At 40.0% G+C, this 60,948-nt stretch overlaps 6 protein-coding genes and 2 long non-coding RNA genes across 8 annotated transcripts in view; 2 read left to right on the forward strand and 6 right to left on the reverse strand.

The window, feature by feature from the left end:
* LOC146701470 (cell adhesion molecule 3-like) overlaps positions 1–2,561 on the reverse strand; it is a 2,796-nt gene extending 235 nt beyond the window's left edge. The window contains exons 1-2 of the mRNA XM_085468874.1: positions 2,056–2,561; positions 1,367–1,627 (exon numbers count right to left, since the gene is read on the reverse strand). Coding sequence (XP_085325000.1) covers positions 1,367–1,627; positions 2,056–2,449 — 655 coding nt within the window. The 5' untranslated portion in view covers positions 2,450–2,561. The remainder of the gene's footprint in view (positions 1–1,366; positions 1,628–2,055) is intronic.
* A 15,733-nt stretch (positions 2,562–18,294) lies between these two features.
* On the reverse strand, positions 18,295–22,181 carry LOC146701471 (B-cell receptor CD22-like). Its single transcript, XM_085468875.1, has 7 exons — positions 22,119–22,181; positions 21,768–21,835; positions 20,944–21,327; positions 19,129–19,434; positions 18,781–19,041; positions 18,488–18,569; positions 18,295–18,376 (listed from the first exon to the last, which is right to left on the reverse strand). The coding sequence occupies exons 2-7, from the start codon at positions 21,808–21,810 to the stop codon at positions 18,295–18,297; spliced, it is 1,158 nt and encodes a 385-aa protein (XP_085325001.1). The 5' UTR covers positions 21,811–21,835; positions 22,119–22,181.
* A 4,422-nt stretch (positions 22,182–26,603) lies between these two features.
* On the reverse strand, positions 26,604–34,164 carry LOC146701472 (B-cell receptor CD22-like). The gene is made up of 7 exons (XM_085467800.1): positions 34,106–34,164; positions 33,711–33,759; positions 33,154–33,537; positions 31,359–31,664; positions 31,014–31,271; positions 30,730–30,820; positions 26,604–27,291 (listed from the first exon to the last, which is right to left on the reverse strand). The coding sequence occupies exons 2-7, from the start codon at positions 33,757–33,759 to the stop codon at positions 27,042–27,044; spliced, it is 1,338 nt and encodes a 445-aa protein (XP_085323926.1). The 5' UTR covers positions 34,106–34,164; the 3' UTR covers positions 26,604–27,041.
* Positions 34,165–37,887: 3,723 nt separating this feature from the next.
* Positions 37,888–44,073, reverse strand: LOC146701473 (B-cell receptor CD22-like). The gene is made up of 7 exons (XM_085467801.1): positions 44,044–44,073; positions 42,013–42,055; positions 41,456–41,839; positions 39,643–39,948; positions 39,295–39,555; positions 39,002–39,083; positions 37,888–38,890 (listed from the first exon to the last, which is right to left on the reverse strand). The coding sequence occupies exons 1-7, from the start codon at positions 44,071–44,073 to the stop codon at positions 38,809–38,811; spliced, it is 1,188 nt and encodes a 395-aa protein (XP_085323927.1). The 3' UTR covers positions 37,888–38,808.
* A 4,692-nt stretch (positions 44,074–48,765) lies between these two features.
* Positions 48,766–49,594, reverse strand: LOC146701474 (uncharacterized). Its single transcript, XR_014922186.1, has 3 exons — positions 49,281–49,594; positions 49,083–49,200; positions 48,766–48,951 (listed from the first exon to the last, which is right to left on the reverse strand). It is a non-coding gene; the product is annotated as an uncharacterized LOC146701474 (long non-coding RNA).
* Positions 49,595–51,459: 1,865 nt separating this feature from the next.
* On the reverse strand, positions 51,460–54,123 carry LOC146701475 (B-cell receptor CD22-like). The gene is made up of 4 exons (XM_085468876.1): positions 54,105–54,123; positions 52,869–53,129; positions 52,574–52,655; positions 51,460–52,462 (listed from the first exon to the last, which is right to left on the reverse strand). The coding sequence occupies exons 1-4, from the start codon at positions 54,121–54,123 to the stop codon at positions 52,381–52,383; spliced, it is 444 nt and encodes a 147-aa protein (XP_085325002.1). The 3' UTR covers positions 51,460–52,380.
* A 2,629-nt stretch (positions 54,124–56,752) lies between these two features.
* Positions 56,753–58,174, forward strand: LOC146701476 (myelin-associated glycoprotein-like). The gene is made up of 4 exons (XM_085468877.1): positions 56,753–57,146; positions 57,431–57,736; positions 57,808–58,068; positions 58,137–58,174. Exons 1-4 carry the CDS (start codon positions 56,753–56,755, stop codon positions 58,172–58,174), a joined length of 999 nt encoding a protein of 332 aa, XP_085325003.1.
* A 76-nt stretch (positions 58,175–58,250) lies between these two features.
* Positions 58,251–60,474, forward strand: LOC146701477 (uncharacterized). The gene is made up of 3 exons (XR_014922189.1): positions 58,251–58,421; positions 59,341–59,380; positions 59,698–60,474. It is a non-coding gene; the product is annotated as an uncharacterized LOC146701477 (long non-coding RNA).
* The last annotated feature ends 474 nt before the right edge of the window (positions 60,475–60,948 follow it).

The following is a 60,948-nucleotide window of genomic DNA, read 5'->3' on the forward strand; positions in this document are numbered from 1 at the left end:
AGACACAGAAAGACAGCCATTGCTAAAGTTTTTTCACATCCTCTTTAAATTTCAGTGTAGCAATGTAACTGAGAAATAAGTAAAAGCATCCAGTCAAGAAGAAAAGGGCGCCAAGGTCTGTGCCTATAGACTGTGTTGCTTTTGATGGGAACCCAAATATAGACAAAACGAGGTGTGGAAACAAACTTAAATTTAACCAAGGGTGAGACGTTTATTTAGGCTTAACACAAGAACACAAACTAAAGAGAAAACTAGAACACAAAAGTAACCTAAACTGGAAAACTACAAGGAACCTAGAAAACTATGAAACCTGGAGAGACAAGGAAAGACAAGAATGAGTGACAACTTACAACATAAAAACAAAAGAGGGTGATGAGGGAAAAGGAAACAAACAGGGAACACGACCCTGTCAAAGTAAAACAGGAAACACTAAGGTGCAGACTTAAAACACGTGGCCAGACACCGGGCCAGGAGGAAGGAACACACAGGGGAACGAGACAGACTGGGGAAAGAGGGAAACATGGAAACAATTAAGAAAGACAAGACACAAGGAGTGTGTGTGTCTGAGAGAGAGAGAGAGGAAGGGAGTGAGTGACACTGAGGGAGAGAGAGACAAGATGGGCTGGGGAGAAGAAATATGATGCAGGAGACAGGGGAGACATGAAATATGAGGAGTATGTGGGAACAGGAAAGAGAGACCCAAAGGGGAACACCTACAAGAGAGAGAAACATACATGAACGGGAAGACAAATTTTCACAGGATGCAGGGATGATGGAAACGCAAAAGGAGCCTAACACAAGAAAGCATAACACAGGCAAACACGAAAATTTCAGACACAGAGTCAACTAAACTTTAGGATGACTGTAACACTAAATCGTAACCTGTCTTAAAAATGCAAAAGTCACAAAACCCCAATAACCTCAAAGCTAAAAAATAGAAAACTAAAACATGACAACACAAAGAAATCACAAATCACAATAAAATCAAAATGACTCAGAGCCATGACAAAAGAGGAGAAAAGCAAGTCATCGGTTCTTAACAGCTCTGTTAAGAAAGAAAAACAAAAACAAAATAAGGGAAAACAAAAATAAATAAACAAAGAGAAGACAACATTACCTAAAGAAATAATAACAACAATAATAATAATAATAATAATAATAATAATAATAATAATAATAAGTAAGACTATTTAAGGTGAATAAATATTTTCAAGTCTAACGCATGAACAACCACACATTATAGGATAAAGTACAAGATTTGAACTTCATCAAGCTAAATGTACTTCCTTCTCAACTCAATTTTAATGAATACGTCAAAAAATTATTAAAAAAACAGCTTATGAAACTTAGTGCTGAGTAATTTTACCTCCAACAGTCATGTTAATCTCTGTTGATGTCTGATTACCCAGATCATTAGTGGCCACACAGTAATAAACTCCTCCATCTGTTACATTGAAGCTGTAAATCTCTCCTTCAGATACTTTCACAGCTCCATCTCTGCTCTTCTTGAACCAGGTGAAGCTGCTGACTGGAGGTTTGGCTCTGCTGGAGCAGGTCAGGTTCACCCAGCTGCCTGCTGACATCAAACCTGATGGACTGATGGATGCTGAGGTGTCTTGAGGAGCATCTGGAGAAACAAAAATGGAAAGAATTATCCCATAAATCATGTTGGTCTCCTCAAACTTTCACACGTGTCCCTGCTGCTAGACACCTGAATAAAATTAGTAGGTCATTAGCAAGACTTGACTGAATGCTGAGGTGGCAATCCCAACCCAACTCAAGTAAATTTAAGTAAATGTCAGTGCTTGGAAAAATGTACTTCTAAAAGTAATTTTATTGCACCATGTTCATTCACTCATGTGCTGCTGTAACATGAAACAAATGGCTGAATCGCCACCTCAGCATGCAGTCAAGTTCCACATAGTCTTGCAAATGACCTACTAATTTGATTCAGGTGTGTTGCATCAGGGATACGTGGAAAGGTTTCAGGACACCAGCCCTCCGGGACTGCAGTTTGACACGTGTGTCTTCAACAACAAACTCTGATTGTCTTACATGAAACACTGAGAGTCTCTTCTGTCTCTGCTGTCTTGGTGTCTTTTCCTTGGTTCACAGGATATCTGGCAGAGCAGCTGATCTTCTTTCCATCATGTGTGTCTGACAGAGTGATGTTCTGCTGGATTTTAGTTGTAAAGCTTCCATCTGTGTTTTGCTCTATTTTGTTGTGAGAGTCTTGTGTGAGATTCCAGGTGAGTTGAGGAGGTGAGTGTGGACAGGGAGTGAGAGCTGAGCAGGTTATAGTGACAGACTCCTTCTTCTTCAGATCACCTGAGATTGTAATACTGGGCCTCCAAGGAGAATCTGTGGTTTCACATAAAATCACACTGCTCTTTGCACCACTGATTAAAATCTGCAAACCTAATGCTTTCAAAACCTGTTCTAAATTCATACTTTGATTTATAAATGTAATCAAGTCTTGAACATAAAAGTGGAGCAGACGTTATAATAAGAAACAATTTTCTGAGTGTCATGCTGGGACAATCATTACAACTTTAATACAAGATTTGCTCAAGTGATATTGATTATATTCAAAAAATAGATCAAAGACTAGATAGTCAGTACTAAATGTTAGTTTAATGTTAATGTGATACATAAACAAAAAATAAACAAACAAACATACTATTACCTGTGACTGTTATTTGAAGAGGATCACAAGCTGCTGTTGCCTTGAATGTTTCACTCTCTACTCTGAAGAAGTATTTGTTTGTGTATGTGGTGGTTAAATTAGTAAACAGAGTGGTGCAGTCTCCCTGACTCAGGTTTCCAGTAATACTTATTGGATAGATGCTAACTGCTCCACTACTGTTGTAGATCACATTGTTTGCCTCGTTGGCAAATTCGGGATTATTTTTAATCCACACTCCAAAAATTTCACTTTTGCTGTTAAATTTCTGTTCTTCTTTGGGTCTGAACCTACATGGGATTTGCAAACAAGATCCACTCAGTGCTTCCAGCTGCTTTGGTGCAGTTATGAAAAGGTCTGCTTTATAGGAATAACCAGCCAAAGCACCTGTAAATACAATTTAATGATTAATCCATTCACATATCAGTATTAAACAAAATAACTACATGTTTTTCTACTCCCAAACAAAACTCTCATCTCTGATTAAACTATTTGCTACACTTTAGTTAGCGTGAAATTTTTTTTTGCATATCTCCATTTTAAATTAAACATTTAGCTGATATTCCAGAGATAGTAGGAACATTTCCACCACCATCTGCTGTTTGGATGTAAGATGGAAATCTTCATAATCAGAGTTTCAAAAACTGTCTAGTGTAATGCTTGAAAGTGCCACCAAAGTTTTTTGTTCCTTAGGTGTTAACATTTTGTACAAAAACATTTTAATTTAAAGTCAGTACAAAAAGTAGGTCTATGTTCACTCTGTTAGTAAATGAAGTTTACGTTGTAAAATAACTCCAATAATGACTTTGAAATACTGAAATACTCACCTGAAACAAACAGGACAATCAGTAACATGCTGACTGTCTCCATGTTCACACACAGACTACTCTACTGCCTGGATTAAAAAAAGACAATTTCATGTACGGAGCTCTAACACTGTACTTAATATTTTTAAAGCTGTTTTATCATAAAAATGTTCCTTCTTCATTTATACAGATCTTGTTTTTATTTTCTTGTAGGATTTTGCTTTGAAACATGGTGAAATATAAAAAATGTAACACAAAGCAGTTCATATAAAACTTGAACATCAGTAAGTAAGATTACTTTACATGTGCCTGTCAGTGCAATGAAAGAAAAGTAAAAAGTTATTGAATAAAAGCAATAAAATGTTTCCTTACCAAACAATCCCAAGTGTAGAATTATTGTTTTGCAGTTTTAGAAGAATTACAGTGGACCGTGTCGCCCAGCTGATGTTGGAAAGAAGGAAGTACAGAAAGAGAACTTGTTTAAGAAAGTGCAATAAAGTCAGTTTATCACAAAGCTGCTGGAGGCGTCACTCGATGCCTCTGACAAAAACTCTTCAGTTCTGCTTTTCTACAAGTAGGCTACTTACATTTACATGTATCTTTTAGCATGTATCTACTGTTGTAGATCACATTGTTTGGATATTTGCCAAATTGGGATTTATTTTTAATCCACACTCCAAAGGTTTTTCTTGTGCTGATAAATTTCTGTTCATCTTTGGGTTTGAAGCTACATGGGATTTGCAAACAAGATCCACTCAGTGCTTCCAGTTTCTTTGATGCATTTATGGAGAAGTCTGTTTTATTAGGACAATCAGCCAAAGCATCTGTAAATACAGTTTCATTATTAACAAGCTGCTGTTCATTGTTTGTAAACTGTAAACTGTAAACTGTTTACATTTTCAATCACAACACAAAGCGCTGGCTCTGTGTTTCAGGTTGTTTTAAAGTGGGTGAAAGTTAAATTACAAATGAATCCAATAATGTCTTTGAATAACTGAACAATCAGCTCACCTGAAACAAAGAGAACAGTCAGTAAAATGCTGACTGTCACCATCTTCATCTGGATTCACAAAATACAAACAAACAATAAAATCAACAAAAAAGTGAATGATAATGATTTAGTTATTATTATTTATATCTGTGGTGCTGTGTGCTTTGAAAATAGCTGAAATATTAAAACAAGGTAAAATCACATGATGTGTCAGTCAGTTGACTGAAGGAAAAATAAGAAAAAGGTTAATTTATAAAGTTAATCAATACAATGAGTAAAATGTGTTTTACTGCAACATTAGGCAGTTTATAAGGAAGTTTATAAAGACGACATGCTCTTTAAGAAAGACAAGTTCAAAATAATAAATGTCTTTCAGTTTAGAAAGTTAAGAAATAAAAGCAGTAAAATGTTTCTTTACCCCACATTACATCTGATGATTGTCTTATGAGTGAAACAAAGCAGCCTTCAGCAGAACTACTATAAACTGTAAAATACAAATGACCATCTGAGGAAGTACATGTAGAGACACCCACTGACTGTAGCGCTGCATAATGAAGTCTGTTTTGTGCCGCCTGCTTATTTCCTGTGAAAAAAGTCAGATGTTGCCCTTAAAGACATTTTTAACTTTTGGTCTGTCGAAGCCTCTGACCTTAACCTTACACAAGTGATTGAATCATTCTTAGTATGATATATATGTACAACCTGTGCTAACACAAATCATGATGATGGACTATGACAGACTGTATCTCTCTCTCTCTTTTTTTTTTTTTTTTTTCTTTTTGGCCTGTCCCGTTTGGCTCTTTTGCCATCAGAATTGTTGTCTAAAGGCAAAGAAAGATGCCCAACGGATTTACTTTACCAAATTGACCATCCCAGCCTTGCCGTAATGGTCCATTTGATTCACCTTTTATTGTTTATTTTATTTTCACTTACTGAATACGGGACAGACTTGACTGGGGGAAAGAAGGGGAGAAAGAAAGAGGGAAAGAGAAACAGCTGAGAAGAGGGACGGGGGAGAAGGGCAAAAGACAAAAACCAACAGAACGGGCAGAGAGAAAAAAAATGCATATATCAATCACCTGGATCACCTGCTGAGAAAGAAAAAAGAAAGCAAGCAGAAGAGAACAAGAGTAATAGAATAAACAACATCACAATGATATATGGGAATATGACAGTAAATACTAAATGTTAAACATTATTGTGCAACACATAAGATCAACAGAACACAGTGTGCTTTGAGGTAGGAGCCAAAAAGGTGTAGTTTGTGGGTGTGATCACCCGTGTGTACACCTGTGAGCATGGACGCGCTTGTTTTTTGTTTTTTAAAAGGTTCCTTCATGTAATAATCTGCTAGAGGGTGTGGGGGGGCCACAGCCCCGTCCTCCAGGGCGTGAAGCAGGTGTGGAGGAGATCAAAACTCCAGACATCCAGAGGCCCCCAGAACACAAGAGACCAAGGAAGACCAACAGAGGGGCAGCTGCGCCACTGTCCCGGAAAGAGCTGAGGAGAGTCCCAGATGAGGGCTCACTCAGCAGCCGCGGAGCAGAAGCCAGGGGGAGTTGCAGTGACGCGCCCGTGAGCTCCGCCGGCAGCCAGCTCTGCCTGAGTGACCGAGCCCCAGGCCGAGAGGCCGGGGGCACCCCACCTCCGAAGTGGCCCGAGCGAGCCCCAGGCTCCAGGCCCCGATAAGCGGCCGCCAAGGAGTGAGCCGGTGTGTACCTGGACGCCCATCCCCGGACACAAAGAACCACCAACGCACCAATGTCTGAGGGGGTCCGCCACTGGCAGGGGAAGTGGTGGTAGGGGGAGATAGGCCTCCAAACCTTGGAGGGCCTGAGATGTCCCCAGAGAGGTGGCGCCTGACACCCAACCTGACATATAGACACAGAAATACAGGCACACACATATACAAACATCCATTCCCACCCTCATGCTCTCATATGCACTTACTCCACACTCAACCAACGTGGAGACAGACATAAAGAGACGTTGTACACACGATCACACTCCCCAAGCGTGCTCTACAAACCGGGTCTAGGTGCCCCCGCCCCTGGAGGGGGGAACTGCACCCAGACCCAGGTGGTGTTTCCCTTTTCCCTGCGGTGGGGGGAGGCAGACCGCCCCGACTCCGCAGCAGCAGGAAGGCTCCACACTCCAGACCGCAGTCGGACGGCCAACTCCTCCTCCTAGTCCTAGCCCCCCTGCTCCAGCAGGTCGCAGAGAACGGGGGTGAGAGAAGACTCCAAACCTCCCTCCACCCGCTCATTGTAATGTTGATGCATGTGTGTTCTAAGGTGCATTTAAAACCCAGGAGGGCTTGGAGCTACCTGCCAGAGAGCAGCAGGTAAGCGCATGGTCCCTCCTGCTAGCCCTCAATGTCTACGTGTATTTAAAATTGAGAGGTGGGCAACGATGCCAGGGGTGGGGTGTACACCCTGATGGTACTTTGGACTCCGTGTATCGTGCCCACCCCCAAGATCCTATATGTATGTGTAATGAGAGTGTGAGTAATGTGAATGTCTAAGTTGTGGGGGAAAAAAAAGACTGTATCTCTCTCGCTCTACACACACACGTTATCTGGACGTCCAGTATCAAGTGTTGCTTGCCTTTGACTGCTGGGCCCTGAGAGGCCATGCGTGTGCTGCTGGAGTGGTGATACTGGAAGATAGAAGTGGCAAAGCTGTGGGACCTGTTTATTCTGCTGTTTGGTAAAGTGATTCATTTATTAGTAGAAGCTTGGTAAAGGTTTTGAATTAAATTTTCTCCTTCAAGCAATGGAAACACAAAATTGAATTCAATGTAATTGTTCTGTGAGGTATTTGGCTACAGAGGATCCTTGTGGTGAATCATCAATCGTGTAGCACAGAGGTTCCCTGATGTTCCAACTTCTGGCTCGCTGATGTCATAAAATGTATGTTTTAGGTCATTTATATCAGGGAGGGTAAGAAATGTTGGTGAGATCAGTAACAGCATGCTGAGGCTGAACTCCTCCAACCTACGCGTGCCGCTGTGTCTCCAGCTCCTGGTTGAACCTTTCCAATGGACCTTTTAATTGGGACGTATTCAGAGGGAACATTTCTCTGTAACAACATTTGTTCAACTGCACACTCATTTACTCTGCACTTCTCTTCTGCTCTCAGTCTTGCACACTTACTTGCACACACAGTAGATACAATGAGAGTTCATACTCTCTGGGCCTTCACGTCTCGGCGTTACGCTGTTGCACACGTTGATCTGTGAATGCACTAAATCCTGCTTCTGTGTGCTGTCCTGCACTGAGACTAAAGAAGGTCTCTGCTTTGGTTTCATCATAATGAACATCTTCATTTTCTGCTGTTCTGACTGCTTCTTAAAAAAGACACACTCTGTGAAATCATACAGACCAAACACATCAAACAAGCCCTGTGCTGCAGCCAGAGATCAGGCTGACAGTGATTACCACAATAGACAATGAGGAGCTGGAGGAAAACTGTATTCCACCTTATTTTGTTTGTTTCTTCATCAGTTAATAATTATGCAACGAGTTGATACCATCTAAATAACCACTACAATGTGTGACAGTCGGCATATATCAGTAACGTGGTCAAACACAGAAACTAGCTCCGTGCGGTTGCAAACAAAAAAGGAAGTACAGACAGAGAACCCGCTACTTAAGAAGATGCAATCTTACTTTAGTTGCAAAGCTGTTATAGGCCTGACGTGATGATACCAAATACAACACTGCAACATCAGTTTTGTCCTTTCTGCAAATATCCTGTAATAGACAACACTAGATAATTACTTATCACAGTCAAACAACCTTTTTACTAACTTAAGTTAATTCCAAACATGCATTGCAGCTTACAGAATACATATAACTCTCAGTATGAATGTCACATTATATCTGTAGACATCAAATATGCAGGTATTGTTAAGCTATGAGCAGTCACAGCACCACCACAGGAGCGATGCGGTAAATGGCCTGTATTTGTATAGCGCTTTTCTAGTCCCTAACCGGCAACCTTCCGATTACAAGGCGAACTCCCAACTCTTGAGCTGCACAGCCCAACACACAAAATTTGAGGTCAATAAATACAAAAAGGCATTTTATATTTTAGTTGCATGCCAAGAGCAGTAAATAAAAAAATATCTGAAAAAATAATAAATGTGCTTCATCTTCATTCTAGGAGAGTTCAAGACATTTGTACAAAAAAATATGTTTCATCAGGGAAAGACATATTTCAGTGTAAATAAACTGCTTTTGTGACTTCAATTTAATGCCTCCTTTTTAAAAGAGTTTATTTTCAAGTTGTGTGGAAGCACTGCTGACACTAACTTGTATATACATCACACATGAACATGTCAGGGCTAACAGATGGATTCAAGTGCAGACTGCGTTGTGGTAAGCAAAAGGTTGACAATTTATTAACACAGAAGGGAAACCATAGTGATGTGTATATAGAGTGAATGGGGCAGGAAGGAATCCACACTTGCTCTCCACTCAATCCAAACTCCGCCACTCCTCTTCTCACGCACACTCGCCCACAGCCACTCTCGCTCCAAATTCCACTTGTGTCGACACACACAGGGATCAGGGTCCACCACCAGTTCCGGGGAGATCTAAACACAAAGAGTCCGATTAGATCAATACGCCACACAATACCGAGAGAGTTTCTTTGAGGAGAACTGAGAGCACGAACACGTGAGGTTCAACGTTCCAGTGCTGACTTAAATAGGCAAGGGAGACTCCGCCTGATCAGCAATAGGTGTAGTAATCACCGCAGGTGCGTGGGCCAAGGGTGAGAGCCCACAATGACCTCCACCCAGGGAAGCAGGAGAGAAAAGAAAACAATCCTGTGGCCAACATGAGTGAGCCGGAGAGGCACAGGGACCATGACAGAACAATCTGAACATGATGAAGAGAACATCCACACATTTCTTCTGCACCAGGAGGTGTTGTTTTAAGTCTGTCCAAAATAAGAACCATGTTGTTGATATTGTAACTAGGGCAGTTAACTTTATCTGGGCAAGAGTTCTGAGTAATAGAAGGCTTGGTTCACTTTTGATTCACTAAAGCGGAGCACTTCATGTTACTAACACTGCTGGGTTTTAATTCTTCTCTCAGAGAGGAGAGCTTCCCATACATAAGGAGACATACCCAGAAGATGTTGTTGCATCAGTTATGCTTAGACCTGGGGCCCGTTCTTCGTACCTCGCTAAGTAGGTTAGCCGGATTAGATTGTTGACGATTTCGCGTGATCCTGGATCAGTCGGTTCCCCGAAGCTCATCCGGGACTTGCTGTCATAGCAACAGAGCCGTAAGCGTAAACCTGCTCGGGAGCAGGTTTACTTTATGTAAACAGGATTAGATCGCGGCCACGCAGGTATGTCCGCGTCATCATACGAAAGCAACAGCGACATTCCGCCACCGTTTCACCACAAATAAATAACATCAATGTAACTAAAGATAATGCAGCACTTGATCCTTTTATTGATTCCACACAGATACATACAGGTCAGTCCCTAAAAAAAGGGAAATGTACGAGTAATCACGCTATGGCATGTAGGTGATCACGCCAGATGCAACACACATTCCACAGTAGAGGAATAGCAAATTACGTCGTGTAATCAAGATGACAGACCACGGCTATAAAAGCGAAGGTGGAAGTGGGAAGTTTGTCGCAGCCATGTCCTGTCCGTTTCTACGCGAGCCACCCATTGCGGAAGGTGCAAGAGTGATAAGGAGAGTGTTCAGAATCCAACGTATATTGCGGGATAGACAGGATCCTTTAGCACAGCGCGACAGTGTGCTCATAGAGAGATACCGATTTTCCCGTGAGGGTATCATCTACCTAACCAACTTGCTGGATCCCCATGTTAAGAGTACCACCCACCGTAGTCGGGCATTAACAACTGCACAAACTGTGTGCATTGCCTTGCGCTACTTTGCGAGTGGCACGTTCCTGTACACTTGTGGAGACGCAGAGAACGTTGGGAAAAGTGCCGTCTGCCGGGCCATTCGCAAAGTGTACCTGGCACTCAAGCATTTCCTGGGTGTGTTTGTGGTTTTTCCAAGCCACTTAAGACCACAGGTCGTCAAACAGGGCTTTTTCGCCATTGCAGGTACAGTAAATTGGATAGTGAATGTGATGCAATCATGACCTATGTCGGTAACTGTAGCTCCAACGTCCGCAGGCTTCCCGAATGTGATTGGCACCATAGACTGCACACACATTGCGATCAAGGCCCCCCCAGGCCCCACTGAAGGGGACTTTGTCAACCGAAAGGGGGGCCACAGTATAAATGTGCAGGTGAGCAATACTAACACTCCAGATGGCAATATACGATGGGAGGAGTGTGGTCACACATAATGGAATCCCACAGATGGTGTGTGACTCGATGTGCCATATCACAAATGTGGAAGCAAAATGGCCCGGATCAGTGCATGACTCACGGATCTTCAGAGAGTCAGGGTTATGCACATCATTTGAGCGTGGTAAGTAAAAGAGGCTTATGTTGATGCCACATACTCATGTCGGGCCTAACATAACAGCATTTCTTCATTACACAGGGGCCTACGATGGGATCCTCCTCGGAGATAGAGGTTATGCATGCAGGCAGTACTTCATGACACCGTTCCCTGACCCCAACCCTGGGCCACAAACCCGCTACAATGCAGCCCTAGCCAGGACAAGGGCACGCATTGAAATGACCTTTGGGCAACTGAAGGAACGATTCCAGTGTCTAAAACGCCTGAGGGTTGCACCTGACAGGGCATGTGACATTATTGTTGCATGTGCCGTACTGCACAACATTGCCACCATCAGAAGAGAGAGGACCCCCGTGGTGGAGGTGCAGCCTGATGATGACCTCCAGCCAGTGCACCTGGACCAACCTAGTGGCAGAGCTGCACAGGACAGGATTGTGCAACACAATTTCGCATAATAAAAACATGACATGACACATTTTCTATTGACGTTTATTTGAGCATCGTTGTCTGTCCCACCACACACAGGCCAGTCATCAGTTGCCTGGGAAAACAGAGCATGTATACTGCGTCACGCAGGGTCAGCAATAGTGCTCCGTATGAACATGTATTCCTACTTACTCTGGAGTTCCTTTTGAAGCACCTCGATTTCCAATTGTAGTTTATGCCTCATTAGGGCTTGTAGTTCGATCTCACCTAGGAGCTTTTGTTTCTTCAGCTCAGTATACTCCATTTTTTGCTGGAGACTTCTCTTGTAGAGCAGACGTATGTCACCCTGTGTCAATTGTGGTGACAACATTTAACGGGGAATACATGTCATATAGGCAGTATAATTGATCACAACACTGCCCACCTCTGCATCAGCAGGCCTCTCTGCCGGCCTCCTGGCCTGCAAATCATACTGCAGTCAGACACACATGGCAGTACACAAGTAGATGGTATTTCAGGCCAATTCATGCATGTACTCACAGGGTCTTCCGCCACACCACAGCCATCTGACAGGGTTGCGTCACTGTCCTGTGCAATGGTAACACAATGGTGTTACTAAGGGGTGTGGTACAGCCTATAGGTCTGTACAATTGGGTGGGGACAGATATATGTATATCTCCCAACTTACTGTGCATGTTCCAGTCACCCCTTCCATGGGAACAGGTAAAAGTGATGGTGTGTCATGTAACACTACACACAGAGAAAACCCACAGTGCCAATGAATGAATGTCACAGTTCGAATAGCATTTTCATTTAGGCAACAACCACATATTTGACATTGTGCACATGGAATCATGAGCCCATTCACCAGTTATGTAGGTGCTGCTGCTACTGCACCCCGGCTTCTGGTCTCCGGAAGAGCTGCCCCCAGGGATGCCCTCAACAATGGGTCTGGTGGCATTCAACCTTAGGGCCAGCTCCTCTGCTGGGGTGTGACGAGGGGGTGCAGGACCACCACCTGTCTTTTGTTGCTCTGCCCTTTTCTTGGTTGCTGTTATACACAAACACAGGGATTGTTTCAGGGGTGTCTTTTCAAGTGACTGACAGCAATATGAGTGTTGGATATTACCATTCTGTAGTATGTTCTTGTATTTCACTCTTACTTGTTCCCATGTTCTGGTGGGTCCGGTTGTGGCTCTAATGTGTAAGAGGATATCATGTGGTATGATTTGATATGATAAAATATGATATGGTATGGTGCCATGTAATATGTTGCATTACTTACGCGTTTAATTTGTCAGCAACTTTCTGCCAGCCCTCTCTCCTTGCTGTTGCAGCCTTCGCACTGTTACCTTGCGTTTTAATTTCACTCTGGTACTCCTGAAATCCCTCAATCAGGAGTTCTTGCTCCGCTGCGGTGAAGTACTGTGCGCGCTCCTTCGACATTTTCGCCGACCAATCAGAGGCTTGCCGATCACTGTTTCTGCTATCGATGCGTAGCCCCTTTTACGGCACCCAGTGATCGCGCATTACTTCATCCAGCTGTAGTAATCGTCAACAGCAGGTGTGTTCGGGGAACCGGATTAGCGAGCTCACGGTTAGCGCGATGATTTGATCTTGGATGTGTCATTTGATCTTGGATGTAGTAAGCGACGTACGAAGAACAGGCCCCAGAACAAGTGTGATAGCAAAGCATTCATTTCTAAATTCACCCCTGTACCACTGCTTCCTACAGTCACTATCTACTCCCATATTTGAGGTGCAGTGCAAAGAATCAGACCAAGTGTCCTGTGTTTATGTATCAGTGTTCTTCCTCAGTAGATGTAGATTTGACTCAATATATAAGATTCTTATATTTCCACACATGGCATCCTTTATCCGTTTTCCTCTTTTTTAAAAAAGGTCATTATCTTCTCATTCACTGAGCGTACATAACATATTAGCTAAGAATTATTTTTAATGATAGGCAGCAAAAATATCCATTAAATTTTTATTTTTAGTCCACAACTAATTTGTTTGGACGTTCAGTCTTTAGTTTGCTCTGCTGACACTTTGTGTCCCAATACTAGTTGTAAAAGTCTTTAATGGATTATATTTTCTCCTTCAAGCAACGGAAACTCCAAATTGAATTCAATGTAATTGTTCTGTGAGGTATTTGGCTACAGAGGATCCTTGTGGTGAATCATCAATCGTGTAGCACAGAGGTTCCCTGATGTTCCAACTTCTGGCTCGCTGATGTCATAAAATGTATGTTTTAGGTCATTTATATCAGGGAGGGTAAGAAATGTTGGTGAGATCAGTAACAGCATGCTGAGGCTGAACTCCTCCAACCTACGCGTGCCGCTGTGTCTCCAGCTCCTGGTTGAACCTTTCCAATGGACCTTTTAATTGGGACGTATTCAGAGGGAACATTTCTCTGTAACAACATTTGTTCAACTGCACACTCATTTACTCTGCACTTCTCTTCTGCTCTCAGTCTTGCACACTTACTTGCACACTCAGTAGATACAATGAGAGTTCATACTCTCTGGGCCTTCACGTCTCGGCGTTACGCTGTTGCACACGTTGATCTGTGAATGCACTAAATCCTGCTTCTGTGTGCTGTCCTGCACTGAGACTAAAGAAGGTCTCTGCTTTGGTTTCATCATAATGAACATCTTCATTTTCTGCTGTTCTGACTGCTTCTTAAAAAAGACACACTCTGTGAAATCACACAGACCAAACACATCAAACAAGCCCTGTGCTGCAGCCAGAGATCAGGCTGACAGTGATTACCACAATAGACAATGAGGAGCTGGAGAAAAACTGTATTCCACCTTATTTTGTTTGTTTCTTCATCAGTTAATAATTATGCAACGAGTTGATACCATCTAAATAACCACTACAATGTGTGACAGTCGGCATATATCAGTAACGTGGTCAAACACAGAAACTAGCTCCGTGCGGTTGCAAACAAAAAAGGAAGTACAGACAGAGAACCTGCTACTTAAGAAGATGCAATCTTGCTTTAGTTGCAAAGCTGTTATAGGCCTGATGTGATGATACCAAATACAACACTGCAACAACAGTTTTGTCCTTTCTGCAAATATCCTGTAATAGACAACACAAGATAATTACTTATCACAGTCAAACAACCTTTTTACTAACTTAAGTTAATTCCAAACATGCATAACAGCTTACAGAATACATATAACTCTCAGTATGAATGTCACATTATATCTGTAGACATCAAATATGCAGGTATTGTTAAGCTATGAGCAGTCACAGCACCACCACAGGAGCGATGCGGTAAATGGCCTGTATTTGTATAGCGCTTTTCTAGTCCCTAAGGACCCCAAAGCGCTTTACACAACCAGTCATCCACACACTGGTGATGGCAAGCTACATTGTAGCCACAGCCACCTTGGGGCGGACTGACAGAGGTGAGGCTGCCGGAACCTGGCGCCAACGGGCCCTCTGACCACCACCAGTAGGCGCAATGGGTGAAGTGTCTTGCCCAAGGACACAACGACTGAGACTGTCAAGCCGGTGCTTGAACCAGCAACCTTCCGATTACAAGGCGAACTCCCAACTCTTGAGCCACGATCGCCTCGGTGACACTCAGAGATGTTACAAAGGAATCCAGTGTTACTGCACAGCCCAACACACAACATTTGAGGTGAATAAATACAAAAAGGCATTTTATATTTTAGTTGCATGTCAAGAGCAGTAAATAAATATCTGAAAAAATAATAAATGTGCTTCATCTTCATTCTAGGAGAGTTTAAGACATTTGTACGAAAAAATATGTTTCGTTAGGGAAAGACATATTTCAGTCTATCATTTTTCAGGTGTTTTTATTTGTCATATTTAGTTTTTGACATTAAAGTTTCCAAAATATAACTTGAGTATTTCTTAGTTTTAAACTCGTCAGTTAGTCGACAAAGACATTAGTCGCCAGCAACATCCCTACAGAAAAACTAGTTAAAAGAATTGATAATGATTTATATAAAATGATTAATTTATTTGGGATTTAGACCCTTGTTACGCCCCCCCCCCCCATGGCGGAGGCAAAGGTAGGAAGGAGACAGCAACACTGGACAACCACAATCAATGAAGGAGGAAGACCACAGAGCAGTTAGGTATCAGGCAGAATTTAATGGTTGGACAGTCAATCTTAACAACAGAGAAAAGGTGGGGGGGGAGCAGGACTGGGCGGTTGATCCAAATCAAAGAAAGTAATAAAACAAAAAGAGGTCGGTAGCTTCCAGGGCCTAGCCTAACTGAAAGAAAAATGCAAAACAAAACAAAAGGCCTACCTAGCTACTCGATAAAAGTCAGTGAAAACATACAAGGGTGGCATCAACCGCATAACCTAGTGTGTCTAACAGAGTAAAATCTACAACCAATGTATAGGGTACCCCGGCTTACCTGTCCAGCCTCCCACCACACACAACATACAGAAGCCTGTTCGCAAATGTTTGTCGAAGCAGAAGCCAGCAGCCCCCAGCTGGCCAGGGAGCGGCTCATTTGTAGTGTTCCTTGGAGTGTGATTGGCCAACTGAGCCCAGTCCAGCCAATAGACACCTGCCAATCAACTTCGAACTGGCCAATCAGAGGAGGCCTGACGCCTGAAAGATGAATAGAACACAAAACAGAGCACAAAAGCAAAGCCACACCCCTTGGCACGTAACACCCTGATGACCCATCATGTTAGAATGGAATACCAGAGATTGAACACGACCCCCTGAAGGCTAGAAGCTGGCGGGGATGAATTTGAAGGCTGAAGCTTGGATGGAGCTCTGAGGTGTCTGTGAAGTGGAGATGGGGAGGTGGTGTGTTGCACAAAGAGAGAATGACAGAGAGCACAAATGTAGAGCACACAAAGTGGTGGCTGATTGGCTCAAATAAGAATATGCTTGGACTAGAGTATAACTGTGTCAGTATAAGAAACAGGTAGTGATGTAAAGAGAAAAGCAGCCTAACACCCATGAAAGAGGGCAGATGAGTGATCACAGATCTTGTTGGACTTCTCTGCCCTCAGCTGTGGGCTTCTATTTATCCTATGCATCAAGCTAAACATTTATGGCTTCATTGAGCACTCAGGGAACTGTTGCATTCTTCAGAGCTTTTACTAATGTACCTTTTGTAGTACTTTCATTCTTTTGAAATGATTGCTTGGAGTAAAAGCTCCACTCCAGCCATTACATGGTTTTTCTGCTATTCCATTAGATGACGGGCCTTGACATGACCAGACCAGGAATACAAATATTTGTTGATACAAAGATTCAATTACTTAAAAGAAATGACTATGACTGGTGTTATAGCTACGTATGGCATTTGCAGGGAGTTTATAGATTAGCTGAACAGACCAAAGGGGGTGCTGCTGCCACTGTCACAAGTAATGGACTGGTTAGACTAAGAACGCAGACTCAGAGGATTAAGTTCAGTGTGTTTATTCACAGTGAAGCAACAACAGAATGTGACAACAGAATGATTTCCAATTAATGATTCCAGGGCTCCAGTTCAGACAGGACCACAGGAAGTCTCTCTCTCAGTAACTCACTCTGAAGTGTTGACAGAAAAGTCCAGACAGGAGAGATAAAGAGAAAATGGTTAAGTCAGCATGGGACGACTGCAGGATCACAAGGAGACCATTCACATACAAGTGACTTTGCACTGTTAACAGATTCTGAGGTTGTAGAGCTAGATCATCAGTGTAATTAAAATCACCTACCAAAGGGATTTGGTTTAATTTTGCAACAATGTATTAAAACAGATCAAAGAATTCATTCAGAAAGTCATCACAGGTGGATAATACTACAGCAAACTGGACTTTCATGGTTAACTTTGAAGGAATGAAATGAGCTCAGAGTAAATGTATCATAACTGAAGTTGTACTTGTAAATCACTGCTATTCCCCCAATGCAGCCTGAACACTTCAGGGCATTACAAATGTTCTTTTGTGTAGTCCACAAAGGGGGCAGCAGAAGCTGTTATTCAATAGTCAAGTCAAGTCAAGTCAAGTCATCTTTATTTATATAGCACATTTAAAAGACATCAAGTGTCGGCCAAAGTGCTGAACAGAGGGATAATATAATAAAAGAATTGAAATAGAAAGAAAACATTTTAAAAAAGAATTGTAAGACATGTAAGAGTATATAGCATATAATGTACATGCAAATATGCACATACATATACAAAACTGTACACATTCACACACAAGCACACATATGTGAATATAACGTATATACACATACAACACCATCCATAATATAAGAGACCAAATAGACAGAATAAAAAAAAAGATATCAAAGAGATCTGAAAGCCTTGGAAAATAAGTAGGTCTTGAGAATCGATTTAAAGACTTCCAAGGATGAAGAGAATTTTATGAAGGGGGGAAGACTATTCCAGAGTCTCGGGGCGGCAATGGAGAAAGCCCTGTCCTCTCTAGATTTGAGCTGGGAGCGTGGAACTGATAAAACCATCTGACTGGAGGAGAGCAGAGATCGAGTGGGTAAGTGCAGGCTAAGAAGATCTGAAATGTAACCTGGAGCCAAACCATGGAGAGCTTTAAAAACAAATAGTAAAACCTTAAAATTGATTCTGTAGTAATAGCAAGAACACAGCTGTACCTGTAATAGAGTGTAAAATTGCGTGCATCTCCACACATTATGCTGGATCAGTCTTACAGAAGTGTGGTGTTAGATCAATATTCATGGATACACTATAAAAAAATAAGATGGTCAGGCTGAAGCAGCCCCTGTTTAACAGACTCAGGGCAGCGAAGGAATGATATGAAATTATCCACAAAGTAAATGTTTCGATTTCTGCAACAGCATCTCTACATTCAAAGTAAAATGGTCATGCACAACTGTTGAAAGTCACTGAATGGAATTAAGTGATAATTGAAGGTGGAGTTTTTCCTCCTGTGGAAACTTTAGTTGATGTGTTGTGATGTGACTCTGTTCATCTGACAGCTTTCAGTATCTGGTTTGTTGGAGCGTCTTGATCTGAACCAGCTGAAGGGAAAAAACAGAATCAAATCAAAGAAACCAGAAAGACTGAATTATGTTGTTTTACGATGAGTTAGTTGGTTTCAAATGCGTGTGTCACAGAAACATTTGTCTCACCACTCAAATAAGATCAGTGTGCTCATGAGCATTATGATTCCAACAGTCTTCACTATAGTGTAGACACCAACCAGGTTTCCACCTGTAATGCAGAAAACAGTAAATAAGATTGTTTTAGGTGAAAAAATAGTTTTCAAGTCTAACAGATGAACAACCACATGTTGCAGGATACATTACAAGATTTGAACTTCATGAAGCTAAATTTGCTTCCTTTTCAACTCACTTTTAAGAAATACCTCAAAAAATGATTAAAAAATAAATTAAAAAAACAGCTAAATGCTGAGTAACTTTACCTCCAACAGTCAAGTCAATCTCTGCTGATGTCTGATTACCCAGATCATTAGTGGCCACACAGTAATAAACTCCTCCATCTGTTACATTGAAGCTGTAAATCTCTCCTTCAGATACTTTCACAGCTCCATCTCTGCTCTTCTTGAACCAGGTGAAGTTGCTGACTGGAGGTTTGGCTCTGCTGGAGCAGGTCAGGTTCACCCAGCTGCCTGCTGACACCAAACCTGATGGACTGATGGATGCTGAGGTGTCTTTAGGAGCATCTGGACAAATAAAAGAGAGAAAGTGATATCCCATATACCATGGTGTCCTGAAGGATTCAGTTCAACAACAAACTCTGATTGTCTTACATGAAACATTGAGAGTCTCTTCTGTCTCTGCTGTCTTGGTGTCTTTTCCTTGGTTCACAGGATATCTGGCAGAGCAGTTGATCTTCTTTCCATCATGTGTGTCTGACAGAGTGATGTTCTGCTGGATTTTAGTTGTAAAGCTTCCATCTGTGTTTTTCTCTATTTTGTTGTGAGAGTCTTGTTGGAGATTCCAGGTGAGTTGAGGAGGGGAGTGTGGACAGGGAGTGAGAGCTGAGCAGGTTATAGTGACAGACTCCTTCTCCTTCAGATCACCTGGGATTGTAATATCGGGCCTCCAAGGAGAATCTGTGGTTTCACATCACAAACGTATTAACACTAAAGCATACATGCAGTTTGAACAACTATGGATTCTCAGTTTTGTCAATATAAACAACAACTGACAGTCAAATCGATTAAACCTGAAACATCACTGGTTAAAAGTGAGACATTTGATGTTTTTTCTTAATATCGACACATTTTGAAGACCATTTCTGCACCAAGAATTTCAAATTGTTCGTCTATAATGAAAAGAAAAAACATATCTACAAGAGGAACCACACACACAGCTGCTTTCTCTGGGCATGTTTGCAAAAAAATGAAATTTGGGTTGTTGTTACATTTACAAGAGTCCAAAGTGAAATTTGAACAAAATACTTTTATGTTTCCACGGTGAACTGAATTAAATCATCGACGATCTGCATGAAATTCAACAACTTAAAACTAGTTAATTGTATTCTTGTTGAGATGACATGATACAATTGAGTAGGAGTGGTTAGTTGCCTGAACTTGTGATGTTACAAGATCACGTGAGATTTCCAACCACAGGAAAATCACTGGGGTTATGAGAGGCAGAAAAGCGTACACACTCCACATGTCTGCTGTTGCTATTGGTAAATGGACTGATTCTTATGTAGCATTTTTCTACTCTCCCAGACCATAAAGCGCTTTATACAACATGCCACACAAGCACTTTCTCAATGCTTTTAAGTGCTTTCAAACTAACATTCACACCTATTCATACTACGATGGATGCATCGGACAGCAATTTAGTATTTTGCCCAAGGATTTTTGGCATGCAGACTGGTGGAGCCAAAGGTTAAACCAGCAACCTTCCAATCAGCAGACGACCTGCTCTACCTCCTGAACTACAGCCACCCATATTGTGGCTTAAAGCTCAATAACTGGCAGAGCAGCCAGTCTGAGCGGCCTGTCATAGACCTGTCGAGGACAAAGACGTAAAGAAAATTCTGTTTCAACCTTGTTGGCTTTAAGTAAATGATTCTAAATTGCCCATAGGTGTGAGTGTGAGTAGGAATGGTTATCTGTCTCCTTGCAACAGACTGGTGACCTGTGCAGGATGTGCTCCACCTCTCGCCCGATGACAGCTGAAATAAATCCCTGCCCCTTTGGATATCTGATGAGGAAAGGAGGAAAAGGACGGATGGAGTGACAGGTATGTTCTAAATCCATTAAATTGGAGGAAATCTGGGTATGTATTATTGGGCCTCCAAGAAGAATCTGTGGTTTCATATCACAAACATATTAACACTAAAGAACAGTATATTACATACATGCAGTTTGAACTGCTGTGCATTCTCAGTTTGCTGAAGTAAACTAAAACTGACGTAGAAATGAATTAAATCTGAAAAAACATCTTCTTAAAAAAAATTACAATAAATTTTCTCTTCTTTATCTCATATTATGTTCTTTTATAAATGATTTGTAAATGTCTGCATTCATTAAAGAGAGTGAGTATCAGAACAAAGGTTTGTATTATTTTTTTGATATAAATGGATTAAAAACTTCAGTCTTTACCTGTGACTGTTATTTGAAGAGGATCACACTGAGCTGTTGCCTTGAATGTTTCACTCTCTACTCTGAAGAAGTATTTGTTTGTGTATGTGGTGGTTAAATTAGTAAACAGAGTGGTGCAGTCTCCCTGACTCAGGTTTCCAGTAATACTCATTGGATAGATGCTAACTGCTCCACTACTGTTGTAGATCACATTGTTTGCCTCGTTGGTAAATTCGGGATTATTTTTAATCCACACTCCAAAAATTTCACTTTTGCTGTTAAATTTCTGTTCTTCTTTGGGTCTGAACCTACATGGGATTTGCAAACAAGATCCACTCAGTGCTTCCAGCTGCTTTGGTGCAGTTATGAAAAGGTCTGCTTTATAGGAATAACCAGCCAAAGCACCTGTAAATACAATTTAATGATTAATCCATTCACATATCAGTATTAAACAAAATAACTACATGTTTTTCTACTCCCAAACAAAACTCTCATCTCTGATTAAACTATTTGCTACACTTTAGTTAGCGTGAAATTTTTTTTTGCATATTTCCATTTTAAATTAAACATTTAGCTGATATTCCAGAGATAGTAGGAACATTTCCACCACCATCTGCTGTTTGGATGTAAGATGGAAATCTTCATAATCAGAGTTTCAAAAACTGTCTAGTGTAATGCTTGAAAGTGCCACCAAAGTTTTTTGTTCCTTAGGTGTTAACATTTTGTACAAAAACATTTTAATTTAAAGTCAGTACAAAAAGTAGGTCTATGTTCACTCTGTTAGTAAATGAAGTTTACGTTGTAAAATAACTCCAATAATGACTTTGAAATACTGAAATACTCACCTGAAACAAACAGGACAATCAGTAACATGCTGACTGTCTCCATGTTCACACACAGACTACTCTACTGCCTGGATTAAAAAAAGACAATTTCATGTACGGAGCTCTAACACTGTACTTAATATTTTTAAAGCTGTTTTATCATAAAAATGTTCCTTCTTCATTTATACAGATCTTGTTTTTATTTTCTTGTAGGATTTTGCTTTGAAACATGGTGAAATATAAAAAATGTAACACAAAGCAGTTCATATAAAACTTGAACATCAGTAAGTAAGATTACTTTACATGTGCCTGTCAGTGCAATGAAAGAAAAGTAAAAAGTTATTGAATAAAAGCAATAAAATGTTTCCTTACCAAACAATCCCAAGTGTAGAATTATTGTTTTGCAGTTTTAGAAGAATTACAGTGGACCGTGTCGCCCAGCTGATGTTGGAAAGAAGGAAGTACAGAAAGAGAACTTGTTTAAGAAAGTGCAATAAAGTCAGTTTATCACAAAGCTGCTGGAGGCGTCACTCGATGCCTCTGACAAAAACTCTTCAGTTCTGCTTTTCTACAAGTAGGCTACTTACATTTACATGTATCTTTTAGCAAATCTGCAGTGACTGCATCAGCACTAAAATTAATCACAAAGTGTGGGAAAGAGCACAGTAACACTACAATTTGGTTGTTGAGCAGCAACACCAGGCATTTGATTTCTGGCACATAAGTTTAGTTGTGGAAAAATCTTATTTTATATCTGAGCTCAATAAATGTTAAGCCATTTTTAATTTAGCCATGTTGTAATGAGGCCACAAATGTAAATTTGGATTTGGGAAATATTAATTATTATGATACATGATAAATATAAACTATTAAATCCCCCCATCTAATGAACTAACATGTATCTATAGATATAGATACATGTATAGATACACTAAATGACAAATACTTTCTAATTTTACTGGTCAAAATGCAAAACCCTAATCAGTCCATCTAGTAGATTATTTAATAAAACATTATGGTACAAATATTACAAATTGTTCATCTGAATTAGTTTATTCCCAAAATCAGATCTCAGTGAATACACGTGCTGGCTTGCTGTCGTAATGATCGTTTAAGTGGTCCAGTCTACTTAAGATCAAAGTGGGCCATATGTGGCCTGTGAGGTAAAATGAATTTGACACACCTGATGTAGAGTTCTTCATGGAATTGGTTTCCATGTTCAAGGAGCTTCATGGGTTCATCACCAAGCACAATGCAAAGCATAGACTACAGTGGCATAAAGCACACCAGCACTGGACTCAGTGCAATGGAGACGTGTTCACTGGAGTGATGACCTTTGACGTTTACCAGGATTTGCTCATTCAGTGCTGTTCTGCTTGTCTTGTGGCCTGTTGATATCCAGCTTTAATAGTAGTTGTTAATGGAAGATCGTTGAGCTAACAGGTGCTTTACAGTCAGGGTGGAAACTGGTCTTCTGCTCAATCACACGTCTCACATGTGTTACACGTCACGCATGTCATTGGTTCTGCTATTATAGTACAGATACAGTGACTTAAAATGGACAGCAGATCTGTGATGGGCCCTTAGCTGGGCCTTGGCTGGTCTTTGAACTTAATAACATCTCTTCTAGTGACATCAAAGAACAACTCAGTCTGAAACTAAGAACATGTATTCTTCAGTGTGATCTATGTGTACAGTACAGTTGTAAATTTTATAAAGTTTCAATTCACACGTATCCATAAAAGACCCAAAGTTCTTCACAAAGAAAAAACAAAAACAGGTTATTGGAGTATTTTATAGATTTAGTGACAATTAAAGCCTAAAATACTCTTTTCATAAACACTACAAAGAACATTTGTGACACTCACAGTGCAGCTCTGGTGAAGCCTACTTCTTACTTATTCAATTTGATTGATCGGCCAGGAAGCCAAGAACCCACGCATGCACTGGTTTATGACTAAAGAATTACGGCAGATCTTTCAAAAATTGCACGAACAATGGAAGACCTGCATCTAATTTATTATGAAATTGTAGCTCTACACATAGCCATTTGAGAAAGAAATACTTTGGTTCCTCTATTGCGTAGTGTTTTCTTGAGATTGCAGAATAAAATGAAAGAGAATTACAATAAAACATATGAACTAAATGCTCCCAATGTCAGAAAAAAGTAGTAATGAAACACCCAGAAGACTAAAACAATGTAAAAGTAGAGTCAGTCTTGTCCTTCCTGATTATGTTCAGCAAAAGAGGAAGTCACTGTGACAGTCTAAATCTTCACGCTTAAATATTTGTTTTTTCTGTCACTCACTCAAAGCTTGTAAGTTTAACCTTAGAAATTTAAGGACAACTAAACAGCAGGTACAGACAGAGTACACGCTGTTTAGGAAAGTGCAGTTTTCTTGCATGCAAAGTAAAATATGTTCTTATAAATTAAGAACATACGAACAAGAAATTCAGTTGCTCTGTGACAGATTCACAGCCTCTGTCTCACGCTATCTCTCCCTATTCTAGCTTTGATAGGCTGCACTGCCCAGCTGGCTGCATTTATAAAATCAAACTTCCAGTGTTAAAGCTGAAGAGAAAAATTTCAATCTTTGTGTGTACATCAGCTTCAGTACTAACCAGTGTCACAGCAAAGCATTTACTGTGGTATTATGTGGTTGGTTTGATCTACCATATCTATGTTTTCCATCCTGCAGTGTTTTGCTTAATGATATGCTTTTAGCTTCTATATTAAGTCATTACAATTTTATTTATACAGTGTCAAATCACAAAAAACAGTCGCCTCAAGATACTTTACATTGTAAGGTAGATCCTAAATTAATACATACAGAGAAAAACCAAAATAATAATTTAACCCCCTATGAGCAAACACATTTGAGAGAGTCTGATACTGTCACGGTTCTGGGTCCGTTGGACCCAGTATTTTCAGTTTTTTATGTTTTGGTTCACTTTTGCATCATGGATTATTCTTTGTTTCTCTGGTACCTTGTGTTTCAGTTATCTTGGTGTTTTGGATTGTTTCTCATTCTCTTGTTGTGATTATTATTATTATTATTATTATTATTATTATTATTAGTTTCATGTTTCTATTATCCATGTTTTAGGAATGGTGGTTTCATGTATAGTTCAGTTCCATGTTTCATTTTCTGTCTCTGTGTTGAGTCCATGTCTCTGAGTTGTGATTCATGTTTCCTGTTTTATTGTGAAAGTCTTTGTCTTATGTTAGTGTGTGCAGCTTTGTTCCCCATGTCTCGTTAGCCCTGATCTCTCCCAGCTGTGTCTCCCTTCTGTGGCCCATTTCCTCATTACTACCCTGTGTATTTAAGCCCTGTGTTTTCGTCGTACCCACAGATTATGCCTGTGTGTCCTTGGTCTCAGTGTTCCATCCTCACTTCATGTTTGTTTTCCTGCCAGCAATAAAGCTGAGGTTTTTGAGTTACATTCCGTTTTCCGAGTCCTGCATTTGGATCCTCATCTCTGCCTGCCCGCACACAGAGCCCTGACAGATACATTTATTAACAAAGTGCTCAATTTTTACATACTGAAATTATATTTCAAACAGCACCAGGCCATAAAAGGGTTAATCATCAGTAAATGTATAAGCTGTAACTTAAGATCAGCAAACAATATGTGTTTCATTGCAATGCAAATGATCACACCAAAGCTTTGAAGGAACTACATTCAGTTCACATGTACATACTCTGCAAACAAGTTAGGCATCAGTACTCGAGTAAAATTAGAAATGTAAAATTAGAAATGTATATCACATGAAGCAGATTTTGAAGGAAGTGATGAAAAAAGTAGAAGTTACTCTGCTCTTACAAGAGCAGCACCCAGATGTTTTGATGTGATTGCCCTACATGGCTAAGCTGAAGGACAACAAAGAGTCACTGCTGAACACAAAAAATGTCCATTAAAAAAATTTCCACTCACAATATGAATGTCAATATTACAAAAATCAGTGTAGCCAGTGTATTTAAACCCTCAGTTTCCACCAGTTCCTTGTCGTGTCATTGTAGATATTATGTTGTCGTTCCCACATGTTGTCAGTTGTTCAGCCAGCCATTCAGTCTTTCAGTCAGTCAGTCCTGTCGTTCCTGCTCTGTTCTTTCACTCGCTCCAGTAAAACATCATCATTCTACACCGTGAATCCAGTGTTTGGGTCATCTCTTCCTCGCCTCCACACACAACCTCTGACACAGTCATAAATCTTAAAAGGCTGTACCTACAACCAGATCAAAGTTTTCCATGCTGTTGGTTTAAATCTCAACACATTCGTGCATAAACTATGTGACCACATTGAAATGTCCAAAGACAAAAAAGCACCATCACCACCCTCAATCAGTAAATAAACTGTTATTATAGTAAGTTGTATTCATAAAACCCACAGATCCTTTACCCAGAAAACTGGCACCACACCCAGCTTCCATAAATCATTGCTCTGCTAGTCAAAAGGCAGATACACCACTCCTTTACAACACACACCAAATCATTCCACAAAAATTCCATCTTTGTCCTTCATCTTTCAGTGTACCAAGGTATATGCAGCAACCAATTACTTTACGTGTGTCTGCAACCAAACCTCCTCGTTTTCACTCCCAGCACTGGACAGTCTTGCGTCAGTTGTTCTCAATAGGTCACATGATAGGGTGAGGCAGGGTCTCTTTGACTGTTATAAGTAATTACCTAGCAGTGTCCAACATTTGAAACATGGAGAGTTTGAAGACAAAATAAATTTCTTACCCACTTATTTAGATAAGAAAAAGACATCCAGCACTTCACATCACAAAATACGGAGTAAACCTTCAGCACAAATTATATTAAATATCACACAAAAACACTTTAAATTAAGTAAACATATTTTATTGAACACAAATTTACATGTTTTGATGCCAGCTTGCCTGCAGCCATTTAAATTACCTGTGACAAACTTTTTCATTTCAACATGTCTACAATGTAAATAATAAATCATTCAAGAGCACACACAACATGCAAATACTGTATGAGCACGATGAAAGCTAAAATAAGTTTGTAAGTGGAGGTTTCTAGTCATCTGCAGAAATGTCTCAACTGTCATGTAAAGTAGTTCCTTATTGGAGTGCTGCAACATCTATTTACACGTATTTAAGAAAAATCTAAACAAAAAAGTCGACTGAAAACAGCCGTGTGAGATTAAAGCTGAACATAAAAAGCTGCAGGATTTTGTTTAAGTAACTACTTAAGAACAACACTAAACCGGAAAAATGACATTTGTATGTGCAGGTTCTGTGTGTGTTTCTTTAATACACTGTGTTAATGTAATGTTACTTTTTTCTTCACCTGAGTGTAGAGTTCCTCTTGGCCGTGAGCGCACTCTGTGTTTTCGTGCTTTTTGACTTTCACCTGTGTGTACACCGTATCCTGCTGCTGTCCTCTGTACTGCACTGAGTCAGTGGATGCTTCATATCTCAGCACAGAGAAGTTGATCTCTCCATAATGGATGTTTTCTTCTTCTCCTTCTGATTTACTTGCTGGCTCTTCACTCACGTTTCTGGGGTTCCTGCTTGAAAATCAAATAGCCAAAATGAATAGAGTATCTTTCTGCTATTACAAACGCTGTGTAAACAATCTTGGTATCAAAATATAGCTAAACCTTGTAAACCTTGTTCATGAGCTGTTTAAGTATCAGAGTCAGAGTCAGAGACACTTTATTTATCCCCAAGGGGCAGTTAAGATAGATGATACCTTGCCGACCGTACATACAATACACAAACATCACACTGGCAAGACAGGTCAGGCTAGGTAGCACTGGCCACATGAGCAGCGACCTGGAACCAAAACAATGGAAAATGCACAACATGAGGAAAGACGAGGAGAAAAAAGAACTCCGCCCAGACTGAGCTCCAACGAGGAGATCAGTTTGAGAACAGAAAAAAAGCCCACCTCAGCACATAGCACATAAATCATCACATCTCACAACATAGAAGACATAAGCTTCGAAGGCATTTGGAGGGGGTGGGGGGGTAAGTGTAGGTCTGTGTCAGAGTACATGCATATGTGTGCGTGTGTGTGTCTGTTCCGTGTTCAGCCGAGAGAAAGTGTCCCTTCACTTGGTTGGGAAAAAGTCAACAATCTTCGGTCGACGCAGGTAGCCTTGAAGGAGGAGGGAGAGAGTCACAACATAGTCTTGTTATCTAAGGAAGAACTTTGTTATTCCCGTCAGCTTTTGCCTTGAGCATCCAGCTGGCACCAGGGGGGCCGCATGAGATGGAGATGGTAGTTGTTTTGGTTAGTGCGAAGAAACTGCTTCCAATTTTACAGTTGGTCTAATGTCTTTCACTGGTCACCAGGTCTCTCAGATCCTGTTGTTCTTCTCCAAGATCTTATCCATATTGCAAAGCCGTGAACTTCTTGAAGATCTTCCCATATGGTGTTCAATAAACACAGTCTGAGTACTCACAGCTTGCACATCGTCAATCATGTCGGCCAGCCTAATGCAGGTTTTGAATAGCTGTAACTAGGGATGGGTATCGTTTAGGTTTTATCCGATACCGGTGCCAAACCGGTACTTTTGAAACGGTGCCGGTGCTTAAACGGTGCTCAAACCGGTGCTTAAAGAATGGAGAACACAAAATTGGTCCAAAAACCTCTCATGTTCAGCTGTTTTTTTGTAAAAAGATAACAATGTTAGCCTTTTCTGCAGCTATGGGGCATATATGGTATCACTCTTGGCTGGAAGCAGTGCTTAAACAATGGAAAAAACACCAACTTTGTCCAAAAACCTCTCATGTTTAACTGTTTTCCACTTTTTCTTTGGTCATTTTAGCCTTTTTGGCGAGGGTGAAGGGAGTATCTGCCATCAAACAAGAAGACATCTGCATGTAGCTACGACGGTGTTTGCTAGTTCACCTTACATGCATTAATATAATAACGTGGTTAGCCTACTCAACGTAAATTACACATGAACAACATTAAGATACTCACGCAGAGAAGAACGGCTGCTGCTGCATCATCATCCTCATCATTTCTGCTACACTGGCAGGGCTAGGGGCCAGGACTCTCCTCTTCGTGTTTTTGGGGATGTTGCTAACTCCGGGTCTGATAACAGGCACCACACCCGTAGTAGATGTGCTCGGTGTGAGGTCTCGCAGCAAGCTATCAAATACAGCGCATTTCTTGGCTTTTAAAAAAAACCGCTATGCGTCGCCAGGTGTTTCATCGGATTCGAAGTGTTACCTCCTTTGACAGTATCACAGTATCAGCTTAAAGCACTTGTTGCTGCTGAGTTTGCATATTTTGCTGTGAAGTACAGCCAGACTTTTGACCGCTTGCCTTGGGCATTTTTAATCTGTAGCTCTGCTCTAAAAGAACGTACGTACCTGGACCCGCCTACTATCCTCGGAAACGTAAAATGATTGGCTAGAATCGAAAGTGTATCACAGCTCAGGAAAAAAAAAGCACTGAAATAAAGCACCGAAATGTGCGCTGCTTTTCGGTCTGGTTACTACCGTTTATGTCAGAACCGGTGCCATCATGGCACCGGACACCGGTACCCATCCCTAGCTGTAACTGCTTTCTTTGTTCTTCGATAAGCCACGTCTGAGCCAGCTCTGATCAGCCAGAACTCTGTTATCATCTTTCCGAATGGTAGATGTCATTCAGTGTCCTCTATCACGGGTGTCACCAGGCACGCGACACAATCGGGTATCCGGCAGCAAACGACTCTGAAGAACAATTGGGCTCTCCTGAGTAGGGATGGGTATCCTTTAGGTTTTATCCGATACCGGTGCAAAACTGGTACTTTTGAAACGGTGCCGGTGCTTAAACGGTGCTCGAACCTGTGCTTAAACAATGGACAACACAAACTTTGTCCTAAAACCTCTCGTGTTTAGCAGTTTTTTTTGTAAAAAGATAACAATGTTAGTCTTCTCTGCAGCTATAGGGCATATATGGTATCACTCTTGGCTGGAAGCAGTGCTTAAACATTGGAAAAACACCAACTTTGTCCAAAAACCTCTCATGTTTAACTGTTTTCCACTTTTTCTTTGGTCATTTTAGCCTTTTTGGCGAGGGTGAAGGGAGTATCTGCCATCAAACAAGAAGTCAGCCGCATGTAGCTATGATGATGTTTGCTAGTTCACCTTACATGCATTAATGTAATAACGTGGTCAGCGTACTCAACGTAAATTACACACGAATAACATTAAGCTACTCACGCAGAGAAGAACGGCTGCTGCTGCCATCATCATCCTCATCATTTCTGCTACACTGGCAGGGCTAGGGGCCAGGACTATACTCTTCGGGTTTTTGGGGGATGTTGCTAACTCCGGGTCCGATAACAGGCACCACACCCGCAGTAGATGTGTACGGTGCTCGGTCTTGCAGCAAGCTATCAAATACGATGCATTTCTTGGCTTTTAAAAAAACACTATGCGTCACCAGGTGTTTCATCAGATTCGAGGTGTTACCTCCTTTGCACAGTATCACAGTATCACCTTAAAGCACTTGTTGCAGGCTGCTGAGTTTGCATCTTTTGCTGTGAAGTACAGCCAGACTTCTGACCGCTTCGCCTTGGGCGTTTTTAATCTGTAGCTCTGCTCTAAAAGAACGTACGTACCTGGGCCAGCCTACTATCCTCGGAAAGGTAAAATGATTGGCTAGAATCCAAAGTGTATGACATCTCAGGGGAAAAAAAGCACAGAAATAAAGCACCGAAATGTGCGCAGCTTTTCGGTCTGGTTACTACCGTTTATGTCATGGCACCGGGCACCGGTACCCATCCCTACTCCTGAGCCCAGGCTTTTCGTCTAGAGTAGAGTGCCAATATCCATTGAGGAACCAGTTGATCAGATCCACAATTCTTTGGGTTTTAGAGAACAAGACTGAGAAACTCTGAGGGTTAGAGTTAGACGAGATTAGACAAGGATATAGAAGCCAAGCAGGAAAGATAAGGGAGGGAGCGGGTGAGAGATCATATTTTCTGCTGTAATGTAATATTTACCAAACAAAGATAATCAGGCAGACGAGTAAGATGAACCCAAGGATTCCTCCAAGAATTAGCCATGTTGGGAAGGAGCTACCATTCTGCTCTCCTGAAAAACAAGATCAATAAGAAAAAACATTTCAGTTAAAGAGTTAAACAGAAGCCATATACGGATTCATTTTATATTTTGTATAGCTCTGTTTAGAAAAAAAGAAATAAACAAAGAGAAGACAACAGTAGATAAGATGAAGAAAAATTGGATAAGAACATGCAACACATTAGTGGTTTCGACCTAAATTTACCTCCAACAGTCACGTCAATCTCTGCTGATGTCTGATTACCCAGATCATTAGTGGCCACACAGTAATAAACTCCTCCATCTGTTACATTGAAGCTGTAAATCTCTCCTTCAGATACTTTCACAGCTCCATCTCTGCTCTTCTTGAACCAGGTGAAGTTGCTGACTGGTTTGGCTCTGCTGGAGCAGGTCAGGTTCACCCAGCTGCCTGCTGACACCAAACCTGATGGACTGATGGATGCTGAGGTGTCTTTAGGAGCATCTGGAGAAATAAAAGAGAGAAAGTGATATCCCATATACCATGGTGTCCTGAAGGATTCAGTTCAACAACAAACTCTGATTGTCTTACATGAAACACTGAGAGTCTCGTCTGTCTTTGCTGTCTTGGTGTCGTTTTCTTGGTTCACAGGATATCTGGCAGAGCAGCTGATCTTCTTTCCATCATGTGTGTCTGACAGAGTGATGTTCTGCTGGATTTTAGTTGTAAAGCTTCCATCTGTGTTTTGCTCCATTTTGTTGTGAGAGTCTTGTTGGAGATTCCAGGTGAGTTGAGGAGGGGAGTGTGGACAGGGAGTGAGAGCTGAGCAGGTTATAGTGACAGACTCCTTCTCCTTCAGATCACCTGGGATTGTAATATTGGGCCTCCAAGGAGAATCTGTGGTTTCACATCAAAAACGTATTAACACTAAAGCATACATGCAGTTTGAACTACTATGGATTCTCAGTTTTGTCAATATAAACAACAACTGACAGTCAAATCGATTAAACCTGAAACATCACTGGTTAAAAGTGAGACATTTGATGTTTTTTCTTAATATGGACACATTTCTGCACCAAGAATTTCAAATTGTTCGTCTATAATGAAAAGAAAAAACATATCTACAAGAGGAACCACACACACAGCTGCTTTCTCTGGGCATGTTTGCAAAAAAATGAAATTTGGGTTGTTGTTACATTTACAAGAGTCCAAAGTGAAATTTGAACAAAATACTTTTATGTTTCCACGGTGAACTGAATTAAATCATCGACGATCTGCATGAAATTCAACAACTTAAAACTAGTTAATTGTATTCTTGTTGAGATGACATGATACAATTGAATAGGAGTGGTTAGTTGCCTGAACTTGTGATGTTACAAGATCACGTGAGATTTCCAACCACAGGAAAATCACTGGGGTTATGAGAGGCAGAAAAGCATACACACTCCACATGTCTGCTGTTGCTATTGGTAAATGGACTGATTCTTGTGTAGCATTTTTCTACTCTCCCAGACCATAAAGCGCTTTATACAACATGCCACACAAGCACTTTCTCAATGCTTTTAAGTGCTTTCAAACTAACATTCACACCTATTCCTACTACGATGGATGCATCGGACAGCAATTTTGCCCAAGGACTTTTGGCATGCAGACTGGTGGAGCCAAAGGTTGAACCAGCAACCTTCCAATCAGCAGACGACCTGCTCTACCTCCTGAACTACAGCCACCCATATTGTGGCTTAAAGCTCAATAACTGGCAGAGCAGCCAGTCTGAGCGGCCTGTCATAGACCTGTCGAGGACAAAGACGTAAAGAAAATTCTGTTTCAACCTTGTTGGCTTTAAGTAAATGATTCTAAATTGCCCATAGGTGTGAGTGTGAGTAGGAATGGTTATCTGTCTCCTTGCAACAGACTGGTGACCTGTGCAGGATGTGCTCCACCTCTCGCCCGATGACAGCTGAAATAAATCCCTGCCCCCTTGGATATCTGATGAGGAAAGGAGGAAAAGGACGGATGGAGTGACAGGTATGTTCTAAATCCATTAAATTGGAGGAAATCTGGGTATGTATTATTGGGCCTCCAAGAAGAATCTGTGGTTTCATATCACAAACATGTTAACACTAAAGAACAGTATATTACATACATGCAGTTTGAACTGCTGTGCATTCTCAGTTTGCTGAAGTAAACTAAAACTGACGTAGAAATGAATTAAATCTGAAAAAACATCTTCTTAAAAAAATTACAATAAATTTTCTCTTCTTTATCTCATATTATGTTCTTTTATAAATGATTTGTAAATGTCTGCATTCATTAAAGAGAGCGAGTATCAGAACAAAGGTTTATATTATTTTTTTGATATAAATGGATTAAAAACTTCAGTCTTTACCTCTGACTGTTATTTGAAGAGGATCATGTTGAGCTGTTGCCTTGAATGGTTCACTCTCTACTCTGAAGAAGTATGTGTTTGTGTAGTTTGTGGTTAAATTAGAAAACAGAGTGGTGCAGTCTCTCTGACTCAGGTTCCCAGTAATACTCATTGGATAGATGCTAACTGCTCCACTACCGTTGAAGATCACATTGTTTGGATTTTTGCCAAAGTCACCATTATTTTTAATCCACACTCCAAAGATTTTTCTTTTGCTGTTAAATTTCTGTTCGTCTTTGGGTCTGAAGTTACATGGGATTTGCAAACAAGATCCACTCAGTGCTTCCATCTGCTTTGGGGCAGTCATGTAGAGTGCTATCCACTGAGAATAATCAGCCAAAGCACCTGTAAATACAGTTTCATTATTAACAAGCTGCTGTTCATTGTTTGTAAACTGTAAACATTTTCAATCACAACACAAAGCGCTGGCTCTGTCTTTCAGGTTGTTTTAAAATGGGTGAAAGTTAAATTACAAATGAATCCAATAATGTCTTTGAATAACAGAACAATCAGCTCACCTGAAACAAAGAGAACAGTCAGTAAAATGCTGACTGTCACCATCTTCATCTGGATTCACAAAATACAAACAAACAATAAAATCAACAAAAAAGTGAATGATAATGATTTAGTTATTATTTATATCTGTGGTGCTGTGTGCTTTGAAAATAGCTGAAATATTAAAACAAGGTAAAATCACATGATGTGTCAGTCAGTTGACTGAAGGAAAAATAAGAAAAAGGTTAATTTATAAAGTTAATGAATACAATGAGTAAAATGTGTTTTACTGCAACATTAGGCAGTTTATAAGGAAGTTTATAAAGACGACATGCTCTTTAAGAAAGACAAGTTCAAAATAATAAATGTGTTTCAGTTTAGAAATTTAAGAAATAAAAGCAGTAAAATGTTTCTTTACCCCACATTACATCTGATGATTGTCTTATGAGTGAAACAAAGCAGCCTTCAGCAGAACTACTATAAACTGTAAAATACAAATGACCATCTGAGGAAGTACATGTAGAGACACCCACTGACTGTAGCGCTGCATAATGAAGTCTGTTTTCTGCCGCCTGCTTATTTCCTGTGAAAGAAGTCAGATGTTGCCCTTAAAGACATTTTTAACTTTTGGTCTGTCGAAGCCTCTGACCTTAACCTTACACAAGTGATTGAATCATTCTTAGTATGATATATATGTACAACCTGTGCTAACACAAATCATGATGATGGACTATGACAGACTGTATCTCTCTCGCTCTACACACACACGTTATCTGGACGTCCAGTATCAAGTGTTGCTTGCCTTTGACTGCTGGGCCCTGAGAGGCCATGCGTGTGCTGCTGGAGTGGTGATACTGGAAGATAGAAGTGGCAAAGCTGTGAGACCTGTTTATGTGATTCATTTATTAGTAGAAGCTTGGTAAAGGTTTTGAATTACATTTTCTCCTTCAAGCAATGGAAACTCCAAATTGAATTCAATGTAATTGTTCTGTGAGGTATTTGGCTACAGAGGATCCTTGTGGTGAATCATCAATCGTGTAGCACAGAGGTTCCCTGATGTTCCAACTTCTGGCTCGCTGATGTCATAAAATGTATGTTTTAGGTCATTTATATCAGGGAGGGTAAGAAATGTTGGTGAGATCAGTAACAGCATGCTGAGGCTGAACTCCTCCAACCTACGCGTGCCGCTGTGTCTCCAGCTCCTGGTTGAACCTTTCCAATGGACCTTTTAATTGGGACGTATTCAGAGGGAACATTTCTCTGTAACAACATTTGTTCAACTGCACACTCATTTACTCTGCACTTCTCTTCTGCTCTCAGTCTTGCACACTTACTTGCACACACAGTAGATACAATGAGAGTTCATACTCTCTGGACCTTCACGTCTCGGCGTTACGCTGTTGCACACGTTGATCTGTGAATGCACTAAATCCTGCTTCTGTGTGCTGTCCTGCACTGAGACTAAAGAAGGTCTCTGCTTTGGTTTCATCATAATGAACATCTTCATTTTCTGCTGTTCTGACTGCTTCTTAAAAAAGACACACTCTGTGAAATCACACAGACCAAACACATCAAACAAGCCCTGTGCTGCAGCCAGAGATCAGGCTGACAGTGATTACCACAATAGACAATGAGGAGCTGGAGGAAAACTGTATTCCACCTTATTTTGTTTGTTTCTTCATCAGTTAATAATTATGCAACGAGTTGATACCATCTGAATAACCACTACAATGTGTGACAGTCGGCATATATCAGTAACGTGGTCAAACACAGAAACTAGCTCCCTGCGGTTGCAAACAAAAAAGGAAGTACAGACAGAGAACCCGCTACTTAAGAAGATGCAATCTTACTTTAGTTGCAAAGCTGTTATAGGCCTGACGTGATGATACCAAATACAACACTGCAACAACAGTTTTGTCCTTTCTGCAAATATCCTGTAATAGACAACACTAGATAATTACTTATCACAGTCAAACAACCTTTTTACTAACTTAAGTTAATTCCAAACCTGCATTGCAGCTTACAGAATACATATAACTCTCAGTATGAATGTCACATTATATCTGTAGACATCAAATATGCAGGTATTGTTAAGCTATGAGCAGTCACAGCACCACCACAGGAGCGATGCAGTAAATGGCCTGTATTTGTATAGCGCTTTTCTAGTCCCTAAGGACCCCAAAGCGCTTTACACTACAGTCAGTCATCCACCCGTTCACACACACATTCACACACTGGTGATGGTAAGCTACATTGTAGCCACAGCCACCTTGGGGCGGACTGACAGAGGCGAGGCTGCCGGACACTGGCGCCAACGGGCCCTCTGACCACCACCAGTAGGCGCAATGGGTGAAGTGTCTTGCCCAAGGAACCAACGACTGAGACTGTCAAGCCGGTGCTTGAACCGGCAACCTTCCGATTACAAGGCGAACTCCCAACTCTTGAGCCACGATCGCCTCGGTGACACTCAGAGATGTTACAAAGGAATCCAGTGTTACTGCACAGCCCAACACACAACATTTGAGGTCAATAAATACAAAAAGGCATTTTATATTTTAGTTGCATGTCAAGAGCAGTAAATAAATAAATATCTGAAAAAAATAATAAATGTGCTTCATCTTCATTCTAGGAGAGTTTAAGACATTGTACGAAAAATATGTTTCGTTAGGGAAAGACATATTTCAGTCTATCATTTTTCAGGTGTTTTTATTTGTCATATTTAGTTTTTGACATTAAAGTTTCCAAAATATAACTTGAGTATTTCTTAGTTTTAAACTCGTCAGTTAGTCGACAAAGACATTAGTCGCCAGCAACATCCCTACAGAAAAACTAGTTAAAAGAATTGATAATGATTTATATAAAATGATTAATTTATTTGGGATTTAGACCCTGATGACCCATCATGTTAGAATGGAATACCAGAGATTTTGAACACGACCCCCTGAAGGCTAGAAGCTGGCGGGGATGAATTTGAAGGCTGAAGCTTGGATGGAGCTCTGAGGTGTCTGTGAAGTGGAGATGGGGAGGTGGTGTGTTGCACAAAGAGAGAATGACAGAGAGCACAAATGTAGAGCACACAAAGTGGTGGCTGATTGGCTCAAATAAGAATATGCTTGGACTAGAGTATAACTGTGTCAGTATAAGAAACAGGTAGTGATGTAAAGAGAAAAGCAGCCTAACACCCATGAAAGAGGGCAGATGAGTGATCACAGATCTTGTTGGACTTCTCTGCCCTCAGCTGTGGGCTTCTATTTATCCTATGCATCAAGCTAAACATTTATGGCTTCATTGAGCACTCAGGGAACTGTTGCATTCTTCAGAGCTTTTACTAATGTACCTTTTGTAGTACTTTCATTCTTGTGAAATGATTGCTTGGAGTAAAAGCTCCACTCCAGCCATTACATGGTTTTTCTGCTATTCCACTAGATGACGGGCCAGACCAGGAATACAAATATTTGTTGATACAAAGATTCAATTACTTAAAAGAAATGACTATGACTGGTGTTATAGCTACGTATGGCATTTGCAGGGAGTTTATAGATTAGCTGAACAGACCAAAGGGGGTGCTGCTGCCACTGTCACAAGTAATGGACTGGTTAGACTAAGAACGCAGACTCAGAGGATTAAGTTCAGTGTGTTTATTCACAGTGAAGCAACAACAGAATGTGACAACAGAAGGATTTCCAATTAATGATTCCAGGGCTCCAGTTCAGACAGGACCACAGAAAGTCTCTCTCTCAGTAACTCACTCTGAAGTGTTGACAGAAAAGTCCAGACAGGAGAGATAAAGAGAAAATGGTTAAGTCAGCATGGGACGACTGCAGGATCACAAGGAGACCATTCACATACAAGTGACTTTGCACTGTTAACAGATTCTGAGGTTGTAGAGCTAGATCATCAGTGTAATTAAAATCACCTACCAAAGGAATTTGGTTTAATTTTGCAACAATGTATTAAAACAGATCAAAGAATTCATTCAGAAAGTCATCACAGGTGGATAATACTACAGCAAACTGGACTTTCATGGTTAACTTTGAAGGAATGAAATGAGCTCAGAGTAAATGTATCATAACTGAAGTTGTACTTGTAAATCACTGCTATTCCCCCAATGCAGCCTGAACACTTCAGGGCATTACAAATGTTCTTTTGTGTAGTCCACAAAGGGGGCAGCAGAAGCTGTTATTCAATAGTTAAGTCAAGTCAAGTCAAGTCATCTTTATTTATATAGCACATTTAAAAGACATCAAGTGTCGGCCAAAGTGCTGAACAGAGGGATAATATAATAAAAGAATTGAAATAGAAAGAAAACATTTTAAAAAAGAATTGTAAGACATGTAAGAGTATATAGCATATAATGTACATGCAAATATGCACATACATATACAAAACTGTACACATTCACACACAAGCACACATATGTGAATATAACGTATATACACATACAACACCATCCATAATATAAGAGACCAAATAGACAGAATAAAAAAAGATATCAAAGAGATCTGAAAGCCTTGGAAAATAAGTAGGTCTTGAGAATCGATTTAAAGACTTCCAAGGATGAAGAGAATTTTATGAAGGGGGGAAGACTATTCCAGAGTCTCGGGGCGGCAATGGAGAAAGCCCTGTCCTCTCTAGATTTGAGCTGGGAGCGTGGAACTGATAAAACCATCTGACTGGAGGAGAGCAGAGATCGAGTGGGTAAGTGCAGGCTAAGAAGATCTGAAATGTAACCTGGAGCCAAACCATGGAGAGCTTTAAAAACAAATAGTAAAACCTTAAAATTGATTCTGTAGTAATAGCAAGAACACAGCTGTACCTGTAATAGAGTGTAAAATTGCGTGCATCTCCACACATTATGCTGGATCAGTCTTACAGAAGTGTGGTGTTAGATCAATATTCATGGATACACTATAAAAAAATAAGATGGTCAGGCCGAAGCAGCCCCTGTTTAACAGACTCAGGGCAGCGAAGGAATGATATGAAATTATCCACAAAGTAAATGTTTCGATTTCTGCAACAGCATCTCTACATTCAAAGTAAAATGGTCATGCACAACTGTTGAAAGTCACTGAATGGAATTAAGTGATAATTGAAGGTGGAGTTTTTCCTCCTGTGGAAACTTTAGTTGATGTGTTGTGATGTGACTCTGTTCATCTGACAGCTTTCAGTATCTGGTTTGTTGGAGCGTCTTGATCTGAACCAGCTGAAGGGAAAAAACAGAATCAAATCAAAGAAACCAGAAAGACTGAATTATGTTGTTTTACGATGAGTTAGTTGGTTTCAAATGCGTGTGTCACAGAAACATTTGTCTCACCACTCAAATACGATCAGTGTGCTCACGAGCATTATGATTCCCACAGTCTTCACTATAGTGTAGACACCAACCAGGTTTCCACCTGTAATGCAGAAAACAGTAAATAAGATTGTTTTAGGTGAAAAAATAGTTTTCAAGTCTAACACATGAACAACCACATGTTGCAGGATACATTACAAGATTTGAACTTCATGAAGCTAAATTTGCTTCCTTTTCAACTCACTTTTAAGAAATACCTCAAAAAATGATTAAAAAATAAATTAAAAAAACAGCTAAATGCTGAGTAACTTTACCTCCAACAGTCAAGTCAATCTCTGCTGATGTCTGATTACCCAGATCATTAGTGGCCACACAGTAATAAACTCCTCCATCTGTTACATTGAAGCTGTAAATCTCTCCTTCAGATACTTTCACAGCTCCATCTCTGCTCTTCTTGAACCAGGTGAAGTTGCTGACTGGAGGTTTGGCTCTGCTGGAGCAGGTCAGGTTCACCCAGCTGCCTGCTGACACCAAACCTGATGGACTGATGGATGCTGAGGTGTCTTTAGGAGCATCTGGACAAATAAAAGAGAGAAAGTGATATCCCATATACCATGGTGTCCTGAAGGATTCAGTTCAACAACAAACTCTGATTGTCTTACATGAAACATTGAGAGTCTCTTCTGTCTCTGCTGTCTTGGTGTCTTTTCCTTGGTTCACAGGATATCTGGCAGAGCAGCTGATCTTCTTTCCATCATGTGTGTCTGACAGAGTGATGTTCTGCTGGATTTTAGTTGTAAAGCTTCCATCTGTGTTTTGCTCCATTTTGTTGTGAGAGTCTTGTTGGAGATTCCAGGTGAGTTGAGGAGGGGAGTGTGGACAGGGAGTGAGAGCTGAGCAGGTTATAGTGACAGACTCCTTCTCCTTCAGATCACCTGGGATTGTAATATCGGGCCTCCAAGGAGAATCTGTGGTTTCACATCACAAACGTATTAACACTAAAGCATACATGCAGTTTGAACAACTATGGATTCTCAGTTTTGTCAATATAAACAACAACTGACAGTCAAATCGATTAAACCTGAAACATCACTGGTTAAAAGTGAGACATTTGATGTTTTTTGTTAATATCGACACATTTTGAAGACCATTTCTGCACCAAGAATTTCAAATTGTTCGTCTATAATGAAAAGAAAAAACATATCTACAAGAGGAACCACACACACAGCTGCTTTCTCTGGGCATGTTTGCAAAAAAATGAAATTTGGGTTGTTGTTACATTTACAAGAGTCTAAAGTGAAATTTGAACAAAATACTTTTATGTTTCCACGGTGAACTGAATTAAATCATCGACGATCTGCATGAAATTCGGCAACTTAAAACTAGTTAATTGTATTCTTGTTGAGATGACATGATACAATTGAGTAGGAGTGGTTAGTTGCCTGAACTTGTGATGTTACAAGATCACGTGAGATTTCCAACCACAGGAAAATCACTGGGGTTATGAGAGGCAGAAAAGCATACACACTCCACATGTCTGCTGTTGCTATTGGTAAATGGACTGATTCTTATGTAGCATTTTTCTACTCTCCCAGACCATAAAGCGCTTTATACAACATGCCACACAAGCACTTTCTCAATGCTTTTAAGTGCTTTCAAACTAACATTCACACCTATTCATACTATGATGGATGCATCGGACAGCAATTTAGTATTTTGCCCAAGGATTTTTGGCATGCAAACTGGTGGAGCCAAAGGTTAAACCAGCAACCTTCCAATCAGCAGACGACCTGCTCTACCTCCTGAACTACAGCCACCCATATTGTGGCTTAAAGCTCAATAACTGGCAGAGCAGCCAGTCTGAGCGGCCTGTCATAGACCTGTCGAGGACAAAGACGTAAAGAAAATTCTGTTTCAACCTTGTTGGCTTTAAGTAAATGATTCTAAATTTCCCATAGGTGTGAGTGTGAGTAGAAATGGTTATCTGTCTCCTTGCAACAGACTGGTGACCTGTGCAGGATGTGCTCCACCTCTCGCCCGATGACAGCTGAAATAAATCCCTGCCCCCTTGGATATCTGATGAGGAAAGGAGGAAAAGGACGGATGGAGTGACAGGTATGTTCTAAATCCATTAAATTGGAGGAAATCTGGGTATGTATTATTGGGCCTCCAAGAAGAATCTGTGGTTTCATATCACAAACATGTTAACACTAAAGAACAGTATATTACATACATGCAGTTTGAACTGCTGTGCATTCTCAGTTTGCTGAAGTAAACTAAAACTGACGTAGAAATGAATTAAATCTGAAAAAACATCTTCTTAAAAAAATTACAATAAATTTTCTCTTCTTTATCTCATATTATGTTCTTTTATAAATTATTTGTAAATGTCTGCATTCATTAAAGAGAGCGAGTATCAGAACAAAGGTTTGTATTATTTTTTGATATAAATGGATTAAAAACTTCAGTCTTTACCTGTGACTGTTATTTGAAGAGGATCATGATAAGCTGTTGCCTTGAATGGTTCACTCTCTACTCTGAAGAAGTATGTGTTTGTGTAGTTTGTGGTTAAATTAGAAAACAGAGTGGTGCAGTCTCTCTGACTCAGGTTCCCAGTAATACTCATTGGATAGATGCTAACTGCTCCACTACTGTTGAAGAGCACATTGTTTGGATTTTTGCCAAAGTCACCATTATTTTTAAACCACACTCCAAAGATTTCACTTTTGCTGTTAAATTTCTGTTCGTCTTTGGGTCTGAAGTTACATGGGATTTGCAAACAAGATCCACTCAGTGCTTCCATCTGCTTTGGGGCAGTCATGTAGAGTGCTATCCACTGAAGATAATCAGCCAAAGCACCTGTAAATACAGTTTCATTATTAACAAGCTGCTGTTCATTGTTTGTAAACTGTAAACATTTTCAATCACAACACAAAGCGCTGGCTCTGTCTTTCAGGTTGTTTTAAAATGGGTGAAAGTTAAATTACAAATGAATCCAATAATGTCTTTGAATAACAGAACAATCAGCTCACCTGAAACAAAGAGAACAGTCAGTAAAATGCTGACTGTCACCATCTTCATCTGGATTCACAAAATACAAACAAACAATAAAATCAACAAAAAAGTGAATGAGAATGATTTAGTTATTATTTATATCTGTGGTGCTGTGTGCTTTGAAAATAGCTGAAATATTAAAACAAGGTAAAATCACATGATGTGTCAGTCAGTTGACTGAAGGAAAAATAAGAAAAAGGTTAATTTATAAAGTTAATGAATACAATGAGTAAAATGTGTTTTACTGCAACATTAGGCAGTTTATAAGGAAGTTTATAAAGACGACATGCTCTTTAAGAAAGACAAGTTCAAAATAATAAATGTGTTTCAGTTTAGAAATTTAAGAAATAAAAGCAGTAAAATGTTTCTTTACCCCACATTACATCTGATGATTGTCTTATGAGTGAAACAAAGCAGCCTTCAGCAGAACTACTATAAACTGTAAAATACAAATGACCATCTGAGGAAGTACATGTAGAGACACCCACTGACTGTAGCGCTGCATAATGAAGTCTGTTTTGTGCCGCCTGCTTATTTCCTGTGAAAGAAGTCAGATGTTGCCCTTAAAGACATTTTTAACTTTTGGTCTGTCGAAGCCTCTGACCTTAACCTTACACAAGTGATTGAATCATTCTTAGTATGAATGTACAACCTGTGCTAACACAAATCATGATGATGGACTATGACAGACTGTATCTCTCTCGCTCTACACACACACGTTATCTGGACGTCCAGTATCAAGTGTTGCTTGCCTTTGACTGCTGGGCCCTGAGAGGCCATGCGTGTGCTGCTGGAGTGGTGATACTGGAAGATAGAAGTGGCAAAGCTGTGGGACCTGTTTATGTGATTCATTTATTAGTAGAAGCTTGGTAAAGGTTTTGAATTAAATTTTTGGTCTGTCGAAGCCTCTGACCTTAACCTTACACAAGTGATTGAATCATTCTTAGTATGATATATATGTACAACCTGTGCTAACACAAATCATGATGATGGACTATGACAGACTGTATCTCTCTCTTTTTTTTTTTTTTTTTTTTCTTTTTTTTTTTTTTGCGTGTCCCGTTTGGCTCTTTTGCCATCAGAATTGTTGTCTAAAGGCAAAGAAAGATGCCCAACGGATTTACTTTACCAAACTGACCATCCCAGCCTTGCCGTAATGGTCCATTTGATTCACCTTTTATTGTTTATTTTATTTTCACTTACTGAATACGGGACAGACTTGACTGGGGGAAAGAAGGGGAGAAAGAAAGAGGGAAAGAGAAACAGCTGAGAAGAGGGACGGGGGAGAAGGGCAAAAGACAAAAACCAACAGAACGGGCAGAGAAAAAAAATGCATATATCAATCACCTGGATCACCTGCTGAGAAAGAAAAAAGAAAGCAAGCAGAAGAGAACAAGAGTAATAGAATAAACAACATCACAATGATATATGGGAATATGACAGTAAATACTAAATGTTAAACATTATTGTGCAACACATAAGATCAACAGAACACAGTGTGCTTTGAGGTAGGAGCCAAAAAGGGTGTAGTTTGTGGGTGTGATCACCCGTGTGTACACCTGTGAGCATGGACGCGCTTGTTTTTTGTTTTTTAAAAGGTTCCTTCATGTAATAATCTGCTAGAGGGTGTGGGGGGGCCACAGCCCCGTCCTCCAGGGCGTGAAGCAGGTGTGGAGGAGATCAAAACTCCAGACATCCAGAGGCCCCCAGAACACAAGAGACCAAGGAAGACCAACAGAGGGGCAGCTGCGCCACTCATTTACTCTGCACTTCTCTTCTGCTCTCAGTCTTGCACACTTACTTGCACACTCAGTAGATACAATGAGAGTTCATACTCTCTGGGCCTTCACGTCTCGGCGTTACGCTGTTGCACACGTTGATCTGTGAATGCACTAAATCCTGCTTCTGTGTGCTGTCCTGCACTGAGACTAAAGAAGGTCTCTGCTTTGGTTTCATCATAATGAACATCTTCATTTTCTGCTGTTCTGACTGCTTCTTAAAAAAGACACACTCTGTGAAATCACACAGACCAAACACATCAAACAAGCCCTGTGCTGCAGCCAGAGATCAGGCTGACAGTGATTACCACAATAGACAATGAGGAGCTGGAGAAAAACTGTATTCCACCTTATTTTGTTTGTTTCTTCATCAGTTAATAATTATGCAACGAGTTGATACCATCTAAATAACCACTACAATGTGTGACAGTCGGCATATATCAGTAACGTGGTCAAACACAGAAACTAGCTCCGTGCGGTTGCAAACAAAAAAGGAAGTACAGACAGAGAACCCGCTACTTAAGAAGATGCAATCTTGCTTTAGTTGCAAAGCTGTTATAGGCCTGATGTGATGATACCAAATACAACACTGCAACAACAGTTTTGTCCTTTCTGCAAATATCCTGTAATAGACAACACTAGATAATTACTTATCACAGTCAAACAACCTTTTTACTAACTTAAGTTAATTCCAAACATGCATTGCAGCTTACAGAATACATATAACTCTCAGTATGAATGTCACATTATATCTGTAGACATCAAATATGCAGGTATTGTTAAGCTATGAGCAGTCACAGCACCACCACAGGAGCGATGCGGTAAATGGCCTGTATTTGTATAGCGCTTTTCTAGTCCCTAACCGGCAACCTTCCGATTACAAGGCGAACTCCCAACTCTTGAGCTGCACAGCCCAACACACAAAATTTGAGGTCAATAAATACAAAAAGGCATTTTATATTTTAGTTGCATGCCAAGAGCAGTAAATAAAAAAAATATCTGAAAAAATAATAAATGTGCTTCATCTTCATTCTAGGAGAGTTCAAGACATTTGTACAAAAAAATATGTTTCATCAGGGAAAGACATATTTCAGTGTAAATAAACTGCTTTTGTGACTTCAATTTAATGCCTCCTTTTTAAAAGAGTTTATTTTCAAGTTGTGTGGAAGCACTGCTGACACTAACTTGTATATACATCACACATGAACATGTCAGGGCTAACAGATGGATTCAAGTGCAGACTGCGTTGTGGTAAGCAAAAGGTTGACAATTTATTAACACAGAAGGGAAACCATAGTGATGTGTATATAGAGTGAATGGGGCAGGAAGGAATCCACACTTGCTCTCCACTCAATCCAAACTCCGCCACTCCTCTTCTCACGCACACTCGCCCACAGCCACTCTCGCTCCAAATTCCACTTGTGTCGACACACACAGGGATCAGGGTCCACCACCAGTTCCGGGGAGATCTAAACACAAAGAGTCCGATTAGATCAATACGCCACACAATACCGAGAGAGTTTCTTTGAGGAGAACTGAGAGCACGAACACGTGAGGTTCAACGTTCCAGTGCTGACTTAAATAGGCAAGGGAGACTCCGCCTGATCAGCAATAGGTGTAGTAATCACCGCAGGTGCGTGGGCCAAGGGTGAGAGCCCACAATGACCTCCACCCAGGGAAGCAGGAGAGAAAAGAAAACAATCCTGTGGCCAACATGAGTGAGCCGGAGAGGCACAGGGACCATGACAGAACAATCTGAACATGATGAAGAGAACATCCACACATTTCTTCTGCACCAGGAGGTGTTGTTTTAAGTCTGTCCAAAATAAGAACCATGTTGTTGATATTGTAACTAGGGCAGTTAACTTTATCTGGGCAAGAGTTCTGAGTAATAGAAGGCTTGGTTCACTTTTGATTCACTAAAGCGGAGCACTTCATGTTACTAACACTGCTGGGTTTTAATTCTTCTCTCAGAGAGGAGAGCTTCCCATACATAAGGAGACATACCCAGAAGATGTTGTTGCATCAGTTATGCTTAGACCAGAACAAGTGTGATAGCAAAGCATTCATTTCTAAATTCACCCCTGTACCACTGCTTCCTACAGTCACTATCTACTCCCATATTTGAGGTGCAGTGCAAAGAATCAGACCAAGTGTCCTGTGTTTATGTATCAGTGTTCTTCCTCAGTAGATGTAGATTTGACTCAATATATAAGATTCTTATATTTCCACACATGGCATCCTTTATCCATTTTCCTCTTTTTCTCTTCTTTAAAAAAGGTCATTATCTTCTCATTCACTGAGCGTACATAACATATTAGCTAAGAATTATTTTTAATGATAGGCAGCAAAAATATCCATTAAATTTTTATTTTTAGTCCACAACTAATTTGTTTGGACGTTCAGTCTTTAGTTTGCTCTGCTGACACTTTGTGTCCCAATACTAGTTGTAAAAGTCTTTAATGGATTACATTTTCTCCTTCAAGCAACGGAAACTCCAAATTGAATTCAATGTAATTGTTCTGTGAGGTATTTGGCTACAGAGGATCCTTGTGGTGAATCATCAATCGTGTAGCACAGAGGTTCCCTGATGTTCCAACTTCTGGCTCGCTGATGTCATAAAAATGTATGTTTTAGGTCATTTATATCAGGGAGGGTAAGAAATGTTGGTGAGATCAGTAACAGCATGCTGAGGCTGAACTCCTCCAACCTACGCGTGCCGCTGTGTCTCCAGCTCCTGGTTGAACCTTTCCAACGGACCTTTTAATTGGGACGTATTCAGAGGGAACATTTCTCTGTAACAACATTTGTTCAACTGCACACTCATTTACTCTGCACTTCTCTTCTGCTCTCAGTCTTGCACACTTACTTGCACACTCAGTAGATACAATGAGAGTTCATACTCTCTGGGCCTTCACGTCTCGGCGTTACGCTGTTGCACACGTTGATCTGTGAATGCACTAAATCCTGCTTCTGTGTGCTGTCCTGCACTGAGACTAAAGAAGGTCTCTGCTTTGGTTTCATCATAATGAACATCTTCATTTTCTGCTGTTCTGACTGCTTCTTAAAAAAGACACACTCTGTGAAATCACACAGACCAAACACATCAAACAAGCCCTGTGCTGCAGCCAGAGATCAGGCTGACAGTGATTACCACAATAGACAATGAGGAGCTGGAGAAAAACTGTATTCCACCTTATTTTGTTTGTTTCTTCATCAGTTAATAATTATGCAACGAGTTGATACCATCTAAATAACCACTACAATGTGTGACAGTCGGCATATATCAGTAACGTGGTCAAACACAGAAACTAGCTCCGTGCGGTTGCAAACAAAAAAGGAAGTACAGACAGAGAACCCGCTACTTAAGAAGATGCAATCTTGCTTTAGTTGCAAAGCTGTTATAGGCCTGATGTGATGATACCAAATACAACACTGCAACAACAGTTTTGTCCTTTCTGCAAATATCCTGTAATAGACAACACAGTCAAACAACATTTTTACTAAATTGACTTAATTCCAAACATGCATAACAGCTTACAGAATACATATATCTCTCAGTATGAATGTCACATTATATCTGTAGACATCAAATATGCAGGTATTGTTAAGCTATGAGCAGTCACAGCACCACCACAGGAGCGATGCGGTAAATGGCCTGTATTTGTATAGCGCTTTTCTAGTCCCTAAGGACCCCAAAGCGCTTTACACAACCAGTCATCCACACACTGGTGATGGTAAGCTACATTGTAGCCACAGCCACCTTGGGGCGGACTGACAGAGGCGAGGCTGCCGGAACCTGGCGCCAACGGGCCCTCTGACCACCACCAGTAGGCGCAATGGGTGAAGTGTCTTGCCCAAGGACACAACGACTGAGACTGTCAAGCCGGTGCTTGAACCGGCAACCTTCCGATTACAAGGCGAACTCCCAACTCTTGAGCCACGATCGCCTCGGTGACACTCAGAGATGTTACAAAGGAATCCAGTGTTACTGCACAGCCCAACACACAACATTTGAGGTCAATAAATACAAAAAGGCATTTTATATTTTAGTTGCATGTCAAGAGCAGTAAATAAATAAATATCTGAAAAAATAATAAATGTGCTTCATCTTCATTCTAGGAGAGTTTAAGACATTGTACGAAAAATATGTTTCGTTAGGGAAAGACATATTTCAGTCTATCATTTTTCAGGTGTTTTTATTTGTCATATTTAGTTTTTGACATTAAAGTTTCCAAAATATAACTTGAGTATTTCTTAGTTTTAAACTCGTCAGTTAGTCGACAAAGACATTAGTCGCCAGCAACATCCCTACAGAAAAACTAGTTAAAAGAATTGATAATGATTTATATAAAATGATTAATTTATTTGGGATTTAGACCCTTGTTACGCCCCCCCACCATGGCGGAGGCAAAGGTAGGAAGGAGACAGCAACACTGGACAACCACAATCAATGAAGGAGGAAGACCACAGAGCAGTTAGGTATCAGGCAGAATTTAATGGTTGGACAGTCAATCTTAACAACAGAGAAAAGGTGGGGGGGGAGCAGGACTGGGCGGTAGTGATGGGCAGATGAAGCCCCATGAAGCACTGAAGCTTTTCATCCAATTGGTTCACCCCAACGCGAAGCTTCATGAAGCTTCATTTGCTCTAGCAGGACACCTACTGGACGTAAAAATAATAGCTGGCATGAATTTGAAGAGTGTGGCATTTTGCACACAGCCTGTAAATGTCAACAACAAAAGGAGTGTGTAAAACATGTATATTGTAGTGATGGCAGTATACTGTGTATATTTATAGTGGCAGTATGGGAAATGATTATTTGGAAATGCTTGAAATGGAAATGATCATTTACTGTGAGGTGAGGTGTGGTTGGGGTGTGGACAGTGGTTGTGCTTTTGTAACGTTGAGGTATGGACAGCTACACACTGAGGCTTTGAGCCTCAGTCCTGCCTGTTCACATTTTATTCTGTAAAAACTAAATTTTCACTGCTTTTATGACCTTTTTAGTGGGGAGAACATAGCTAGGATTTAATGATTTAACAAATCTTTTGAATCCTTTGTCCTCCACAATGCTAAATGGCTGGGAGTCCTCAATCACCATGCTGACCAGGTCTTCATCTATTTGAGATTGTTCTCCTGAGGAAAGACAATAAAGATAAAGCACAAATATAAATATCACATACGTAACTTATAACAGTTGTATAATATTGTTATATCATTTAGTAACATTACTGCATGCTATATTATCATGGCATTTGATGGCTCACCTGGTCTTGCTCCACAATCGGTGTCCCCCTTATTCTCATGCAAAGCTCTGTAGTGCCTAAGCATGGATGAGGTGTTGTTGTTATATCCCAGCTCCCTGGCACATAGAAAACACTTCACCTTGTACAAAAGTCAAGACAGCTCAACATAAATTGTATTGCACCATCAGTATCATGAAAATACATCTTCTGTAGAAATACCTTGTTGGGAGGAATAAGATCAAAATGTTCCCACACAGGGGAGGACATCCTCCTCTTCTTAGCTGGCTCCATTCTCTCCTGACTTTCCTCACTCTCATAAACCTCCAAACGGTCTCCAAACTCTCACTAACCGCAACTCTCCATCAAACACCCACATTTTTGAATGAAGTCTGAGGGTTTATATCGCTGTCATATCTCGCGGCAAAGTTCGAACCACTTCATGAACCAGTCACGTGGTACAGCCGGGCAGCGAGGCTTCGGACGTCATCATTTTCAGCTCCTCCCATAAATGAAGCAAGCCTCGATACGCGCTTCGCGGAAATGCCCCCTCCATTACTCGACACACGCTCCGAAGCCTCGATACAGAACGTCCCATCACTACTGGGCGGTTGATCCAAATCAAAGAAAGTAATAAAACAAAAAGAGGTCGGTAGCTTCCAGGGCCTAGCCTAACTGAAAGAAAAATGCAAAACAAAAGGCCTACCTAGCTACTCGATAAAAGTCAGTGAAAACATACAAGGGTGGCATCAACCGCATAACCTAGTGTGTCTAACAGAGTAAAATCTACAACCAATGTATAGGGTACCCCGGCTTACCTGTCCAGCCTCCCACCACACACAACATACAGAAGCCTGTTCGCAAATGTTTGTCGAAGCAGAAGCCAGCAGCCCCCAGCTGGCCAGGGAGCGGCTCATTTGTAGTGTTCCTTGGAGTGTGATTGGCCAACTGAGCCCAGTCCAGCCAATAGACACCTGCCAATCAACTTCGAACTGGCCAATCAGAGGAGGCCTGACGCCTGAAAGATGAATAGAACACAAAACAGAGCACAAAAGCAAAGCCACACCCCTTGGCACGTAACACCCTGATGACCCATCATGTTAGAATGGAATACCAGAGATTTTGAACACGACCCACTGAAGGCTAGAAGCTGGCGGGGATGAATTTGAAGGCTGAAGCTTGGATGGAGCTCTGAGGTGTCTGTGAAGTGGAGATGGGGAGGTGGTGGGTTGCACAAAGAGAGAATGACAGAGAGCACAAATGTAGAGCACACAAAGTGGTGGCTGATTGGCTCAAATAAGAATATGCTTGGACTAGAGTATAACTGTGTCAGTATAAGAAACAGGTAGTGATGTAAAGAGAAAAGCAGCCTAACACCCATGAAAGAGGGCAGATGAGTGATCACAGATCTTGTTGGACTTCTCTGCCCTCAGCTGTGGGCTTCTATTTATCCTATGCATCAAGCTAAACATTTATGGCTTCATTGAGCACTCAGGGAACTGTTGCATTCTTCAGAGCTTTTACTAATGTACCTTTTGTAGTACTTTCATTCTTGTGAAATGATTGCTTGGAGTAAAAGCTCCACTCCAGCCATTACATGGTTTTTCTGCTATTCCATTAGATGACGGGCCTTGACATGACCAGACCAGGAATACAAATATTTGTTGATACAAAGATTCAATTACTTAAAAGAAATGACTATGACTGGTGTTATAGCTACGTATGGCATTTGCAGGGAGTTTATAGATTAGCTGAACAGACCAAAGGGGGTGCTGCTGCCACTGTCACAAGTAATGGACTGGTTAGACTAAGAACGCAGACTCAGAGGATTAAGTTCAGTGTGTTTATTCACAGTGAAGCAACAACAGAATGTGACAACAGAAGGATTTCCAATTAATGATTCCAGGGCTCCAGTTCAGACAGGACCACAGGAAGTCTCTCTCTCAGTAACTCACTCTGAAGTGTTGACAGAAAAGTCCAGACAGGAGAGATAAAGAGAAAATGGTTAAGTCAGCATGGGACGACTGCAGGATCACAAGGAGACCATTCACATACAAGTGACTTTGCACTGTTAACAGATTCTGAGGTTGTAGAGCTAGATCATCAGTGTAATTAAAATCACCTACCAAAGGGATTTGGTTTAATTTTGCAACAATGTATTAAAACAGATCAAAGAATTCATTCAGAAAGTCATCACAGGTGGATAATACTACAGCAAACTGGACTTTCATGGTTAACTTTGAAGGAATGAAATGAGCTCAGAGTAAATGTATCATAACTGAAGTTGTACTTGTAAATCACTGCTATTCCCCCAATGCAGCCTGAACACTTCAGGGCATTACAAATGTTCTTTTGTGTAGTCCACAAAGGGGGCAGCAGAAGCTGTTATTCAATAGTCAAGTCAAGTCAAGTCATCTTTATTTATATAGCACATTTAAAAGACATCAAGTGTCGGCCAAAGTGCTGAACAGAGGGATAATATAATAAAAGAATTGAAATAGAAAGAAAACATTTTAAAAAAGAATTGTAAGACATGTAAGAGTATATAGCATATAATGTACATGCAAATATGCACATACATATACAAAACTGTACACATTCACACACAAGCACACATATGTGAATATAACGTATATACACATACAACACCATCCATAATATAAGAGACCAAATAGACAGAATAAAAAAAGATATCAAAGAGATCTGAAAGCCTTGGAAAATAAGTAGGTCTTGAGAATCGATTTAAAGACTTCCAAGGATGAAGAGAATTTTATGAAGGGGGGAAGACTATTCCAGAGTCTCGGGGCGGCAATGGAGAAAGCCCTGTCCCCTCTAGATTTGAGCTGGGAGCGTGGAACTGATAAAACCATCTGACTGGAGGAGAGCAGAGATCGAGTGGGTAAGTGCAGGCTAAGAAGATCTGAAATGTAACCTGGAGCCAAACCATGGAGAGCTTTAAAAACAAATAGTAAAACCTTAAAATTGATTCTATAGTAATAGCAAGAACACAGCTGTACCTGTAATAGAGTGTAAAATTGCGTGCATCTCCACACATTATGCTGGATCAGTCTTACAGAAGTGTGGTGTTAGATCAATATTCATGGATACACTATAAAAAAATAAGATGGTCAGGCCGAAGCAGCCCCTGTTTAACAGACTCAGGGCAGCGAAGGAATGATATGAAATTATCCACAAAGTAAATGTTTCGATTTCTGCAACAGCATCTCTACATTCAAAGTAAAATGGTCATGTACAACTGTTGAAAGTCACTGAAGGGTTTTAAGTGATGATTGAAGGTGGAGTTTTTCCTCCTGTGGAAACTTTAGTTGATGTGTTGTGATGTGACTCTGTTCATCTGACAGCTTTCAGTATCTGGTTTGTTGGAGAATCTTGATCTGAACCAGCTGAAGGGAAAAAACAGAATCAAATCAAAGAAACCAGAAAGACTGAATTATGTTGTTTTACGACGAGTTAGTTGGTTTCAAATGCGTGTGTCACAGAAACATTTGTCTCACCACTCAAATACGATCAGTGTGCTCACTAGCATTATGATTCCCACAGTCTTCACTATAGTGTAGACACCAACCAGGTTTCCACCTGTAATGCAGAAAACAGTGAATAAGATTGTTTTAGGTGAAAAAATAGTTTTCAAGTCTAACACATGAACAACCACATGTTGCAGGATACATTACAAGATTTGAACTTCATGAAGCTAAATTTGCTTCCTTTTCAACTCACTTTTAAGAAATACCTCAAAAAATGATTAAAAAATAAATTAAAAAAAAACAGCTAAATGCTGAGTAACTTTACCTCCAACAGTCATGTTAATCTCTGCTGATGTCTGATTACCCAGATCATTAGTGGCCACACAGTAATAAACTCCTCCATCTGTTACACTGAAGCTGTAAATCTCTCCTTCAGATACTTTCACAGCTCCATCTCTGCTCTTCTTGAACCAGGTGAAGCTGCTGACTGGAGGTTTGGCTCTGCTGGAGCAGGTCAGGTTCACCCAGCTGCCTGCTGACACCAAACCTGATGGACTGATGGATGCTGAGGTGTCTTTAGGAGCATCTGGAGAAATAAAAGAGAGAAAGTGATATCCCATATACCATGGTGTCCTGAAGGATTCAGTTCAACAACAAACTCTGATTGTCTTACATGAAACACTGAGTCTCTTCTGTCTCTGCTGTCTTGGTGTCTTTTCCTTGGTTCACAGGATATCTGGCAGAGCAGCTGATCTTCTTTCCATCATGTGTGTCTGACAGAGTGATGTTCTGCTGGATTTTAGTTGTAAAGCTTCCATCTGTGTTTTGCTCCATTTTGTTGTGAGAGTCTTGTTGGAGATTCCAGGTGAGTTGAGGAGGGGAGTGTGGACAGGGAGTGAGAGCTGAGCAGGTTATAGTGACAGACTCCTTCTCCTTCAGATCACCTGGGATTGTAATATCGGGCCTCCAAGGAGAATCTGTGGTTTCACATCACAAACGTATTAACACTAAAGCATACATGCAGTTTGAACAACTATGGATTCTCAGTTTTGTCAATATAAACAACAACTGACAGTCAAATCGATTAAACCTGAAACATCACTGGTTAAAAGTGAGACATTTGATGTTTTTTGTTAATATGGACACATTTCTGCACCAAGAATTTCAAATTGTTCGTCTATAATGAAAAGAAAAAACATATCTACAAGAGGAACCACACACACAGCTGCTTTCTCTGGGCATGTTTGCAAAAAAATGAAATTTGGGTTGTTGTTACATTTACAAGAGTCTAAAGTGAAATTTGAACAAAATACTTTTATGTTTCCACGGTGAACTGAATTAAATCATCGACGATCTGCATGAAATTCGGCAACTTAAAACTAGTTAATTGTATTCTTGTTGAGATGACATGATACAAATGAGTAGGAGTGGTTAGTTGCCTGAACTTGTGATGTTACAAGATCACGTGAGATTTCCAACCACAGGAAAATCACTGGGGTTATGAGAGGCAGAAAAGCTAGGTAATCACCGTCACAGCCAAGCCACTTGGATTTCCATTCACCTGCCTGACTCCTTGCCATTGCTCAACGGATTCACAGAACTCCCTCCCTCTGGACCCTTGGTTTCTGGACACTCACCCAGACCAGTTTAGCTTATGCATCCACTTCCTAGCTCATGTTTCATTGTCTACAGTTCATATTTCTCGTTCATAGGTTATGTTTCTATTTCCTAGCGTTTTGTTTCGTTTCATAGTTCAGACATAGTACTCAGGTTTGAGATAATTTAGTTCACAGCCATCTCCTGACTGTCATGGTTGTTTGAAAATAAAATCTTATTATAATGTTTGAACCTTTGACTCCAAGCTGTGTTTGCATTTGAATCCATTCTCTTGGGTTTTGGCCACCTGGCCCTAGTAAACATATTGTTTTAGCAGGCAAGTTTCAGCTGAAGTGAAGTTTGAAGCTTAAGTTTAAGAACTTAGTTTATGACATTTTATTCACTTTGTTCAAATCTGAAACTATAAGTTTAGCTACATTTAGTTCATCTCTCCCCAACAGAGTGCCTGTTCTCTTTTTCTATCAGTATATCAAAGATGAGTGGACCGTGTAATTTCCATTACTTCACTGGTTTGTTTAACAGACAAATTATTTTTATTTAATGACATTTCAATGTATTTTCAATAAAATTGTTCAGATGATGATTTTTAGTAGAAAACTCATTTGTATCACTTATTCTCTCAGCATCATGTGTTATTATACCTTGTAAATGATAAACTTAATCATTGTAAATTTGCAGGCTTTGAATTAGTAACAGAAAAATGATTAATGTTGAGCATGTCACTTTAGATGTTCACAATACAGTAACATCTGACTTCCTCTTTTGCACGATATAAGCAGGAAAGAGAAAACTGACTTCATTATGCAGTGTGATAGTCAGTTGATGCATGTGACACTCTTTCTATCATGAAACTTGTTAGTATGGTTTATTGTAACTGTGTTAAAGAAATTAATTTTGCTCTGAAATCATAGAACTTAATGTTCAGTTTCTTTGGTACTGAAATGTTTTGATTTCTCAGCTGTATTTTGTCATTTCTCTCATATTCCACTGACAGATATGTTCAGGAATTTCATTGACTGGTGTTTGAATTTTACTCTCAAAAACTGGAACACTGTGTTATTATAGTTTTTATTTTTCAGCCACCTTGTTCTCACAGAAGTGAATAATCATCTTTATTAGACATGATTCAACTCTGGTTGCAGAGGGGAAGTTTTTTATTGTGAATTAAAGACAATCAAAACTCTGTAGTAATCAACAAACAATGAAGTAGCTAGTATTTTGTATATTTGCCAATCCAGGGAGTCAGTTTCTGTCTGACAGTACGCACATTACTGATCGTTCTCTTTGTTTGAGGTGAGCTGACCTGCTCCAGAGTTTTTAAATATACAGACTATTTTAACTATTTAAATTTCTTTTAGAAGCAAAGCTAATAAACCAGCGTGTCTGTGAAGGTTCTCAGTCATCCAAACCTGAAGACAGAGCCAACTCTTCATGTGCTGGTTGAAAATCAGCAGAAAATGAAGACGTCCATTACAGAGAGACTGGCTTCTTCAAGCAGAGACCTTCTTTAGACTCAGTGCAGGACAGCACACAGCAGGATTTATTCACAGTTCAAAGACTGAAAATAGCTTAACACAGACAGGTGGTGGCACAGAGTGTATCTACTCTCAGCTTATACATTCTTGGAATAACTCATGGTAGTAAAAAGTATTTGAGGGTGAGGAAGTAATTTCAGACTTAAGCTGCTGTCATGTCTGACTTCCTCTTTCACAGGATTTTTGCAGGAAGCTAAAAACTGACGATTTTTTCACTGCTGTATTTCAGGGGCATCGTGTCACACCTCTAGCAGTTTTGCAACCAGACAAAACAGACTTGTTGAACTTTCTTGAACTGCATGTTTTTTTTGTACCTCCTTTTTAATCTAGTGACTTATATGTTAAGTTGACTAAATGTTTCACTAAAAACATTTTCATCTCACTGTGAGATCTTCACTTGGGTGTATTTGGTAAGGAAACATTTTACTGCTTCTTGTCACAAAAACTTTTGTTTATTCGTCTTTTGCTAAGAGAAGCATACATATTTTATTTATTGATGCTTCAGTTTTCCAGGAACTCTTATGTTATTGTTTTCTTATTTCAAGTGGTTTCAAATCACACAGCTCTTTAGATTTTCTTCATCTTTGGTAATAAAAATGGAAAATCTGCTGATAAAAGTTTTGATTGTTAACTTGTTTTGAAACACACCAGTAGAGTATAAAAGCTCCATGTGTGAAATCATTTAAATAAAAAATCATTTTTGTTCACAAATGCAGGGAATGAGTTTCTGAACATGGTGACAGTCGGGATGTTACTGATGGTCGTCTTTTTTTCAGGTGAGCTGTTTATTTAGTCAATCTAAGACATTTTTGAATCATTTATAATATTATTTGTTTCTTCAAGCAAAGTGAAAACAGAGACTTTTTCTCTTTATGTCTTGAAAAGCTTTATGTAGAAACGAGAGGGAAAATGTCAGTTTGTTTCTACATAAAACATACACACACAGAAACATAATGATACTAATAATTTGATCAAAGTTTGTTTAAAGTTTTGTTGGGAGCAAAATTCTTTTTATTATTATTTTTTTAACAATATTTAATGTGTGAATGGGTTAACCATGAAACTATCCTTACAGGTGCTTCGGCTCACTGCCATGATGACTTTTGTAACTGCACCAAAGAAGCTGGAAGCACTGAGTGGAACTTGTTTGCAAATCCCATGTAGCTTCAGCCACAAAGCAGAACAGACATTTATCAGCACAAGAAAAACCTTTGGAGTGTGGATTAAAAACAATTCTGATATTACCAAAATCAAAAACAATGTGATCTTCAAAAGTAGTGGAGCAGTTAGCATCTATCCAATAAGTATTACCGGGAACCTGAGTCAGAGAGACTGCACCACTCTGTTTTCTAATTTAACCACCACATACACAGACACATACTTCTTCAGAGTAGAGAGTGAAACCTTCAAGGCGACAGCTTCTTGTGATCCTCTTCAAATAACAGTCAGAGGTAAAGAAATGTGAGTTTATACTTTGTAACATGTTATTTTTAATTAATTTTAATTAAATTAACTGCTGAGGAAATGTTAGATGAAAGACATAATGATCATCATAACTAACATCCTGACACTAAAAGGATGTATGTATTTCTTTCTTTTAATTTCTGTGCTGCTTTGTTCAGGACTTGATTACATTTCTGAACTTCTATGTGAATTCAGGAAGATAGCATCACATGATTAGTTTGAAAGATTTTGTCCTCTTCATTTTTAATATGTGTTTGATGTGAAACCACAGATTCTCCTTGGAGGCCCAATATTACAATCTCAGGTGATCTGAAGGAGAAGGAGTCTGTCACTATAACCTGCTCAGCTCTCACTCCCTGTCCACACTCCCCTCCTCAACTCACCTGGAATCTCCAACAAGACTCTCACAACAAAATAGAGGAAAACACAGATGGAAGCTTTACAACTAAAATCCAGCAGAACATCACTCTGTCAGACACACATGATGGAAAGAAGATCAGCTGCTCTGCCAGATATCCTGTGAACCAAGGAAAAGACACCAAGACAGCAGAGACAGATGAGACTCTCAGTGTTTCATGTAAGACGATCAGTTTGTTTTTTCATCCTGCAAACATATCATGATTTATAGGATATAATTTATTTGTCCAGATGCTCCTAAAGACACCTCAGCATCCATCAGTCCATCAGGTTTGGTGTCAGCAGGCAGCTGGGTGAACCTGACCTGCTCCAGCAGAGCCAAACCTCCAGTCAGCAGCTTCACCTGGTTCAAGAAGAGCAGAGATGGAGCTGTGAAAGTATCTGAAGGAGAGATTTACAGCTTCAATGTAACAGATGGAGGAGTTTATTACTGTGTGGCCACTAATGATCTGGGTAATCAGACATCAGCAGAGATTCATGTGACTGTTGGAGGTAAAGTAAAGACAAATATAAAACTTAGTCATCAGGACTTTATTAAAGTCTTTGGAATCTGCATAAAGGACAAGTCCAGAAATTTAAGAAAGAGTCATGTGTGTAAATATCTGCTTTTACTTTTATTTTTAAGTGTATCTTATTTTGCTGTTTGTTTTTATACCTGTACATGTAAGTACATATCCAACTTAGACCCATCTCACACAAATGAAAGGTTCAGTCACTTATATGGTTTGGATTTGGTTCTTTCTTTTGTTTCTCTCTACAGGAATGATCAAGCCTGTATTATGGGGGGCTGCTGTTGGAGCGATCATTGGGATCATCATTCTCATCTGTATGGTTTTCATCCTTTGGTAAGACTCCCAGATACATGTTTTGCTTTTTTAAATCCATAGTAGCTTTTATGTAACTGGAAAATAAAACCAAAAGTTGCAAGATACCGGTGTGTATGCCCCACAGGGTTGATGTCAGGAATTCTGGAGTAAGTTAGATGAAGTGTCTCCAGGGTGGTGGTTGTAGAAGACTTCAGTGTAGGTGATGGAAACAAAGGTGATCGGTAGGTTCTGGATAGGTGTGTGTTAAGAGATGCAGAAGGATAGATGGTAATGGATTTTTTGAGAGAATGTAAATGACTGTGTAAATGACATTGTACTTTAAGGAGAGAGGGACATAGGGTGACGTATAAGAGTTTAATACATCTTGTGGCAAAAGTGCACTCTGAAAGCGACAGGAGACTCTCCAGGTCCACTTTGAAAAGTGAAGTGAATAAAGGCAGATTAAATGTTGGTGGATGTTGAAGATGAAACAATGTTGCACAGATTTCATGGAGGAGTTGAGTCTCCAGGTGGTAGACAGGAGTAACCAGATGGCTGGGAAAGTACAGCCGAAGTAGTGAGGTAATCTGCCAAGGAAGTGTATCCTCTGGACAGAAGAAAGAAGGGAATGAAACTCGGTGTGGAATGAGGACGTACAGGAAAGTATTCAAAGGAAGAGGTTAGTAATGAAAAGGTTGGATCAGGGATATTGAGAAAGTGCGTGGGACTTGTCTACATCTAACATTAATATGTAATTATTATTCAACAACTTTCAGACATTTTTGAAGACATTTATTCAAAACTGTATTGCAATATATAATAATACTAATATTACTTTTTCACATACTACTGATGCTACCGATGCTAATAATACTATTAATAATGATTTAATAATTGTTATTAATAATATTATTATAATTGAAAATTTCAATTTAAAGAGCTCCGCTGTTTTTTGTAGGTATCTGCAGTCAACACATGTAGCTTCACATCCGACACAGGTGGGTAACTGAATTTCATTGTGTAATATTTTCTGTGTTTATGATTCTAGGACATAGATTTAACTGAGGTGATTCATAGTAAGTGAGGTAGAAATGTGAAAAGTGACCCTTTGTTGTGTCTTTTATTTCTCTTTTTACTGTTTGATGTGAGACACACCTGATGTTTTGACGCACAGGACTATATATTTAATATTAAATTTGGGTCTGATCTCTGGCTACAACATTGGACTTCATAGCAGTTCTACGTTTACTGTGTTCAGTAAAAGATGGTTATTTTAATGGTACCAGAATTAACTTTGGTCTGTTTGTTTTCGCAGAGTGTGTCTCTTGAAGAAGCAGCCAGAACAGCAGAAAATGAAGACGTCCATTACAATGAGATCGAGTTCTCGAAGCAGAGGCCTTCTTTAGACTCAGCGCAGGACAGCACACAGCAGCAGGATGTGGTGTATTCACAGGTCAAAGAGTGCAAGACTGAACAAAGATTAACACAGACAAGTAATCGAGAGTGCGTCTACTCTCAAGTACAGAAAAAGTGAGAGTGCGGATGTGTCTTTGGTTAAACAAACGTTAATACAGAGAAATGTTCTCTTGTAGTAAAATACAGGGAACGGGATCAATATGCTTAAGCTGGTAATGTCTGATGGTTGTTAACAGCAGTGAGTAGTGCTCCCACAGGAGACTAAAGTAAACAAAGGAGATATCAAAGTGACTCACATTAGCAGTTTATTTCCAGTAAAATATGTTTGTTCTGTGGAACCCATTTATCATACATACTACATTTTCAGTGCTTCTAAAATGAAGAATTTTAAAAATAATAAGCTCAGCATGCAACTAAAAAATAAGCTCCACCTTCTGTATGTATGACCCAAAATGTTGTGTGTTGGGTGGGGAAGTAATATTGGGTTCCTTTGTGGTCACTTAGTTTCTTACATGCGGCACTCTTGTAGTGATCTGTTTCTGTCCACCACTAACTAGTAGAGAAACTACAGTCCTAAACCCTCATTTTTTTGCATTTTTCTATGGTTGACATGAATAATTATTTAGAGATTGTAACATTTTACAATCTAATAAAAAACAACAACTTGTTTTCTGAAGACTTCTGAAATATTTTTTGTGCCATGATTTACACCTGAGTTACATGTTATACAATCAAGCTTTCATAAACTCAGCTCTTAAGTAAATGCATGACTGAAAGAATGAAGATATAAATGCATCGATCTATAAATGAATTTATAAAGTTTACTAAGTCTAAACTGGGTGAAAAACTGAATGCCAGCTCTTCCTCTACAGTGGGTCTCCAATTAGAGAGACGGACACAAAATAAGAGCTCTTTATTCAACTAAAACTTTAGTAAGTAGTTATAGTTCCAAATAAAGTCAAAGGAGTCTATCTTCTTTTGTTTTAAAAAGTGTATTTTTTTTCATGAAGCTTCTTGCTAGTTTGCATACATCCTTTACTGCCACCTTGTGACAGCAGTTTTCTATTGTCTCTGAACGTAGGCTTAACTGTACTTGACTGCAGGCCATGAATCCTTGTACTGTGGTAGTGTGGTTGAGTCCATCTGAGTA

This window comes from Copadichromis virginalis, linkage group LG9 (genome assembly GCF_057382275.1).
Source record: "Copadichromis virginalis isolate Kocher_CV1m ecotype Utaka linkage group LG9, C_Virginalis_male_GT1.1, whole genome shotgun sequence".
Classification (NCBI taxonomy): domain Eukaryota; kingdom Metazoa; phylum Chordata; class Actinopteri; order Cichliformes; family Cichlidae; genus Copadichromis; species Copadichromis virginalis.

Coding starts and splice junctions, on each gene's coding strand:
- LOC146701471 (XM_085468875.1), bottom strand. CDS start 21,810: ATGGAGACAGTCAGCATGTTACTGATTGTCCTGTTTGTTTCAG. Junction 18,570..18,780: donor GATTGACTTGACTGTTGGAG/GTAAAGTTACTC, acceptor TCTGCATTACAG/GTGGAAACCTGGTTGGTGTC. Junction 18,377..18,487: donor ACACTGATCTTATTTGAGTG/GTGAGACAAATG, acceptor TTTTCCCTTCAG/CTGGTTCAGATCAAGACGCT.
- LOC146701472 (XM_085467800.1), bottom strand. CDS start 33,759: ATGAAGATGGTGACAGTCAGCATTTTACTGACTGTTCTCTTTGTTTCA. Junction 33,538..33,710: donor GACTGTTCTCTTTGTTTCAG/GTGAGCTGATTG, acceptor CTGTATTTACAG/GTGCTTTGGCTGATTATTCT. Junction 31,665..33,153: donor TCTTCAAATAACAGTCAGAG/GTAAAGACTGAA, acceptor GTGAAACCACAG/ATTCTCCTTGGAGGCCCAAT.
- LOC146701473 (XM_085467801.1), bottom strand. CDS start 44,073: ATGTGTTTGGTCTGTGTGATTTCACAGAGT. Junction 39,556..39,642: donor AGAGACTCTCAATGTTTCAT/GTAAGACAATCA, acceptor TTATTTGTCCAG/ATGCTCCTAAAGACACCTCA. Junction 38,891..39,001: donor ACACTGATCGTATTTGAGTG/GTGAGACAAATG, acceptor TTTTCCCTTCAG/CTGGTTCAGATCAAGACGCT.
- LOC146701475 (XM_085468876.1), bottom strand. Junction 52,656..52,868: donor GATTAACATGACTGTTGGAG/GTAAAGTTACTC, acceptor TCTGCATTACAG/GTGGAAACCTGGTTGGTGTC. Junction 52,463..52,573: donor ACACTGATCGTATTTGAGTG/GTGAGACAAATG, acceptor TTTTCCCTTCAG/CTGGTTCAGATCAAGATTCT.
- LOC146701476 (XM_085468877.1), top strand. CDS start 56,753: ATGAAACTATCCTTACAGGTGCTTCGGCTCACTGCCATGATGACTTTT. Junction 57,737..57,807: donor TGAGACTCTCAGTGTTTCAT/GTAAGACGATCA, acceptor TTATTTGTCCAG/ATGCTCCTAAAGACACCTCA. Junction 58,069..58,136: donor GATTCATGTGACTGTTGGAG/GTAAAGTAAAGA, acceptor ATCTGCATAAAG/GACAAGTCCAGAAATTTAAG.